At 28.9% G+C, this 72,089-nt stretch overlaps 5 protein-coding genes and 1 pseudogene across 5 annotated transcripts; 1 reads left to right on the top strand and 5 right to left on the bottom strand.

The window, feature by feature from the left end:
- LOC114179442 (receptor-like protein 51 pseudogene) overlaps positions 1-832 on the bottom strand; it is a 1,930-nt pseudogene extending 1,098 nt beyond the window's left edge.
- A 2,796-nt stretch (positions 833-3,628) lies between these two features.
- Positions 3,629-9,511, bottom strand: LOC114178730 (cellulose synthase A catalytic subunit 8 [UDP-forming]-like). Its single transcript, XM_085671458.1, has 13 exons — positions 9,058-9,511; positions 8,506-8,597; positions 8,329-8,380; positions 8,096-8,243; positions 7,416-7,685; positions 6,807-7,152; positions 6,569-6,706; positions 6,241-6,366; positions 5,949-6,161; positions 5,568-5,793; positions 5,288-5,487; positions 4,848-5,201; positions 3,629-4,693 (listed from the first exon to the last, which is right to left on the bottom strand). The coding sequence occupies exons 1-13, from the start codon at positions 9,233-9,235 to the stop codon at positions 4,106-4,108; spliced, it is 2,931 nt and encodes a 976-aa protein (XP_085527584.1). The 5' UTR covers positions 9,236-9,511; the 3' UTR covers positions 3,629-4,105.
- A 1,786-nt stretch (positions 9,512-11,297) lies between these two features.
- Positions 11,298-20,938, bottom strand: LOC146887453 (Transducin/WD40 repeat-like superfamily protein). Its single transcript, XM_085671459.1, has 12 exons — positions 20,826-20,938; positions 20,548-20,709; positions 20,255-20,354; positions 19,769-19,830; positions 19,523-19,582; positions 16,416-16,475; positions 15,092-15,148; positions 14,730-14,772; positions 12,912-12,989; positions 11,930-12,254; positions 11,692-11,848; positions 11,298-11,586 (listed from the first exon to the last, which is right to left on the bottom strand). Exons 2-12 carry the CDS (start codon positions 20,668-20,670, stop codon positions 11,497-11,499), a joined length of 1,155 nt encoding a protein of 384 aa, XP_085527585.1. The 5' UTR covers positions 20,671-20,709; positions 20,826-20,938; the 3' UTR covers positions 11,298-11,496.
- Positions 20,939-21,801: 863 nt separating this feature from the next.
- LOC114177791 (WAT1-related protein At3g30340-like) lies at positions 21,802-23,612 on the bottom strand. The gene is made up of 6 exons (XM_028063324.2): positions 23,403-23,612; positions 23,205-23,267; positions 22,993-23,109; positions 22,448-22,874; positions 22,152-22,303; positions 21,802-22,048 (listed from the first exon to the last, which is right to left on the bottom strand). Exons 1-6 carry the CDS (start codon positions 23,582-23,584, stop codon positions 21,913-21,915), a joined length of 1,077 nt encoding a protein of 358 aa, XP_027919125.2. The 5' UTR covers positions 23,585-23,612; the 3' UTR covers positions 21,802-21,912.
- Positions 23,613-41,935: 18,323 nt separating this feature from the next.
- On the top strand, positions 41,936-45,767 carry LOC114176090 (BTB/POZ domain protein, putative (DUF177)). Its single transcript, XM_028061004.2, has 3 exons — positions 41,936-42,071; positions 42,278-42,851; positions 45,185-45,767. Exons 2-3 carry the CDS (start codon positions 42,307-42,309, stop codon positions 45,582-45,584), a joined length of 945 nt encoding a protein of 314 aa, XP_027916805.1. The 5' UTR covers positions 41,936-42,071; positions 42,278-42,306; the 3' UTR covers positions 45,585-45,767.
- Positions 45,768-49,742: 3,975 nt separating this feature from the next.
- LOC114176754 (uncharacterized) lies at positions 49,743-50,863 on the bottom strand. Its single transcript, XM_028061895.2, has one exon. It carries the CDS (start codon positions 50,676-50,678, stop codon positions 49,932-49,934), a length of 747 nt encoding a protein of 248 aa, XP_027917696.2. The 5' UTR covers positions 50,679-50,863; the 3' UTR covers positions 49,743-49,931.
- Positions 50,864-72,089: the final 21,226 nt, after the last annotated feature.

Genomic DNA, 72,089 nt, shown 5'->3' with positions numbered 1-72,089 from the left:
TGGGAGATGGTGAGGGACTGGAGGTTGGAGATATGGGAGAAGAGAACGTAGGGAGCGGAGGCTTTGATGGTGAGGTTGGAGAGGGTGAGGTGGGTGAGGTTCCGGAGATGTGAGAGGGAGACGGCGGAGATGTTGCGGAGGCTGTTGACGGAGGTGAGAGAGCGGAGAGTGGAGGCGAGTTGGAGAGGGAAGCGCGTGGGGGAGGGGGTGGAGGTGACGGGGCAGTTGAGGAGGAGGAGGGAGTCGAGGGTGGAGAGGGATTTGAGGGCTGCGAAGGAGAGAGAGAGGTGGGGAGAGGTGCAGTTCGAGAGTTGTAGGGTGGTGAGGTGTCGGAAGGGTGTGGAGGTGTCGCAGACTAAGGAGGGTTGGGAGCATGGGTCTTCTGTTGTAGGGATGTTGAGGGATTGAAGGGCCTTCACTTGCTTTGGATCAAGTGGTTCAGAAACTGAGATGGTTATGGTGGGAAGGAGGAAGAGGAGAATGGTGAGGGTTTGTTTCATGGCTCAACGATGAGTAAAAAACACAGACAAGTGAAGGAGAAGATTTCAGAATAGCGCCAAAGTTGACTCAATTTTAAACTTATATACAAAAACACTGCTATGTCATTGCTTTTTTAACTATTAATTTTCTTTCTTACCTGGAAGTGTTATTTTGGGGTCAGAACTTTTCAACTGAATTAGAACAGTGCGAGTGGGATCCAGCTTTTTCTTGGGGGTTCCACATTTAATAACACTTTTATTTCTTTTAGCTGCAGCTTTCATAACTCTCCTTTAATCAATAGTTTTATTGTATTCCGATATGATAACTACTCTTCATTATCATGTCAACAACGATGGTTTTCACTTTTCAGTAAGATAACAGAGAGCAGAACATTGGGGTAAGGAAGCACCATCATTATTATATTTCTTCTTCTTTTTTTTGTCTGTTTCTTTCTTTTTTTCAAGATTATTTTGTCAATTTAGTTTCCTTATTCTTACGTGTCATATTATACTTATGTTCTATATTTCTTCCATCAAAAGAAAAAGTATGGTAATTATTTTAAGATACCCTTTGAAACTACGTCAATACTGTAAGACATCCTTTTATTTGACGTTTTTTTATGCATCTTTTTTGTCTTGGAAAGTCTAACGAGGGCATCACCTATGAGTGGTGAAAAACTTTTGCCATAAATCTTTGGTTTGAGAATCATAGTGCGTTTGGTTATAGGTATTTATTGTTTGAGAGAATGGACGAGAATGGATGAACGTTTACACTTTTTATTTTAAAAAGTATTCATATGAATCTATAATCTATAACAATATATAAAAAAATTCTTTCTTTTGTGTCCAATTTTCAAAATATCAATTTTACTCTTTAAAATTTAATTATTTATTAAATTTTTGAAAATTGACCGTTACTTTTACATGTTATTTATAAAACCGTTTATCTCTACTTTTTCTCTTTTTTTTTTTTTATTTATCAAATATTATTCTCTTATCTTTTATACTATATTTCACTTTATTTTTAATAAATATAATTTTATTTTATATATTAACTTAATAACATTACAATATCATCATCTACTAATATAATATTACACATATTTAAAAAATGCGTACATACATATACTATCGCGCCTGGGTTTATGCTAGTAATATATAAAGGGGATTTCCCTTTTTGTATCCACATTTCAAAATACCAATTTTACCCTTTAAATATAATAATTTATTAAATTTTTAAAAATTAACCGTTACTTTTACAAGCTTTTTATAAAATTAGATGTCTTTGTTTTTTCTCTTCTTCTTTATTTATCAATGATTATTCTTTTGTCTGTTCTTATATATTATATAATTTTAATTTATATATTAACTTAATAACATTACAATATTATTATTTATTAATATAATATCACGCATATTTAAAAAATAGATACAGACGCGATCCGATCGTCGTCTCGCGCCTGTGTTTACACTAGTATGTAACAGTGAGAATATGTTTTCTCGTATATATTATGCTAGCATGTAACAATGAGAATATGTTTTCTCCTATATAATATAAGTACTAAAATTACATGTGGTTCAAACCAAAGAATCAAAACTATAAATAAATAAAAAAAAGCAAAAAAGAAAATTAGCAAGAGAGAATACATATTTTTCAACCAAAATTTATCACGCTGAATTTGAATAAACCATGTTGACAACAAAAAACATCATCTTGGAGTTAGAGACGAAGAGGTGGGAATCGTTTATATTTTATTTATATATTTTAAATTGAAGTTCGTTAGACGTCAAATAGATAAAGCAATAACCATTATATGTTTTATTTAGTGGAAAAAGAAAAGAAAAGAGAGAATTCAGTAGATTTTAAAGGTAGATATTATGAATAATACTTTCGTAATATTGAATGCTCTTAATGAAAGTTTACCCTGGATTTTTAAATAATAGTAATTTAAGAAAAAAAAAAGAAATTGGAGTTGACTACAAGAAATTAAAAATTTAATGACAAGTTTTATTTTGTTATCATTTTTTAGCACACGTGGTATTAATGCAGTAGATTATCATGTTTTTGAACTTTTAATTTCTTTAGTTGTTGAAGACTTTTGTGGATATTTTGATATCTATTAGATCTTTAATGTTGATTGGTTGTTCTCGAGGAGAACTTAATTAGTGGCAGGGTATACTCACTTATTAATGATTTCATATTTTTTATGAGTATTTTTTTGTTCAAATGTCTTAATAAGTATATGAATGAAAAAAAAAAAAGTGAAGCAAGAAAGTTATAGAAGAATTACAAGAAACATGTACTTTCCTTTTGATTGCATTTTATTTTCATTGGTTTAAGACTTAATGTTGGACCTCACTTGTACATATTCAATGAAGGTCCAAACTAGTGACATTCTTTGCCAAAGCAAGCAAGAAGAGAAACAAGGAAAATATTATGAATCTTTGTGAAAGAAAGTAAGGAGACTACACGAGGAAGTGAGCATAGTAAGACCAATTTTTTACTTTTCAATTTTTGTGATAAAATTAGAAAGAGAAACTTGAATTAGTGATGAAATGGAGACATGCCTTTTGATAATGTTTTAAACTCAATAGTGGTGTTTAAAAGCACAAATTTTATAAATGTTTTGACCTTTGGACATGTAAATACACAATTCACTTATGGATATACCATTTTAAGCCTATGAGATTAAAACTACTAAACAAAAAAAAATAATGCTCTCTCAAATATAACACAACTTAAACTCATTGAGTATATTTCACAAAGTGAAAAAATTAAAAAAAAGTTATCATTCACCCACAAAATACACTATATGATCACTATAAGATTGAAAGAATTATGGAAGGTATGTGTTTTTATCTTCTAGTTCGTCTTGAATGTTAATACAGACTTAAAAATTATCATTACAACTTTGATTTGGTTGACTTGATCTTTGCTAGAAAATAAAAATATTAAATATTCAAAATAAATTAAGAATAAAAATATTGAGTTCTCAAACTAAGAAGTAATCATATATTAAAGATATGAAATTTATGTAAGTCGTTTAAGAAGAATGATCACACATTTTTATAAGATTTTACCATTTCTAATTTCTTGGGAATAGAAAATAATTGCAGGAAAAAAATAATATCCAAACAGTGACAAAACCTTCTCACATTAATTGAGAATAAAATTTATTTTTATAATATACGTTTACCATGTGCATAGACATGGGAGTATAATTCATGACCACAGTGTTAAGGGATACCAATCCCTTCTAATCATATACAGTAAACTTTAGGGATTGGGCAAGGTCCTGCCCCAAAAGTTAGGTTCCAACAAGTCCTCATAAACGGTTGCATAGGTTTTGTAGGACCTGAAGGGCTAGGGAGGATGAGTGGTACTATTACAAGAAAGTTTTGAAATGCTAGTGAGTTATAGGCAAAGAAAATAGGTGAAATTGTTACACAGTATATATGCGGAAAAAATGGTAATCTTGTCATGGTGATGGAAACAGTGACTATAAATTGGACAAACAACTTGAATATCAACTTTTCAAGGCACATAGAAAAATCCCTATTTTTCACGTTCATAGATAATATAAAATACTTAGGCCACCCTTGTACATATTTTCAAAACCTCTCGGTTAACAATCTATGGCAACGCAGGTTTCGGAGATGGCTTCACTGTCAACTTTGTTCACAAATGGGTTTACCTTGACCCAAATAAGAGAGAAAACAGAGGCCAACAACACTGACCAGAGAACAACAATGGTTGGCGTGCGGTTTTGGCGACCCATGAGACCTTTGAGGAATGGGTAGAGATGAAAAATGACCCAGAATGCAAAGAACACTTTCCCAAAGAGGGGTCCCCAAGACTCGTACCCCCCATTAAGTGCGTCAGAGAATCCAGCAACAACACCAACCATGTTAACAACGATAAGGGTTGTTGGAGGAATCAAGAGAGTAGTCCACTTCACAAGGTAAAGTTCACCAAACTCGCCGTCTTCTGCAGCCTTAGCAGTGACAGTGAAGTTGGTGTCAACACCAGCCAGCATCTTTAGAAATCCTTGGAACACAGCAAATAGATGCGCTGAAACACCTCCAATCACCCAGAACTGCTCATTACGCCACAAATCTTCAATACTAACACCACTCCACCGCAGCTCAAGCACACTGGTTATTATGATTGAGAGGAAAAGTCCAAGAAAGAGAACACTTGCAACGTTGGAAAGCTGTCACAAAATTGTATACAACAACGTGATGTAAGGCATTGGTGATTAATCAGGAATGAAAACTTTTCTTGGGTTGTGTAATAAATAGTTTATTTTTCATAGGACAATTTACAGATGAACCATGCTAGAACAGAAGTAAAGATGAGGAAATTACCGTTGGTATGATAAATTTTCCTGTGAGGAGACAAATGGCTGGCAAACAGCAATAAGCAATAAGAGGAAGGGATGTAAAAGGGTAAACAATGGTGTTTATATAAGCCATTCTCTGCAGCCATTTGAGACGGCCTCCAGCAAATCCATACCAGAGGGGGCAATGTCTACTTAGGAAAATTTCAACTGATCCAAGTGCCCATCGAAGAACTTGGTGCAATCTATCAGAAAGGTTGATAGGTGCAGACCCTTTGAATGCAGGCCTCAAAGGCATGCAGTAAATTGATTTCCATCCTCGACATTGCATCTTGAACCCCGTTAAGATATCCTCAGTTACTGAACCATAAATCCAACCAATCTGAAAGGACAAGATGTTTTTAATTCATCAATGAAGCAACTACAGGTCAAAAAGTGAAGGTAATGAATCTAATACTTAAGCCAAACCTCTTTTCCCCATTCAGACTTTTCTTCATATCCACAGCTAATTACATGAATGGCCTCCTTGATCAGCATTGACGGATCTGCAGATTCAGGCACTCCTCCATTCTCCATCAGTGTAGATTCAATGAAAACAGTAGACAAGCCAAAAGTTTTTTCAAAGCTCATTTGAGAAATCAGCATTGACCTCTCATTGTCATCATAATCTGCAAGAAGAAAAGAAATTTCACAGAAGATTCTGCTATGTGCTTCTTTAAAACTGATAGAAAAAATTAACTAAGCTTACTGTCAATCTCCTTGAGATTATGAATAGCAGCTTCAAGTTCTTCTCGCTTTGCGTTTCTATAAACGCCATCTGCGGTGGACTTCTTCGAGGGGCAGCAACAGCATGATGATCTTGGTATGCTGGGCATAGAAGGAGGGTTATACCCGTAAAGTGCTTGTCTATTGAAAACACATCCAGTTCCCACATATACTGGTCCTTGAATGCCATCAAGTCCTTTCATGTTAACCTGAAATCAACAATTAAACACCATCAAATGGGGATTAGGGTTGGGAAGTATAGAGTTGTGTTCATGTATTTAAATAATTGTTTGAAGTTTCTGCCACATAAGGAGATACCACTTCTCTATTGACCCTATTAAAATTTTCATCGATATTTACTCACATCAAAGAAAACTGTATTGCGATTGGCATATCGATCACTACGATCAATACCGTCAAATCTTTGGGGGAACTGCACATAGCACACATCTCTACCAACTTCTGGATCCATGAGAAAACACATTGCTTCCCGAACGGCTTTGCTGTTGTTAACATAATGATCACAGTCAAGATTGAGAATGAAGGGAGCATTTGTGAGAACTGCAGACACTCTCACCTGCATAAATACATACAAGCATCTGCATTATAAAATCTTATTAGCCTATAAGAAACATTAACGAATTATCTGCACATACCAGTGCATTTTCTGCACCAGCTTTCTTGTGATGTTGGTAACCTGGTCTTTTCTCTCTGGAAACATAAACCAGCCTGGGAAGTTCCTTTCCTTCTGTGTCACGGGCACCGGTGTGTCCAAGAAAAACCTGAAAATGGTAAACATAAATTTTGCTTAAAGAATTACGTCAATATGTAACCTAACTTGCTAATCTTATGATCATAAAAGTTTTCCGCTATAAAAGAAAAAAAAAAATTCTCGCAGAATGAGTCGGTACTTAAAACAGTGTAATTTTCTTTATGCCTCATTATCAACATTGAGATTTGATTACATAGAAATAATGGATATACCTGAATCATGCCAGGGTGATCACGTGAGTTATTTCCCGGCCAAGGGGTACCATCTTTCATAGTCCATCCTTCTTCTGGTGTTTTCTGAGCCTTAGCTACCAAAGCATTAACTCGTACTTTATACTCTTCATAGTCTCTCTGGCAGAATTGAAAGGTGTTGAATACAAGTAAATCAGATATATCTGACTATCAAAGCTGTTGTTTGGCTGAAATCATAAGTAGGAAGCATTACACATACCTTCATTGCTCTACGCTCCTTCACAAAAGAAGGTTGCACCTTGTCCTTCAGGTAGTCAATCTTCTGAGAGAAGTAAAACTCGGGTGCTCTTGGTTCAATTGAGAACTTCTTGCAAAATGGCACCCACTTCCTTGCAAAGTCAGCAGTCTCCACAAGAGATTCGAATGTGAGCATTGCAGCACCATCATCTGAGACATAACACGATACTTTATCCACTGGATAGTCAACAGCAAGGATAGAGAGCACTGTATTGGCAGTGATCAATGGTGGCTCTTTCAAAGGATCCACTGTACTGACAAAGAAATCAACAGCGGAAAGTTCATTGGTTTCACCCTCTCTTTCAAACCTGGCACAGCATTATAGAAGTTTGCATCAGCAATCTAAAATTACTCAATGATGTGATTGCAAATGATCACATTCATCATATAAAACTTTTTTACATATGGAGTAGCTGATAAATTGGATTATATATTTCATTAGTTGACTTTTGCAATTCCTAGAAGAGAAAGAAACAGAAACAAAAACATTCTCATTCTACAACATGAATTTTAGAGCAACCTTAAAGAACAAGGCATTAGACATCTTAATATGTGTGTTTTGTGCATTTACCTTGCAGATAGATTGTCAATAAAAGTTTGTCTATTGACAGGGCACCATTTAGGGAACTGATCTAGCACCCAGGAAAATGCAAACCAGATCTCACAGATGATAGATGTCAACCACAGAGGAAAAGCACTCTCAACGGGGTTGGTAACTCGATAGTGAAAGAAAAGACCCAATATTATCAATCGCATTATAATCACAGTTCTGTATGGTGCTATTTTGGATTTTGACATTGGAATAATCACTGAAAGTGGAGCAGCAGCAGCTGCATTGGGCCTGCAAAATATATCGCCATGTGAATTATAACGAACTTTATTACAGAAATATTCATATCAAATCAATAGTCTTGCTCTTGCAAGTGCAATCAGATGGCTAATAACAGTTTGGCGAATGATCATCAGCAATTATTATACAGTGGAAAAAAAATGAAATTGTAATTTGATAAAAGAGCTGTTAAATTAATCTTTCAATTTCTCACATGACTTGAAAATTAATCAAATTTTTTTGCCTAATTCCATCTTCAAATTAAACATCTCTAACCATTAGCGTAATGCACAAGGCCTGTATCTATTTTATAGCTTCCCTTTGTTAACCTAATTAAAGTCTGAATTTTTTGTTGACTTTTAAAAACTGCAATATTAAAATTTCCATCTCAAGAAATTTGTGTCATTTCTCATAGAACTCACCGTGCTTCTTCCATCTTCTGCTCAGGTGGAACTGAAGTCTCGTTTTCTACCTTTGGTGCAGCCTTTTTCTTCTTGTTCTTTTTATCCTTTCCCTTCCAGCTTTCAACTCTATTTTTCCAAAATGATTTTCCAGATTCTTCTTTTACTTCTACAAGAAGAACCATATTATGATGATCAATGCTTACCTCTAAAAAATTTGTAAGAAAATATATTCTGAAGTTTCTCTTATATACCACTATCAACCGAGGATACTGAACTGACATGTCTAGCGTGGAGTCCAACATCCTACAAAATAAAATGTGTGACCGTAAGTGGGAAATGCAAACAATTAAAACAATATTCCAAAAGTTGCTGTTTTTCATAAAAGCTAAGGCCTGCAACTAATAATTCCAAGTAAAGTAAAGCATCACCTGAGAGTTACTGATTTCGGAAGCCATCGTGGATTGATTTTCATGAACTTCTATCTCATGGAAATCCTCCTCCTCCTCCTCCTTTGTTCTCTCTATAAAACATACAAAGGGGACAACATAGGATGTTTCAAAATGTAAACCACTCTATGAAATAATTTTACTCAAGTGAGTGAGAAAGAATTCAGAAAACAGAAAATAAAACAGTTCTCCAATAACAGCTTCGTAGATTAATTAAACAACACTAAATACTTTTCTTTGCCTCTTTCTCACACATTAAAACTAATATACTCTATTACTTTAATGAATGATTCTTAAATGTAATATGCCTCCTAAGGTCATCTGTTTCTGATAAAAATGCAAAGTCACTTGACAGAAAGACGATAGAAAGTGAACTTTAAATCTATATCAGTTTCATAAAACTAATTTATTAAATGAGATTTATTCTTATTTATATATTTAAAATTTATCTTATCTCTAATTGACATGAGACTTCTAACTCAGAAACTAACATAATTTTTTTTTACTTGAACTTAGAAATTAGGAAGGGTTTACCTTCATAGGGAGTGCCACACTTCATGCAGACCCTATGGTCTTCATTGAGCTCATGCTCAAAACAATCCTTGCAAATTGGGAAATTGCATTCATGACAAGCCACAAACACCTCCCCATTATCATTTAGTCCCACTTGTTCCCCACAAGTATTGCAGAGGGGAACACCAGACTGCACCATTTTTGGGTTTTGCAATACCTTCTATCCAAGAGCCAAAATGGCAGTATATCTCTCCCTGACCTTTGGCTCTGAATCAGAGCTATGCGTTTTATATGAAACACCATAAACCTTTTGGAAGGGTGGAGAAAGCAACCGTTTAGAAATGCAAAGGATGTGCACGGTGGAGGTGAAGGTGGTGGTGGAGGGTTCCTTTTGTGGGGTTGGAAAGTTGGTGTCATGGTTTAACTGCTACACAACATAACACTGTGTAAGCATGAGAGAAGAGAAGCAACGTCTATTGTTTTGGGTGAAGTGAGCAATGTATCAAATTATTGCAGGAAGTGTAAACGAGGCTTCAGTTCACAGCTGAGTAGGTTACATCAGGTGATGAAATTGAAATGAACAATATGTTAACTTTGGAAGTTCAAGGAATTGCCTTTTCACCATAATTGCTTCTTTTACCTATCATTGTAAAAAGAAACCTTTCAAGATAATGTTATCGAGAGACTTTCACATTGATTATGCACTCGGAAAACATTTTCAAGACATTGATTCTGAAATAGAAATCAAGAATAGTTGTGAAATATATCATCTAAAATTGTAGATTATTCATTCCATCTTTTCATTATAGTTGAGCTCCTTCTAATTCTTGTTACGTGATGAATTTGGTGGTTTGATATTTTCGGAAAATATAATCATAGAACTATGTAGTGCAGACTCTGATTAACTATTTCAGAACAAAGTTTTTAAATTTTATCGTTCCAGAAAATTAAAATAACTTTCTTTCCAAAATAGCATTCCGAATAGACTTTAAATATTCTTCCCAAAACTTTATTCGTAAAGATGAAGTTATTTATATATTACACCTTTCGAAATATATTTTGGAATTCTCATCCTAATTTTTTTTTTTCTAAAATGTCTTGAAAGATATGTAATATAAAACCTTTTTCATACATTCCATATAGTATTTTTGGGAATGTAATGAACATGTCCACGAAACAATGATGGAAATAAAATAAGCCAAGAAATATCTCATGCAACTTTTTTAATATACAGAAAAGGTTATTTTTAGTTGGTTGAAATTTATTAAAACATTAAAAAAACTGTAATTTTTGTAACTTGTTGAATGAAAAATATAATCTAATTTTATGACTTATGATAATAAATTTTAATCATAAAAGTATATTAGAGAATATACAGAAATAATAAACTTCAATTCTTTTATATTTCTCTTTTCTCTCGTTTACTTTCATGCCAAAATAAATTCACTTATTTTATTTTTCTTGGTTGTGCTTCTCCTCTCCCTCCTGTCGCAATGATGTTAATAAAGTTCAATGTTTTCATCTAAGTGTTTTAGATGAAAAATAGGTTTTTTTTATATATAAAATAACCAGCATTATATAATTTTTAATTTATTATTAATTACTTTAAAATTTATTGACATATAAGTTTTAAAGTAGTGTAAAAATCTGAGTTTATACAGGCAATGATTATTTTCATATTAATGGTCAAACATAAATTTTCAAGCAAACATATTATAATTTATTTATAGGTTAATTTATAAGTTTAAATACTATTTTAGTTTATTTATTTAATTTAATTATTTTCTTTATGCATTTAATTTAATCTTTATTTTGCTAAATTATATTCTAGTTTTTTTTTTACACCGTTTAAATTGATAACAAAATACTGTACAATATGATATTATTTTTTATTACATGAGCTCAAACCCTGTAATAAATATAGTCATTGCAATATTTATTGTATTTTGAAATGAAACTGGGAATAGCATGAGAATTAGAGTTTGAAAGATAAACTAGTATGGATTTTGTAATTCCGTGATATGACACTCAAGTTGTTGGCTTCATGGAATAAGTCACTTTAATAAGATTTCACTAACAAAGAGCACTTGAACGCGGTCGACTTAAATGTAATGAGAGAAAAAAGATTGCAGTAAGACCTAGCAAGACTAGCTTCACTTCGGATAGACATTACATATTTACAAATAACAGTTTTGGCACCCGAAATTAGAAGTAAAGAATATATGAAATAGAGGTAGGCAAAATAACAAAGGATGAAAAGGTGCATGTAAACATGGCATGAATCACACCATTCAAATTAATATAAAATCAGGCACCTAGGTTAACAGCTTTCTGCTTTTAGAACGTTTCCTGTAAAAAGCATGATCTTCAGAGTAAGTGCAACATAATAATGAGTCATTTTACGTTTTCATTGCTCTCCAGGAATACACGTTCCAAGAATCAGTGTCATCTAGTTTTAAACTATGCTATGGAGTAGACCTTTACTACTTTAGACGTATCACACACAACAAGGTTGTCTGTATCAGCTGAGGTGGTACACAGCCAATTGACCTGCCAAATAAAGTGTACAAATGAATTCATTATAGACATTTGGCATAAGCAAAGCACGTAACCAACATCGAAAAGTTCCAATGAAATCCCATAACAAAAACTCACTTTTCGAGGTACTTCAATGTTCAAATGTAGGATATCATTGTTGCCATCCTCACTTAATCCAGCATCTAGACAAAGGGACCAATTCCATACCTTCACCAACTTATCATTTCCTCCGGATATCAAGAATTTCCCTCTTTCCCCGAACATTGAAAATGCCCTGTCACCCACGAGTTAGGAGACAAGTCATTCATGAATTTGGCATTACAGATGCTATATTGCAGATAAATAATTGACTTACAGGCTGGAAATAGCCGCAGTGTGACCACCTAAAGAGTAATCCAAATGCAACCTCTTTTTTTCATTTTGATCTGCATCTGTATTGCTAGATGAACTACCATCTTTTGATCTTGAGTGTGATACTTTTCGAGAATTTGAAGAGCTTTTTGATTTTGTAGAAGCCATTTCTGTTTCGACATTAATCACATTAATAGCTCCATCACCCCTAGCAACAGCACATATTTTGTCTAATTTATCAAGCATATCAACTTCTGGAACAGCTATTGCATGAACAAAAGCAGGATTGACACACCGGCCTGCAGCGCTACTACTCACATCAAAAGTAGCTGCAACAGAGAAAGGGCAGGAATAACAAATTAGTTGTTCTATCACTTTTTCATTAAATTATGTTTTCCCCTCATTCCATGTCAATCATTTAATACTCTTATCATTTTTAAGAGCGTGCATTTTTGCAAAAGTAAATAAAAGAAAACGGCTCCATCTCAAATATAGTTCCAAGTTTCAATTCTAAAACTAAAAGGACAAAATAGCAAAAGGATCATTTTGCAGTAAGTGGTAGCCTGTGCAGTTATTATCGAAGCACATACATGCAATATATCCAAAACTTCCAGGCTTTAACGTTTCCTGTTTCTTCAAAAGCCTACTTGCTTGTGACTTGCAGTCACGAGTCACTAAACATCATTTTCATGTTTTATTTCATTTGTAAAATACTTTTAAGTGGCCTAATATTTTTTTATCTGCGGTAGAATCATGGTCAAGGGTGATTATGGTTGCAAAAGCCTTTGAACATAATTAAAAGAATCATTCTCCTAGTAGTTTCCTTTTGCTAAAGATTTTAAAAAGAGTAGAGATAAGAGATGCGAGGACTTACTGACATTGTAAATGTCAAATGAAAAAAAAAAAAAAAAAGACTAAAGACTTTAATTTAGATAATCAAGTCATCTCATGCAAAACTTTGTAAAGATAAAGTAAGATATTTATACCAAAGTCCACTACTTTGTAGGGGCGCCCTTTGGAGAAGTCCCACAACATGAGCATTGAATCAAGACCTCCACTAATGACTGGGAAAAAAAATTAATAAAAATAGAGTCAAGTTTCTATGCATATGGATGCAAATTTCTTAATACTAGCATGAAACTTAAACAAATGGGGCTGTTATTGTAAAACCTTATAGACTTTAACCCCAAGGTTTCCAAAATTTCACCTTAAATACAATCTTGCACTTGTACAAATTCTTTTGATCAATCTTACAAACTCCCAAGTCTTAGGACTCTAAATATTTTTGTTATAACTTTCCTAAATATAATTTTCATACATTCTTCAATCACCAGTAGTTTACATCTATTGAGAAAACATGAGTAATATATCGGTACAATAATTGAGTTCACAAAAGGAGTTGTTAGGGGTGAAACAAGACCACAAAGTTAAACTACTATCAGAAATGAGAAAATTAATACCCTTTCCATCTAAAAAAGACCGAAGTTTAGAATACTTAAAATAAATAAAGAAATATCTGAAGATATTACTTTAGAATATTTTAGAGTACCTTAGACAGCCTCTTACATTTATTTTTCTTTTATATTTTTATTTGTTTCCTAATTAATTAGCATCTTTATAATTATAGAAATATCTTATAAGAATCCAAATTATTAGAATATGATTTATAAACATATTATATCATGTATACATAAATAAAATATCCTATAACTATTTGTATTTATTGAATCAACTTATGTAAAAAGGACTTTGGGGTATAGTCCGTACACAGTTTTTCAGTATATCTTCCAAGCACTTTTCTCTCCTTCAACATAGACTTAAATCCAAATTTACTTGTGTTCTCACTTTTCAATCAAGAAGCATCACATTTTTTTCTATTCCTAATTTGTCTGTTACTTCATTACTCTCTTAGTCTCAATAAAAGTAATGTAATTATTGAGTAGGTTTCTTTTAAGTACAAATGTTTCAAAAAGTGGTATATTTACGTTATTTTTAATCAATAAAATAACTTTGAACTGCAGTCGTTGTAAGACGAAGACGGTAATGTTTACAGAGGAATCCAAATCAAATAAAACTTCATTTCAACATGTAACAGTTTTGTTGAATAAACTGATGTTACAGATCCGTGAAGAAAAATGTCACGCTGTGTCTAAATAGAAACAAGAATCATAGCAGCCTAACTCTAGAATTAGTAGTACTTCACATTCCCTCTTAGAAGGAATGATTATGTTGTTTCCTAGTTGTCTTTGATAAAATGGTAATTTGTTTTAATGATAGGAAGACATGTTTGGTTCGTGTCCAGTGCAATGTGATACACATGCACACAAGCAATGTCACGAGCCATGATTTAGACCCTCCCAACAATTGCATTCTTCGTGGTTAGTTGGATGCAGAATTTGTCACAAACTTCTGCATTCCTTGGTATTCTAACACGACAAAAAGCTACAAGGACAACTCACACATCTATTTTAGACAACCATATCTCATGTCTGTTGAAATAAACTTCTCCAGAACTACTTTTAGAAGAAAAATGAAAAAAACTTCTCCAGAAGCTAGAATTAACCTCTAGCTAAGCTAATTTAGAAGTTCTTCATTAACTTTCTACAAGTTTATTTTCTAACCTAAGCATAAACTAATTTTAACCTTTTTCCACTTTTTTCTTATTTTCTTCTATTATAAATGTTTTTGAATAAGTTTATCTAAGCAAACCCTTATTCTCACTGGAAACCATGAATTATACTGTGAGGGAGAGGGGAGAAAGAGAGATTTATGCATAGAAAATAAGCAAGACTATATCTAAATACCTTCCCAAGATCTCCAAGGAAGGAACTCCACAGTGCTACATATCTAAAACTCAAGGTCAAGGTAAACAACAATATCAAATTACTTACTAATTATTGAAGGAGAGAGAGCATGAGACAAAAAAACTGCATTCTGTTATTAAAGGATAGAGATACAGAGTATATATATACAAGTCTACACTACAGGAAGTTGTATCCAACATTCCCTTAAACAGTATATTCACGTAGTTATAAAACAATAATATGGAAAAATATTGAGTAAGGAAGGGGTCCTGGAGAGATGAGATATTAGTGGGCTGAGATAAAACTCCTGATTTACATCATTAGAAGCCATGTACTGAAGCATAGCTAAAAACCAAGGATACACTTGTATGACCAGCTCGTAGTGTTTTATACAGGCATTGCTGGCGAATGTCAATTATCTGTAAAAGAAAATTTAATTAATAAGAAAGAAAATGAAAATTGATTGATATTAAATGCTAAATTGTATGACTTGGTATGCTTGCCAAGGAGTTAACAAAAATCAGCTAGGAATTTGTGGAGCAATACAAAATCTGTGAAGATTATGCACATGAAGAACATGCTTCATTTGTTGGAGACAAACAAGATAATGATCAAAGATATGGTGGACAACAAAAATTTGGATTGAAAACTATCAAAGATTGTTTAAGCTTTGTTTATCATGTAGATAACCTAGAATCTAACAAGAGAGAATTTTTGTAAAGCTTCCATATATTATTGATATGCTGATCTCAAACAATACAATCAGCTCAAATAGAGCACAGCAGTTCCAAGTGTAACTAACTAATGCTGAGTTGGCAACAACCAATCAGCTTATAAATATAACTATTTCATGTGGCAGAGAGCAAATCAGCTAACATAACAGAGGAGAACTTTAATACCCAGACAAAATCCCGTCAAAGTAAAGATATGGTAAATACATTTTCAGCAAGCACAATACCAAAGACTAATTATCCCCAAGTCTTAAGATATTAGGAGGAGGCCCACAAATGGCTTTATATCAGCAAATGTAGTATTGCCAATATGGATTATAGAAACAGAGAAAAGGAAGGAGACAAATGGGATTAACATCCAATATGAGCAGAGAAAAGAATGTAGCAACCACCTGCACCCATGGCAAAGTAGTTGGAGGAAAGAAATTGAATATGCTTGGGGCAACAAGGATAATATGGCTGAAGGAGGAAAATGCAGGAAGGAAATGATTGAAGGAATCGAAGGGAGAGAAAAGGCAATGACTCTCATATAATAATGCATTACAAGTGGAAAGGTGATAAGAACTGAAATTTACTACTAATATTTGTTGGAAGTCATGGAACTAGCCTTTATTACGGTTCAATTAGCAGGAGAAAGAAGCAAATAGAAACTGCAGAAAAGGAAAATAGTAAGAGAATGATCTCTTCCCAGTAACAACAATCACCCCACACTGGTACCCTTCACTTCCCCTCACCCTTCTCCACCCCCTAATAACAACATCCTGTTCATGATTCCCTAGATCTGCCTCTTCAATTACCTCATGACAGCTTTTCATTCTGTTACCTCCCTCCACTTCTCTAATAGAATTATCCTCCTCAATTGTACTCCTAACCCCTTTCTTCTTTTTCTTCTAACCACTACCACAGGCCGATGGAATGGATATATTCATTAAGAGCTGATAGAAAGAAGGCATACCTTAACCTCACCATTATCATCCGCTGCAGCAAGAAAAGAGGACTTTGAGTTACATACAACCTGCAATACCAGATAGATAATCGTATGATAACAGCATTTTAAGCAAAAGAGCTCGCCTTTAAGCTCAAATATAGTGTTGTAATCTAGTTTAATAATTTCAATATCATGTGTGGGTCAAGAAAGTCATAGAAAACAATTGTTGGAAAGTCACCTTAATTGTTGATACCTTGACCTGCTTCAATGGCAGCTTCCTTGGGCTGCCATAATTGCAGTGTTGAAGGGGTATGTTTAGTACTAAATCGACTATAGACATGGATTAAATAAAGCTTATGAAGTTTGAGCAATCGCTACCATATAAGTAGGTATTATTGGGTTGAGTTAGATCCTAAACTCAAAATTATAACATAGCATTAGCAATTATCATATACCTAGTGTTGGTTCACCTGCATTGGCCATGCTCCAAGAAAGAATTATGGATTCCTAAACTTTGAGAAATAATGTAAAGGGAGGATAGCTATGCTTAACACAACCAGCTCAAAAATGAGCCATTAAAGTATCTGACTGCACATATTAGCCAATGTGTCTGAGCCATCTCCTTTAATTGTATGACACCTTCTAGTTGACCACACTTCCAGAGATTACGGTAAAGTTGGATAGATTGAGTCTTTTAGTACTCTTATTCTTAGGATTAGGACACTCAACAATGATGGCTATTGAAAAATGCCTCCCTACAAAAAGAGAAGAATAAATCAAGAAAATAGGGTAACTCTCAACAGAAAGGTGTTTAGGGTTATCATGATTGTACATAATTTGAATACAATAATAGAGATATGACATGATTTTATTGGAAAATATCTTACCAAATGTTTCTCATTATTAGATGTTAACATTGTTCCCTATTAATGTATCTCTTCTTTGTTATAAATAAAAATACTCATGACGGCTTGAAGCCTAACTCCACAACACCATGGAAGATCAACGCAAGATCGATGTAGTGAACGGTCCTCCGACAAGCAAACTTGGAAGATCGTTTCGATCCGGACAACTTTCGATCCAACTTCCGTGACAGCTCGCTTGGGGTGAAAACTCGCAGGATAGTGCGAGTTTGTGATCTTACTCGCAATTTTGACAACATTGCTTGCAACGAATATTGTTTACCACCGATGCTTTTTAGCAAATGGTGTTTACCACTGTCTTTCCCATGGGTACTATTTACAGACAATGTTTTTCTAGAGAGTAATGTTCACCAACAAAATTTTCCTAGAGTTTCTTTTTTCATCGAGCTTTTTCCAGTCAGCATTATTGTTCACTGCTACTTCATTTTTGCAAGTATTGTTTACCACTAACTTTTTTTGCAAGCATTGTCACCACTAGCATCACCTTGTTGTGAGAGAATCACTTTTGCTTTCTGAAAGTCATCAAGCACTATGACCATTATTTTTGCTTCCCAGCAGCCGCTATGCCCTCTCAGGCTTAGCATTTTTTCTTTTCAGCAATCATCATGTCCTCTAAGCATTTTTTTGCTTTTGACAATGTTGTGCCCTCTAACCATATTTGTTCTATAGCAGCTACTCAGCTCTCCAAGCAGTTTTTCCTCAAAAGGGCCCTTCGCCATTTTTAAGAAGCATAACTCATTATATACATGCTTCTTCTTGACGGGGAAGTATTAAATATATCCTTTTTCACTATTTACTATATTATCTCCAACAACAAACTAGCTGACATGATTGTCTCAAGGAGTCTTATCTTAATGGCATTTGTAACACATTTATCTCATGATACACATATGCTTCAACGTGAGAAGGAATGTTAACAATATGATTTGATTATGTGAGAGACGTAATTTGATTCCCTTAAATAAGGAGATATGATACAATTTGATAGGGATATATCTTACTAAATATTTTTTTAATATTGATTTTGTTCCTTATTATTGTATCTCTTCTTTATTATAAATAACAATACTCATGAGTGTACACACAACATATGGAATTCACTATATTCCTTCTCAGATTCTTTCTTCTCAACATAGTACCAAAGTGGTATTATTCTCCATGACCTATTTTGTCACCATTGCTTTCTACACTGATAGTTAGGTGGTACCATACTCAAGAACTTGTATTACTATTTTCTGAAGGCTAAAAAAATGGAAACCCTTTATTTACTGTCTGTTTTCACTCTGTGGGAAATACCAGTGGCTGTCTTAAATTTCAAGGCATGCATTCTCCTTCCATCTCCACTTCTCCCTAGTTCAGATCTGCCACAGGTTACCTTACCAGGTCATGAGAAATACTCTCCACTTTCTAATTGATATAAGTTTGTTGTGTTTCATCCAATAGTGCTCTTGGACTTTTTTAAAGTCCTTTGTTTATCCTCAATAATTGTGTTTCATAACATCTAAAACTGGAGACTGTTCTGAGAGAGGGTGACCTCAAGTTAGAGCAGAAATATCTGTTTGGCCGACCACCGAGACCCAAACCCATCTGCCTGCCATACAGTACCACATTTGCACGCAGCCACCAGCTTCTGCGAACACCGTCACTCCTACAGCACTACTCTGACCTCATTCATGTCTATTGGGACAAAAACATCAATTAATTTTACCTCCCTTCTCCGGCCAACTCCCATGCCCTCCATCAAGCATGTCTATGTTAGGCCTCTTACTATAAGTAAATATATAAGAGAGACAGGATTTATGCTTTTTAATAGGACTGAATTGTTTTAACCACTCCTAATTATTTCCTTGGTCACTCCATTTATAGATTGTAACCAATTTGTAAATAATAGACCCAGCATGCAGCTGGAACACAATTTCTCTAACCCACTCTCTTGCAACATAATTCACTAATGTCTCTTATCATTTAAATCCATGTGGACAAGAAACTCCCAATTTGCTTGAGCTAATACAGTAGTACAAGTGAAGTGACCATTGGAAAAATTATGAGTAGATAAAAGAAATGAGGAACAAAACAGTAACTTGAGTTATGGTAGCCTTTATTGAAAGTAACTAAACGATAAAAGAAACACCTTCAGTAAATGTAATGAAACTTTGTTTCATATTTATATACCAAAAATCGGTAAGGACATAAGATCCGGTAAGTGCCTACCTTGTTTATCTCCTCTTTGTTGTAATTATAACTCTCTAATGGCTTCCATTGGGCAGCAGCCTTCAGCACACAACAGAACACAGAGGATCAGTATAATTGATAGATAATCAACACACACACATACACACGTGTGTGTGTGTGTGTGTGTGTGTGTATATATCAGTAATAAAGCAAATAAGGGCATACTGTAAAAGGAGATAGAAAGGACAGAAAACTCATACATCTTGGACACCATATAATGCTTACCAATCGCACATCAAAACCTTTGATTTCCTTTCCAGAGGAGGCATAAATCGTATCTTCCATTCCTGATTCAAATGTCAATTGTTTTTTAAGAGATGTAACTAATTAAACTCATATGGTGGATGTATCGATGGCAAATTTTACTGTATTTTAGATGTATTTGATTTCTCCACAAAAGAAAAGGACCGGTGGACGTGCAAAACCCTTGTCCCATGTATGATAGAAAAATGGTTTTAAGACAGCAAATAAAAAAGGATGAAGTACAAGACAAGAATCTGAAATTCTTTTGCTAAATAAACCATGGTACAACCTTCTGTCCGAGCACAATCTCACCAAAATGTCAAACTATCCCACTCTCTTTCTCACTATAAAACCCTCCCTCCCTAAAACTGGTATGCACGAAAAATAGCTCAACTGCATTTTAAAAATAATAACAAGTTGAAAACAAAGATGAAAAAGTAAAATAAAAAACCAATAAGTAAAACAGACCTGACTTGAAACAAATAGACGAAACTGGCTCCACACTAACATCCATAACTAGTTGCGGCACATCAGGGCATCGCAAGTCAAACCAGCAAACACGACCATCCTGTGTTAAAAACATGCACAGAAGTGCTGATTAAAATTAAGAAATAGTAAAATAATAATGATAATGATAAAAGATTAAGGTAAATGATAAAAGATTAAAGTAAAGTAAAAGATTAAGGTAAATGATGAAGCAATAGAAGATTATAAGAGAATAGCACTCGGAAATTTGAGAGAGCGAGAGAGAAGGAGCTGACATCGCCGGAAGTGACTAAGAGATGAGAGCGTTCGCGTGAGGAAATGCAGCAGGTTGTGCTATCGTCGTGGCCTTTGAGTCGCCGAGGCTTCAGCTTGAGCTTCGCCACCGCTTTCTCCGCCATGGATGCCCTTTCTGCTTCTCGAAAGAGTAGACTTTAAACCTAAATTGGGTTTGGGATTATATATAAGATGAAATTAATTTATTGCAGAAGGGGATGGAGCAAAAACAAAAATGTAGTATTTGGATACGGTGAGAGGTTTGAACAGAGTCACCAACTTGCTGCGGTGAAATGAAACCGCGCGAAGCCTCACTTCACTTACAACCGGGTGCCAGAATCATTATTTTTCTCATGCTATTTATATGTTCGTCGATTCTCAATACAATTAAACCGCTCTTGTTGGGACACTTATTTTTCAAGGCATTTCTTCCTGTACTCCCCTTTTTTATTCCTGCACCTCATAAAACCTACAATTCCCAACTTACTCCTTATTAAAAATTTAATAAAAAATCATGCACCTTTTTTTTTAAATTTTGTTCATATTAGATGAACTGAAAAGTATTTCTGAATTCATAAATACTTTCCAAAATATTTAATTTGAAATAGATTTTTAACACATTGCAGAATGTGTATTTCAAAAAATGTTTTCGGATCTAAAATTACTTCCTGCACCTATAGTGCTTTCCTCCATCTTATCAGTGTGTTAAAAGTAAAAAATGTTTATATCATAATATATAAATTTAAGCATACATTTCGTTCTTTTCTTACGTCGCCATATCACAATTTGTAAGGCCACATAGCATTTGTATACAACTGTCGTTGTGTCGTCATCTCTGTAAATAGTCGCTATGCAATTGAAAATCATTTTTTTTATGTCATCACCATCACTTACTCTTTAGAGCGGACTTTTTTTATTATCAATAGTAATTTAACATTTCCTATGAATTATTTTTTTAAATAATCACTCACATTTTAATTGAATGACAATTTTAACCCATAATATTTTACAATATTTTAATTCACATTTTATTTTATCAAATTCTCATTTCAACGTTTTCATTCATTTTTTAACAAATCACTCACATTTTAATTTAAAATATTTTCATCAATTTTTTTTCATTCAAATTAATCTCTCACATTTTATTTTAACTCAATTTCAAACAATTATCTTTTATTTTAAATTAATAAAATACTGATTTTTTCCATCTGTATGAGTGGCAACAATTAGTATCCTAGTCAAAATAAGAAAAGAGATGCAGGACAGAAACATGGTTGAAATTATCCAAAGTGATAAACATAAAGTAGTGCCACTTGATTAATTGCGTGGCACCATACGTGAGAGATTACAGCAACAATATATATACGTTATACTTGTGGTTCTTGTTCCTTGGTTTGCTCAGGTTGTTGGAGGAACTTAGGGTCAGTATTCTGCATCATGTCCTTGCTTTTGCCCCAAAGAAGAATGTACAAGCCGATCATCACCAACACGGAGCCCACCACACTAAAGAAGAAGAAGAAGAAGTGAGATTTAGCTTAAGGATTAAAAAGTGGTTTTTTGTGGAAGAAGATGATGGCGAAGTTATAGAACAGGTGGAAGAATTTACCTTCCAAGATGAAGCTGCTCGTGCAAGTATGGTATATCAATCATGCCCGACATTATCTGTACCAGAGGGCTGAATGCTGCTGTAAAGACTGGACCCCTCTTCTTCACGCACCATGACATCCCCACGTAGCACACACTTGACCCAACTATCCCCTACAAACATTTGAAAATAATATCTTTATAAGTTATGTAATGTCATAAAATGTAAAAAATGTTTAACATGTGGTAGTTTTGGTTTTAAAAGTAAAAGTTCTACCTAATTATGTTTTACGCGTAACTTAAAAGATAGTGGCTTACAGAATAAAGAACAGTGATTATTTGCATCTTATCCTTGAGAATCCAAGAGGACAAGTTGGTGCCAGTGGACAAACCAAGAATAGCTGCTTGCATGGCTCCAAAGAAGGTCATGATGGCTGTGCTAGAGTACTGGCAAGGATACCTCTTCCCTATTTTTGACTGTAGAATAAACCAGAAAGACCAGAACAGGGTTCCCATCATCAAAGCTATTACACCAATGCTCCATTTCTGTGCTGTTCTACCCCTAGAACCACCTTCGTCAACTGCAGATTTCATGGCTACCGGAGGAACTCTTGTTTCATAGTGAGACACATCAAACAAGGGTTTTCCTCTGTAAAGTGTCAACACTAATGCCCCTCCTACACACACAAATGTACCCAGAATCTTCGCTTTCCCACCTCTGCATTTAATGTTCACTGTTTCTAGCCTGTGGTAGAATCAGAAGAGAAGGAAAAAGATGATGCATTTATCCTCCATTTAAAAGATTTAATGAAGATATTTGTCAAAACATGTTCTAAAATAGCTACATATTCATAGTTTCATACCCAAATGGCAATGCCATGATGAAGGTTATCACCGGCACCATATTGACAAAGGCACAGGCAAATGTGGCTGAGGTATATTGGATCCCCAAAAGGAAGAAGTACTGTGTCACGGATGCCCTACAAGAAAGGTTTTTACGTATTTTTTCTCTATCATGTTAACCATAATGCATAAACAACCAGGAATGACAAGGAAGTATTTTCGTGAGACTAACCCAATAATGGCACTGAAGAAAAGGTAGCATAAAATTTGAAATGTGAGCCGTGGTCTTCTATTTCTGCAACAAAATACAGTAATTAAGATCTCTCAAGTTCTCTTCTTGCTTCAATATGGCTCCATATTTGAGCATTAACATTGATGAGATTAGCTTGTTAATGTGGGTTGGGGAATAAAAGGAATTGAGTGTGCCTACCTTTCCTTAAAGTAGCTGATGGGGGCTAAAAATATAGTAGAAACTGAAAGACGATATGTGACAAAAACCAAATGGTTCATTCCCTTTTGAAGGACTTGCTTGAGAAGGATGTTCACCATGGTTAAACAAAAATCAATAGCTATCATTACTAGGAAAGGTTTCCATTCATCGAAATTCTTCATTTCAGCAATGCAGTTTCTGGAGCAGGTCGAGTGGGGCCTCTCCCTTTTGTATATATTTTTCGGAAAATATTGAAATGGTTGCAATGCAATTATGCAACAGAGGGGTACCTGTGGGTTTATATATATATTATTCCAGAACAAGTGGCAAGAGAGCACGATTACTGTTTCAAAATCAGACACTTTATACCTTTGATGGTAGTTTAACGTTTATGTGGAATATGCTCTTTTCACATGTTATCTTTCGACTGATATCTGATCCTGTTATCAGAAGGGAGTCTGAGAATCGTTTAAAAATATTTTAGGTTGGTTCATGAATCATGACCCTGATAGAAAAATTATTGGTTAATTTAGGCCACAGATTTTATGTTTACAATTCATCTAGACCCGGAACAAGTAATGTTCTTCATGTTTTGTTCACTTGAGCTTTTTGTTTTTGTGAGTGACAGGCATCTTTTGGGTGGAACTGCAGCAGAAACATGGCATCTAATACTTCTTTTTTCTCTATCTTCCGTATCAAAAACATTGAAATCTTGAACAAAATGTCACGTCTCAAAGTTATTTAGTCACTTCAAAATCTTGGAGGAAGAAAAGGCACGCAACGATCGATAGATCACAGTGACGCAAACCACGGGAAACTTTAATTTTGTGAGTGTGGTCAGCATATGCACTAGAACTTGGACTTCACACACATTCGGATTCAAAATGTCATGTTTTGTTGTTAATCATGGGTGCTTTCGGTACTTGATTTCAATATGAAAAGCCATTAGATAACCTTAACTCCAATTACAACTTCAAATTCTTTAAATTATTAGGATTCAACTTTGGTACCTTATAAAACTTTTTATTTTACAGTTAACGGGAAAATCAATTTAAATTTCTAATGTTATATTTCAAATTTTGGGAGATGAATCTTTGACCAATTGGAACTCTGCATTCATTTTTAGAAAAGGGAGATAGGGATTTTGAAAAGGTGTTAGAGATGTCTTATATAATTAACTAGCTTGTTTATTGTTTAAAGAATTTTGGCTCCCGCTAATTTTTTTTTTTTCAGATGTCTACCATTATTATTATTCTATCCATTTTAAGAATATAGTGAAAATTAAATTGAGATGAAGACAACTTGTTACATGATTCTAATAATGTCACGTGTCACATAAGAAACATGAAAAGTGGTAAAAATGTTATTTTTTTAAAAAAATAATTAAAAAATTAAAACAATACATATGGATATGTAATACATGTTGTTAGAATTTTTTTAAAAGAATTTGATTGACAAGATTGAAACGTTTTAAAAATAGAAATCAAATTGACACATTATCATTAAAATAAGTATCATCCAACTAATTTAATCTTTTACCAGTATAAATATTTTATATGGAAAACAACGATTACACCATAAGAAAATCATTTTGAAGTGTTTAGTATATGAATGTTATCATTTTGTTTAGAGATTTTCGTAAATATGTTTTATCATTATTTTATATCATAATTTTATTATGATTTAATTAATAATTTGATTTTTAATAAGTTTATAATTTATTTTGGTTTATATGTTTTTTAACTTAATTAAATTTTAATATCTTTTTTTACTCAATTAAATTTTAATATTTTTTAAATATAATTAATTTAGTTTCTTTCCTTAATTAAATTGAAGTTTGGAATATATTACGTATTAAAATCTGAAAGACGTTATATATGGAAAGTGTTACGCGTTAAAATTTGACGTCAAATATTATCACTAATTTAATATAAGAGATAAATTAATATAATTTAAAACAAACTAAGACTCAATCCAATATAAAAAATAGAGAAACCAATATAAATTATATGTCTAAGTGTAAAAACCATATTACTAATTAAAAGCTTTTATCATTATTATTTTTTGATACATAAGCATTATACATCATTTTTTATTCGTCTATTCTTTTTTCCGTCAATAAATATGTTTAAGTAATTTAACTTCTTAAGATATCTCTAATTACAGTAATTCAATTATGCTAATAATTATCCAAAAAAATAGGTTATACAATAAATATGGTTCAATTAAGGCAGTTCCAACACGTTCGTAAGAAGATTAAAAAAATAAATAAAAAGATATAAAAAAAAAAACAAAGCCTAAAATATACTAATCTAAAAAGAATTGAGTCATTGAGTTGAGTCTAACTGAAAATAAAATAATTATAAATGAAAACAACCAAATATTTAGTTCAGTTATTAGATTTATCTTTTTATAGCTCAACATATGATGATTTGATTTTCTTTTTTACTTCTAGATTTGTATATTTTAAATTGATTTAAATATGTTTTTAATTTCTTAAAATTTAGGATAAATGTTTACATCACCAAATTTAAATTAATATTTTTAGTCATTGTCATTTTGAATTGTTTTTAATATCTGTACTCAGATGTATTATATCTAAATATGATCAAAATAAATAAAATAAAAGAAAATAAACATATGGGTAGATGTTTAATGGTAATAAAAAAAACAGGATAAGTTATTAAATCAAAAACTTACAATTATTAGTCAAATAAATAAAATATATAACTGAGTTTGAAAATTGAACTAAAACAAGTTTTTTTCATATTATAGAAAAAAAAGGTCTTTTATAAATTTAAAATACAAAAATAAAAAACAAACATATTGATATTCTGGAAGTAAAAATATATTTATGCTTTTAGTATTTCACTTTTTTTTTCGAGTGTTATCAAGTGTCTTAAAATATATATATATATATATATATATATATATATATATATATATATATGAAAAAAAATATTATATAAAAATAACAATTCATAGTTAATGAACCGAATACGTTTTTACCATAAAATTAACCTCCTTTTGATTAGACTAATTAATTAGATTTTTTCTCAAACTCAAACCACGCCATTCAAGTAAATGTTAATAATTGACATTAATTTAACCCATTATCATCTTGGAGGCAAGTTTAAACAATATAAGAGGAGCCAATGATAGAAAACATCATATTTGTAACCTTATTTTGAAAGTAATGGAACAATATTATATATTATAAAATATATTCACACAAAGTATATACAAGATATTTTAAGACTCACTCCTCCACTCATTGGCGAAAGATATAGATTTATATTTAGTTGTCGTTTTGTACATACAAAATAAGAGACATGAAATATCTTTTTCTAGGTTCAAGATTGCAATTATTATTTCTGATGCTACCAAGGCTTTTTATTGAATTTGTTTTTTCAAGATTTACATAATAACACAACGAGATTGTGTGCTGAAGATCGGAAACCTATTGGAGTTTTCCTAAACACTGAAAATAGAAAAAAAAAATGAAATGAAGATTAGAAACATGATTGTGTGTGCAAAAACTATAAACGATGATTAAATATTTGATAGGAACAAAAAACTGTAGAAGACTATTCGCAGAATAAAAGTCGGAAACAAAATGATGATGATGATTTAAAAGAAAAAAAAGATAGGGGCCTGATAAACATCCCATCAGACCGTGGTCTAAGCATAGCATAGCATGTGCATGCTTTCCTTTGAAGGTAAATGATGGGATGCAGCTTGGATTCTCATCAGAAACACAAATTTAGAATCAAACATGCAAAATCTGTTCTCCATTACCCAGATTTTATATCAACCTTGTCCTACAAAATGCCCATCCTTATCCTATTTCCATTTTCCTACCAGATCTTATCGTATCTCATCAATGCCATGCCACTCAAACAGTTAAACATACATATAACAACGTCTTAAAAATTCAAGTTTGAAAAATTCATTCTTCTAAAGTTTTAGGTCGAGAACGATGTTAATGTTTTATATAATTGATTCATGTTTCATTGATATTGTATCTACGTATCTGTTTAACTTTTTTCATTGATAATTTAGAGATGTAAAATGAACCTGCGACTAACGTTGTCTAAAAAAAACTGAGAGTGAAGCTGCTAGCTTCATGACTTAAATGACTTTAAGAATATTTGTTTGGAGAATTTTGATGATTTACTGTGCAGGAGGGTCTAGTGAGCCAAATGAGTTGACAAAGATGAAGTTTGTGCAAAACTAGGAATTTGAGCTTTGGAATATCTAAAGGTGTGGCAGGGCATCTAGGCATTTCATCACTACAAAAATTCCTTCAGTTTAGATCATATCAACTGCATCACATATCTATCTTACTGTTTCAGAATGTTTGCATTTCACCATTATTTATTCTCCATCCATATTTTTAAAATTAGATCATGATGCTGCTTTTATAACACCCAACAGGAGATCCTTAAAAATCATTCAGTAATTTTAAATAAACTTTAAACATAATAAATAATTTATTCCTCTAATTCCTTCCCGGTATATTCATGAACATAATATATTTATAGCAGATAACACACATATAACATGTATTAAGTTATTTATATAAAAAAATAGGAAAATGATATTTTGACAACTTTTTCTTACAACTTTAAGTGATATCTTCTAAGTAGTTTTTCATTTTTTTCATTTTCTCATTCTCAATATTTAAAAACCATTTAGAAAATGACACATCATGTTGTAAGAAAAAATTGTCAAAATTTAGTAGTCAAAATATCATTGTTAAAAAAGTATTATAATAAAATAACTATATCGATCCTTGGTAAGGTGATTTTTATCGGAGTACAGATGAATGGATCCTATTAATTAAAAAAAACAGAAATAAAAAACAGTAAGAGAAGTTTTAACAATGACAATAACTACTACGTGAATAACTTTATTATTGGGTTAGCAAAAGGGCTTTGTTCACTAATACATTTGTAAAATTGAAAATATGACAAAGAATGAGTTACATGAATCAATGATCTAACTATCTTTAGGCAAAGGGTTAATAGAATTTACCAAAAAACTAAACCATTAAAAAAAAATATTAGTCCCAGAGAGTAGATATAATCATACCATTAGGAGTGTTGATTGTCGCATTTGATTGAAAGAACATGATTTATTTTTGTGTCCTTTACTTTTTTATTGAAAGAACAAGAGTTAGTGTAACATAATTTATTTTTATTCTTATACAAATTTTGTATAAGTTTATGTATAGGTATCTTGTTAATAATATGGATACAGAGATTAAATATCCAATACCGGATAATATGTTTTTCGAATTTTTTTTTATTCCTTTTCATTTTCTCTTTAAATATCTTTTCTTTTCGTGATATCATGAATTTTTCCAAAATCTAATAATGTTTTAGTATCTACAAAGTTTGTCTCTTAAAACTTTTTCATTTTTGATTTTTGACAAATTGATCAAAGATAGGTAAAATCATGAGACCTCACCCAACCTCATAAGGTATTGACATCACTCTCAACCCAAAACTTTAAGACAATGAGTTTATGAATTTTTATTCTTATATAGTGTTCTACTTTCTCATTTTTAGTCAATGTGAGACTTAAACTTATATTTAGATTCCTAACAAAAAAAATCTCTCTTGAATATGAATGATCAAATATGTGAATGATCAAATATGATAGATTCTCAAAACCTATCTTACGAGTCAAAGCAAAACCAGCTAAACAAGTCAAACTTCAATTATAAGAAATATTAAAAAAGGTAATTTATTTCTTAATATCTTCTTCAAAATAATCAATTGATGTAAAAACCTTGCTCCAATAGATTATCCTTTATCTGCTAAGAAACACATCAATATAATTTACAATCATCACTTAATTGATTTTTATTTTTATACAAATTTATGCATAATTTTTTTGATAGCACTCTATATTAAGGGTTAAATATTCAGTAACCAACAAGATAAAACTTGTCAATTTCTCTCTTCTCTTATGTGAACATAGTCTTCCCTTTGTTTACTCTTATAGGCATGTTTAAATAAATCTGATCATGTAGACTCACCCAATTAATCCAATTAATAAGTTAAACTAACTTTAAATATTTAAATTCAAAGTTGATTTTGGCCCGTCCAACTTTGCTTTTAAATTGGACTAACTTGTGATAGATTAAACATAGGTTAATGTATTTATGTCTAATGGGTAAAGTTATGAGCAATAAACTTCATAGTACCCGTTAAGAAGGTAATAATTTATCTAAAATTGAGTTTTTATTCGTACTTGTAGTATCTATAATAATGGTTTATTGTTATAATTGATAGACTTCATTTTATTTCTACCAATATGAATTTTAGTGTTGTTTTATTGTCTAAATGAAATATATTTTTTTATTTTAGTCTTATAATAATTAAGCAGATATGTATTTCAAAATAAATTACTTTATATATTTTTAATTTTTATATTTTTCACTTATGACGGTGAGGAGAGTGGGCTAGTATAGACTTGTAACATGATAAAAAAAATAATTTTGACTTAAAAATTTACTTGTGTATGTGAGTCACTATCGTAATAGATGGACTAGTCCAAATTCACGGATTTTGTACTATTTTTTGTCACATGTTGTTTTATTAATAAGGAGCATTGCTTTATGCAATAAATTAAGATTTACTTTAGATACGAGCTAAAAAAAGAATATTATAGCCACTAGTTGTAGGTATAACTTTTTTCATTAGCAAGTTATTAAACTGTAATCTTAAAAAATATAAAGTTTTCGGTACTGAACATAAATCCTTTGATTTAGAATATGGTTCCTTCATACATCTTACGGATCTAGGAAGAAACATTATATAAATGCTCTTTTGCTCAAAACTATATTAAAATATAACTGTTTTTATAAAAAATACATATTTTCATTAAAAAAAAGTCGATGTTTTACTCAATTTAATAAATGATGAATTTTTAACAAATTTTAAAAAGATATATTTACTTTTTTTTTCTTATTAATTCTTATATATATATATATATATATATATATATATATATATTGTCCTTTATTTTATTTTTCTAAATATACAAATTGTAATATTGTCCTTACCTACAAAACCAAAATACACAAATAGATCATAAAGAGTGGTTTTTAAGCATTTCTAGAATCAAAATCATTATTAACAACATTTACATGGTGATAAAATTTTTAATTTCTTTAAATATTTAAAAGAAAATAGATAACTTTATTTTTTTAATGAAAAAATAGTTTTTATGACTTTCAATGTAAAAAATCAGCTTAATTCCGAAAACAAGTGAAGAATACTTTTTTCGGGAAATATTGAATTTTTCAAGAGATAAATAATCAAAATATATTTTTGCCCATTGAGTTTTTTCATTCTTTTTTGTTGATAGACACTATTAGTTACTTTGTGCAATTGATCAATATAAGGCCATGTCTTTTTATCTGTCTATATAGATGTCTTTGTTAGATTGTGATTATAATAATTATTATTATTAAATTATAAAAGTTTGTGTTTAATGCAGTCAAATTTATTTTCCTCACACTTTTATTAAAATCCTTATTATAAATCAAAGACATAGACTTACTTTCGATATTGTACAGAAAAAAAAATGATTTACTTTAGATTCGATAGACCGAAAAGTATTAGCTATAAGTTATAGCTATCACATTTTTTACATAGAAAAAGCTTATCAGTACTGAAATTCCTTCAATTTAGACCATATTAAATTTCTTTATATATATATATATATATATATATATATATATATATATATATAGAGAGAGAGAGAGAGAGATTACTTATTTTTTCCACCATTATATTATGTTAACAAGTTAGATTTTACCAAATTTTGTTTAATATCTTATTGGTCTGAACCGTATTCGTAGTTTAAAGAATTCACCTCGTAAAAGTTATGAAATCAAATTAAACACAAATATCTTATTATCTAGAACATTATGTAAAGGGGATTTTTTTTTTGTCTATATTTTTTTTTTCAATTTTATTCTTTAATAAACAATTATTTATCAATTTTATTATTATTTTTTCAATTTTAACTGTTTTTTCACTTCATTTTTCTATTTTAGCAAAAAGATAATTGGATGATTAAATTATATATGAATTGAATTACCCTAAATTCGACACTTATTTTTCTTATATAAGGTTGTGTTTATTTGTGAATATTGATTTGAGAAAATGGGAATGATGAATTTGAGTGAATTAGAATGTGAAATTTGTGTTGTCCATTTTCAAATATTTAGAATTGAAAATGAGTGGATTTAGAAGTACAATTTTTGAGTGATTTGATAGTCGTTGAAAATTAAGTTTAATAGAAAAAAAAACAAAATTATTAAATTATTTTTGATTTTAAAAGTAATTTAAAATTATAATTAGATGAGTTAGATTTATTTTAAAAAAATATTAAAATGAATAAATTAAAATAAAATATTTTAATAAAAAATATTTATAAAAAAATTAATAATTAATAATTACATTTTAAACTTTTTTTTACAAAAATTTTAAAATTTTCGATATTAATTATTTTTGTAAACATAATTTTAAAAATCATATTTTTACTTTATTATTATAATTAAACTGAAAAAAAATTAAGAATATAAATGTAATCTACCTTATGTCTCATCAAATTATGATATAGGAGAAAATATGGAAAAATAGAGTAATTTTCCTTTTTTTTTTCCTCTTCCTCTCCTTCAAATATACTTAGTGAACAACTACACCAAGTAAATCCAACGTAAAAGAGAACTAATAAATATTCAAGAGAACTATTATTTGTAAAATAATTTACGTAATAAAGGTTATAGTAAAAAATAGAGACAAAAGAAAATATATATTGTATGAATAATAAAAAAGAGAGTATTTTAATCCAGAAATATAAATGAGAGCAAAGATGAAATCGCTGGTATTAATGTGAAAAATAAAATCCACACCTTACAACACCTCAAGTGAAAGTAACCGAGCAACAAGAGTAATAATAAGAATTCGACTAATAAAGACTTGTTTCACCATTTTCTTCACACCAATCAAATAAACTTGAAAAACGCAGAGGAAAAAGAATCCAAAGACCCAAAAGAACCAAACTCACAAAGCTCGCATTAACTGTTCTTGCTCTATTGTTTCTCTACCAATTAGAGGCAACTGCATAACATTACTTCTGATGCTAATAGTCCATCATCTGAACATATGTCATCAATATCGAACTGAATGACTCCAAAATGTGACCATATATGTAGAATAATTGGCTTCACTTATCACAAAACTTGTCTTATTTGAGTTATTGCACCTTCATGAGCAATGTTTAGAAACTTAAAATTAAATTTGAATCCCTTTTTATCAAACAGTTTACTTTTGGCCTTGAGTGTAATAAGAAGGCCACTGCAACAGGCACCAAAGACAGAGTTAATGTTGTGGCAATTGAAAATTGGGACCATGCAAAGCTTTAGCAGGAGTTGTTGTATCGTGTACAGTGTTCTGAAGAGATTCCTCTGCTGCTTAACACCAATAAACACCCCTGTATGCGGGTGTCATCTTCTGCTGCATCTTTGCCTCATTCAAGTTTCAATCTCCAATGTGCTTCTGCCAAATCTTGAGACCTTCAAGTATGCCATTATATACTTCAAAGCCTGCTATCTGCTTCTCTCTTTAGGCTGACACAAAAGAACATGCCAAAGGTGACATGTTATGTGTATACAAGTCTTGAGCTTTGACAATTTTATGATTTTAATATTTTTTTTAACAAATAGTTAATGTTAATAACTCAAACGTTAAATTATGACATTGATTCCCATTTTAGTAGGAAAATATTGATTTGATCTATTTTTTTATTTATCTCAATTTGATCCATATTTTAGAAAAAATTGATGCAATCAGGTTTTTTCCTTTAATATTGTACTAACAATATTAAAGAAGAGTCACCTGTCCGTTAGTAGCTTTTTTATTTTTTATTTTTGTCAGCTCATGATTTTTTTTTTATTTTCAAAAAAATAAAAATTTGTTACGTGTCAAATTAACGTCGTGTCACATAGCAATGACAGTGTGATGTCACAGTGGCACATGCCATTGTCACGCCAGGTATCATTTCCTCAATTTCAATTTGGTCTCTTTATTTATATTTTATTTCAATTTAATCTCAATTTTTGTAAAAGTTGATTAATTTTGTTTCTCACCAAATTGAAACCAAAGTTAATTTTCATATTAATGGTATACAAATATTTTTATTAAAATTGATATTTTTATTAAAATTGTTATTTTTATTAAATATTTTTAACAATATTAAGTTTATTTAAATTTATATTTTACATTGAACTTTATTTAAAAGTGTTTTAGAGTTGTTAATAAAAAATAATGTTAATTGAAAAAAAAAATTGAATAGTTGTATTGATATTTTATTACATCATACTTTAATATTATTTTTTATTTAAATTTATATTTCAAATAACTGTATATTTTTAAAATATGTAAAATCAATAATTTCTATAAAAATGTTTGAATTGGTTTAAAAATAACAATTATATAAATTCAAATGTAAAATTTTTAAATAATTTTATAACAATTTAAAACAAATAAATTTATAATTTGGAAGCAATATTATATATAATAAAACTATCAATTTGAATAAAAGTATTGAATGTAATAAAAATATTTATATAACATTTATACAAAAATGAATTTTTGTTTCAATCTAGAGAGGGATTAAATTGCAAAATTTAAAAAAAAAATTGAGATCAAATAAAAACACAGGGACTAAACTGGGATGAAGACAATGACACATGACGTAACAGTGACACATGACACTGATTTTGTCACATCACACTATTAGTGTCATGTGACACGATGTAAGCCTGACACGTGGTAAATTTATAATTAAAAAAATATACAAACTGACACGTGATACCTTTTTTAACATTATTAGTTACAATATATCAATGGAAAGAGCATGATTGTATCAATTTTTTCTAAATAGGAATCAAATTGAGACACCTAAAAAAAAACCAAATCAATATTTTCTTACAAAAATAGGGACCTAAGACATAATTTAACCTGACCTGGGTTAGATTATCTTATATTATTTTAGGGTTTGAAGATAGTAATTAGTAATATCTTTTAAACAATTAAAATATCTATAAATGTGTAATCTACTGTTAATTTTTTTATATCTGTTTTTATGATGGTCTAGCACACCTATTTTAAAAATACATATTTTCTACTTTTTTAAGAACAAAATAGTACTTTAAATTGCTTATTTCCTAAACTCTAATTTTTTTTTTATGTTCTTCATTTCAATCTTGTTTCCTTAATTTTATCTTATGACAATTTAGAATATCAATTTTGTTTTCTTAACTACACCAAGTAGAGTATGTGATGGAAGAAAAAAACAAAATTAGAGGATTTTCAAGAAGATTGACCAAATGTTAACAGGTGACGCTTTTAATGGTTTAAGGCCAATTTAAAGAAATGAACCACATTGACTTTATTTAAAAAATATTTAAATTTAATTAAGTAAAAAAAATAATAGAGTCAAGGTGAATTATATGTCTAAATATAAAGACTAAATTATTAGTTAAGCCAATTTTAGCAATTATTAATTATTTCAAAATCATCTCTTCTAAAATTTTTAGAAATAGATTATTGGAAAATTTAAGAACTTTGCTTACATAAATAATCTATCGTTGATTGAAATTGTTGAAGAACATGTATAAATTTGAGATTAAGTCAAATTATATATATTACCTCAATTACTGATAAATTTTGTTAAATTAAATTAGATTTAAATTTTACCATTTTGAAACGAAATTGTTGAAGAACATACATAAATTAGAGATTAAGTCAAATTATATATATTACCTCAATTACAGATAAATTTTGTGAAATTAAATTAGACTTAAATTTCACCATTTTAAAATACTATTAAAGTCATTTAAAGCATATTATAGTCAAATTTGTTAAATCTTGTGTCACCTGGGTTTTCCTAATCTACATTTGAGATGTTCAATAACTAAGAAAATTGTTATTTTGCTAACGAAATTAGTGAAAGAAAATATTTATCACTAATTTGTAAAAAAATAAAAAAGGAATAAATTCATATGTTGTTCGTAGCAAAATATCTACATATTTATCAGACATACATTTGTAACTAATCATTCTTAATTAAAATATGCTAAATAAAATTATTTTTAATTTAAATATTTAAAAATTTTGTTTATTTAAACTCAACAATTTAGTATAATTTTAATATTAAATTTAGTGTTTTTGAATAATATTCAAATTTGAAGTTATAAAAAAAGTAACACATTATGTAAATACAAGAAAACTCTTAAGTCCAATGAGAGATCTTTACCAATAATTTTGAGAAAGCAAAATAATACACTCAATTTATATATTCAATCATTGTTATTAATAGAAAAAAAAAATTGAATCATTAACATCATAGGTGAAGAAATTGAATTTGTGTTGTTTTCATCTTCATATCTAATTTCTTTTTTATTATTTTTAAAAAATGAATTTATACTTTTATATTTCATAAGTATACCTATTTCAAACTAAAAATTAAACTACATAAATCTAATTAAATATTGAGGGACATAATTATTAAAAGAAAAACATATAATAATAAATTCACAATTAAAATTAGGTTATGAAAAATCTAACATATAGAAATTGACTTTTTCTTTTATTATGTTTATGAAAATTCACTCTTCAAAATATTCATGAGCTAAAAAAATATGAAATATTATTTAGTATGAAATGAGACAAAATAAAGTTGTATTACATTTATCTTTTCTTTCTTCCGTATGGAACAAAACAAAATAATAATCGAGAATAAAAGTAATAAATTGTATTTTCTATCTTTATTAAGGAACAAAATAAATAATCATCGAGAATAAAAATAATGAATTTATATTTTTTTTCTAAAAAAATCACGTAAAAATGTGAAAAATAAACATAAAAAACCAATAAATAAAACAAAAAATAAAAGATATTTTAATAAATTTTTATTTATTTATTATATTTAATTTTATGTTTTACGTTCGCTAACCTATAATAACGAGAGAAGAAATAAACAAAAATTAAATAATTTTTTTCTTAATTAAAGATAAATTGAAAAATGTATTTAAAAATGATACAAATATACCTAAATAATAAATGAGATGTTATAGTTAATATTTCTATAAAAATAATATAATTTTAGAAATGAATAAAATTTATTATTAGGCTTGAAACTTGAAATTACTCACAATAATAATAATAATAATAAAAATAATAATAATAATATTATTAATAATAATAGCTTACATTTTACAAGATATTATAATTAAAAACTTAATACTAATTAAAATATTTATTTTTTAAAATAAATGTTTTAATTTGTTTTGGATTTTTATGTAATTTTTTTATATGATAGTGTTATTTAATTACGGTTATACTAGTAGAAAATCAAGTTGTTAAGAAAAAACAAAAGATCAATAAAAAAATCCAGATAAATTTTACAATATTAATAAAATATTTTTTTTAGTTTTGTATATGAAATAAAAAAATTTATAAACTAATAATTCTATATTTATGATTTTAATCACGAAAAAAAAACATATATGTCTATTTGTTTCAATTTAGTATCCATATATGTTTATTTGTTTCAATTTAGTACTCAATTTATTTGTTTCAATTTTATTCAAATATTTTTTTTAAATGGAGAAATATTGTATCTCTTTTAAGACAAAATTTATTATTTATATAAATGTTATATTGATATTTGTTACTATAAATGAGTTATAAAATTAAGTATTGAAATTTATATTAAAGTTAATGGTAAAAGTCATGAATAACATATTTGTAAGTCATTTTTAATAACAAATATAAATATAACATTTATATAAATAATAAATTTGGTCTTAAGGGAGACACAATATTTCTCTATTTTATAAAAAAATATTCAGACAAAATTGAAATAAATAAATTGGGTACTAAATTGAAACCAATAAACATATATGGGTACTAAATTGAAACAAATAGACACATGTGGAGACTAAGTTGAAATGACGACAATGACACTTGCCAGGTACCTTGCCACGTGTCACATCAAGGATTTGACACGTGTCAAAAAAAATTCAAAAATAAATTAAAAAATTAAAAAAAATTCAAAAATCCAGAGACTGACACGTGGTAAGGTAGTTAACGTCGTTTGTGAAGATTCAATGGAGGGTACTACATTGATGCAATAATCAAAATTGGGTACTAAATTGAGACAAAGTTCAAAGTGAGTACCATTTTGAAATTTTCGAACCAAAATGGATACGATCCGAATAATTAACCCCATTTTTTATATGCGTGATAAATAATTTTGGTGTAAAGTCTAAATACCTTTTACTTTATTACTTCTTTTTTTATTTACGAAAAGTTGGAGAAATTTTGTAATGAGTGTCTTGTTCATATTCCTCGCAATCATAAAGTTGATTAAAGTAATTCATCTATTTTTATTTTGTTAAATTTTTAAAATAATATTTTCAAGTTATTGTTAATAATTTTGAAATTCTTTATATATAGTTTATTGACTAAAACATATATATATATATATATATATATATATATATATATATATATATATATATATATATATATATATATTGATAATATTTAACAAGGTTAAATAAGGGGAAACAATTAACGTCTATAAACTATAAAATGTTTTATAAAAATGATTATCAATTTCCTCTCCATTATTCCCTCCATTCCTTTTGATACACTTTCTAATATTATTTTACAGAAACAACACATATAACAAGATTTCTTGATTCTAATAAAATAGTTGAATAATTTTCTATTTTTCCCATTTTTTTTCCATTTAAAACCATACGTACGTGAGTAAATTATTTAAAAAATTTATTATACGACCCAAAAGTGTTATAGGAAAAAAAATGTCACTGAAATACCTAAAGAGATAAATGAAAAGAAGCATATTTTTTTCCTTCAAAATTAGTGCTGATAAAAAAAATGGAGGGAGTGACATTTAGTAAATAATTTCAAAAGTTAACATAATATATAAAAATGTAACTCTAATAGTTTTTAAACAATTAAAGAGAACTAGTGCAATGAAAGAAAATTAACTTTCAATATAACGTACTTCAACAAAAAATTAAAAAAAAAAAGTGCAATGAAGCATTAATTAATTCGAGTGAGTGGGGGAGGAACACAAGAACATAATTATCAGAGACAGCTGAAATTCATGCATGTCTTTAAGAAAGACATTACATGGAGATACTGAACATAAAGAAGGGTGAGAGAGGGAGCATACATTGATTATTTAACAGTTATCCCTCACTCTCATATTCATACTCAAACCAGTGAAGTGAGGAATTTCACAGTGCAAGAAAATGATGATCCAACACATACATAGTATTAGTGAGTTTGTTTTCACCTTACAAAGTGATTTCATCAGACAGTGCACTCACAGCAACTGCATAGGCCCATGACTTGAGATGTTTTTTCATGGCCACAGCATCATCAAGCGGAGGCATCTTAGTTTGGTGCTGAATATGAAGCATCTCATGATGTTTCAACGACTCCTCTTCAAGCTTATCAAACCACAAATCAACCCTTTCATCAACCACATTGTTTCCCAACTTCCTTCTTTTTCTCCTCTCTCTTTTGTTTCTTTCCCTACCAGTTTCTGACGAAATAATCCCTCCAAACTCGTCACACTCAGGGGTCAAAGTCTCCACCTTTCGATGCTGGTCTTGCTGATTCACAAGGAATGAGGTAAAGGGTTTCTGGAAATCTCTGTGGGGGGATTCTTGGGCATTGATTGAAGGTGAAAATTGATGAGTGAAAGGGGTGAGAGGGTGATGATGAGTGGAGGCAAAGATGTTAGTGTAGAACCAGAGAGAGTCAAGAGTTTGTGCAACCCGTGAACCATCCATGGCTACTGTATGAGCAGAAATGTGAACAGGGCCAAGACCATGCAACATGTGAACTAGTTTATACAGTAAACGAGGAAGCTTGTTGAATAATAAATGCGGGGGTTTTATATTCTTTTGCAGAGTTCAAATGTGGAAGTGCACTATTTCAGAATGCCAAAAGAATCAGAGTGCAACATTGTCGTTGCGTGTTTTTCAAGAGGACCATAATGCCCTTCGCTCTCAGCTGTGTTTCGGAACAATTCATGGCAAAACAGATCATGGTCGAAAATAACTTTGGTTTCTGTATTGTTTTCAATAATATGATAACACAAGTTTACCGTTATGTGATGACAAAAAAGTATATATGCAGTGTCAAAATTCTTCAATATACGTCTCATCCTGTAAAAAAACCAACATTATTTTATTAGATTTTCATTAAAACTACTTCAAATTCCTATATACCATAATTTGTGATTAATTAATAGTAAAATAATGTTTATATATATCGTTTATATGTATATGTATAAGAAAAATGATTTTCTCATTACTAAATTTTGAAAATTTTATCTTTTTCAATCAACTCGTTTTCTTTGTCCATGAATAACTCTTTATGTTATATAAATTTAATAACTACATTCACAGTATAAGATAGTTTAATTGTAAATCGATATTAATGTGACTTGTCCGGAAGCCTCTACAGTAAAAAGAAAAGGGAAAAAAACAGTTGAGAAGCTACAAGATATTATTATTCAGTGATTATTACTTCACGAAGTTTAATGCACCAACACGTGGTTCTATCACAACCAGTCTTTTATGTAATATTCCTTATGTTTACAAATGGTGGTTTAAAAAAAATGTTAAGATTTTAATGTTTAGAAGTAAAAGTAGATACTATAATTATCATTACCAGTGAAGATTGCATGTGTGTTATTTTTATAATTTTAAAAATAGATATAAATAATTTTTGAAGTTTTGTTAAAAATATTTATTTATTTATTTTGTAAATACTTTTTTTACTTTAAAAATAATTAATTTAAAAAATTGAATAAATTAAATAATTAAATCTAACATAGCGGTTGCTTATGATAAATCAATTATTTTAATCTGAAAAAATGACTATTTATTAAAAGACAAAAGTGGAAATAAAATGTGAAATGAGGCATCTTTCATATATAAAAGTATAGATAGTTATTTAATTTTCTAAATGATAGTTTCTTTTAACTCTTTTTCTTTATATATATTTTTTTATGTTTTTGAAACTGAATTTAGTTTGCGGGTAAGTTTTTTGTTTAGTTTTTTTTTTCATTTTTTCTTTCTAGTTATATATATATATATATATATATATATATATATATTTATTGCAACTATAAAGTATATCATTTAAGTATTTATTTTGTTGCTCAAGTATTGAATGTTTTTTACTCAAGTTATGACCTGTAGAGGTTGAGTAACAACCATATTACATTAGTTCTATCTTAAAAATTCTCATCCCTTAAGTGACAGGTAAATGATGATGAAATGAGGTAGTGGATTATTAAAGTTAATAATTTTATGCACAAAGTGATGTTGCATGAGTGATAATATAATACTTTAACTATTAAAAGTGAGTTTGATTTTTTCTTCATCAAAAGTTAAGATGCTCAAAAGAAAAAAAAGTTATATCAATTCTATTGCTTGTATTGAAATGATGTTTAAATAACATATCGAATTGCAAGTGAGTATGTATCATGTAGTTATTGATACGAAATGTATATTGAAAATAATCACTATAGTGACATCTAATGCATAAATGTATTATGTAAGTAAACTTTAGAGATATTACCTAACAATTATGATGTATGATATTCCTATTAAACTAGGAGTTTCATTAGATGTCTTTTTTAATTTTTGTACATTAAGTTAAATACATAAAGTTATTAGGTGATGAAAGTTAATAGAGATTTTTTACATTAAGTCAAGAATGAAAAGTCATTATATTTGAAATTGATATTGATAAATTTAGGCCGTGAGAAATAAAATAAAACTTAATATATTTAATTATAAATTTAAAAAAAATAAATAAAAGGAAACTACACCAGCCTTCATTTACTCGTAGATATGCTACTTCTAGTTGTAAAAAAGACCCCAACAATTATATCCAAACGACTAACAAAAAATAGATTGAAATGTAAAACAAGACTTAACATTGTACGAAAAACGCTTATAACAACAATAATCCTATTTTTCTGTAAGATTACACCATCAAAATCTTGAATTGAGTTTCGAACAACACATAAAGTGGGTTTAGAAAAACAATTTTTTTTAAAAAGATTACTTCGATCAACAAACATAATCAAAATATAGTTAAATTCAAATTGATATCACTTTGATTTAATTATTATTAAGATTAGAAGCATATATCCACTATTGGTATTTTTTAACCAAGAAACTTGGGTACAACATGGTTTTCATGTAAAAAGTTTTGATAACTTTTGTTTGTATTTCAATAACAAAAAATTAATCCATCTTTAGACAACCAATTAAAATAATTAAATATTATGAAACACCGTATTTTTTTCATACTTTACTTCGATGAAAAACATTATTTTCATTTGTTTTTTTTAATTAATCTAGTTCTGTTCCCTTATGTTTTTAATTTTTTTTTCTTCCTCCCTCTTCTTCTCTGTCAATAAGAGACCACAAGAAAACGCATTTTATCTTTTTCTTTCCTTCGCACTCTCACCACTGAGACCATACTTCCCTCTATCCTTCTTACATCTTCTCAACCCTCTGTAAGTTCTCTCTCTCACTCTTTCACTTCTTATATTATATTTCATGTAGGATTCATGATTCATCTTTATTTTATTTTCATCTATCTCTCTCTAATGGTAGTTGTTTATTTAATTAAATGTTGGGTTGCACCGGGAAAATGTGGTTATCTTTACCCTGTTACACATTTCCTATGTTTACAATTCCTAATCAAAATTTGATGATTTAGGTCTACCCATCATCACTGAAACCTGAAAAATGTCTCTTGTAATCCCCTCATCCTCTGCAGTCCCTTTGCATTTTTCTAAATTGGAGATTAACAGTTTGAGTTCCCACCAAAAATTTGCCTCTAATTTCTTCATCCCTTTTCATCATGAAGTGGGCTTCTGTTGCAAACCAAGGCATATCGGGGTCCACGTGAGAAATGAACCGAATGTTCTTCATAAGTATACAGTTAGGTCTAAGGGGTTTGATTTTGAGTCGATTGACAATGAGACCTTGAGTTTTGATGACGATGATGTTGAAGATATGGGGTCGCCTTGGGAAGGTGCTGTTGTGTACAAGAGAAATGCCTCAATTTTACATTTGGAATACTGCACTACCTTGGAGAGATTAGGTCTAGCAAAGCTTTCAACCGATCTCTCAAAAACTAGAGCTGCTGCTATGGGATTGCGTGTTACCAAAGCTGTGAGAGACTTTCCAAATGGTACTCCTGTTCAGATATCTGTAGATGTGACCAGGAAGAAGAAAAAATTGAGGCTTGATGGGATCATAAAAACTGTCATCACTCTTCTTTGCAATAGGTACTCCCTTTAATTCATGAATTGGCATTGCCTACTTTCAAGTGCTTTTGCAAATATTTTTTTTATCATGTCTTAGTTTAGCATTTTCCCTGATTTTACTCTGCTTCATCTTTATTTTGACAATGATAATTAGTTCAGTTTCTCATAAGTTAAACAGTAAAACTATTATGATGGAGTATATTTTTGCATTACAGTAATGATTGTCTAGATGCTCATTTATGCATTATTATCAATTTGTTTTGCATATCAATCCATCTAATATACCGTAAAAATGATAATAAGGCAGGAATAGATCATCCCTTGACACCTGATACCAGTCTTAGGTTTAGATATTGACTTACTCTCCTCTCTCTTCCCTTTCTTTAGATTAGTTAAACCCAAAACCATATAGGATTTTTTCTTAACAGGAATAGTTAAGTTGCCTTTTATCTCAAGATTAGGAGTCACAACCTTTTTAATGATGAAAAAATAATCATTCATCAATTATTGCCGGGAGATCCTCCTTAGTTATAAAGGCCATTCAGAATTGCCGTGCAGTTCCAACATTCTATTGGGAACTGGATAAGAAATGGAAGGAAGGCAAAATTCCTTTGTTGATTGAGTGTATCTCTAAAGAATCTTGATATTTAAGAGACAGGCCTCTTCCTAGTCTCAATTGTATTTCATCAAGTGACAACTCTGCTTGTCAACTTCATTTCCTATTTATGGAGGAAGCTACTATAAACCTACCCTCGATAAGCCTATTCAGTTGAGAGGCCCATTCCCCTTCTTTCTTGAATAACCCCTTCGTATTTCTTTGACTAACTAGCTCTTCTAAATAATTACTAACATACCTAACTGGCTGACCTATTGATACTTCGCCCCTGAACATTCACGTTGTCTTCAAGGTTAACAATATATTGTTGCAGATAATAAAATTCTATTAACTAGGGTCTCACAACATAAAACATGATACGATTTGCAGTTCATCAAATTACTGAAATTTCTCTTAATACCTCTCCATTCCTCTGAATTACTTTGATCTCTCTTGGTCTATTGTAACTACATAAGAAATTAAGGAAGCCAAGTATGTTGTTGTTTTAATCGGAAGGACATATTGTGTTGTTGTATAAGTTAAGGGAGGTTTGTAGAGGGTAAAAGAAGGGACATGTAACAATTGAAATTAATTTAAAGATTAGGGAGTGTGAGTGTAATTCGCCCCATTTTTATTGTGGTCCGTGGTGGAGTGAAGTGCAGAGGTCTTACTGAGGAAAATCCAGAAGTTTCAATTAGCTAATGGGTTTAAATTACTTTGGTATAAAATTTGATGTTACAGACTTTGCTGACATGGATATTAGTTATCAACTTCCTCTTCACACCGTTCAATATTGGTCATGCTCATTTGTGCATCATTTAAATTGGATGGTCATAAACATCCTCTTCAAACTTTTTAGATATAACATTGGAAGCTTTAAATCCTGAAATTGATTACTTTCTAACTTCCATACCACTCTGTCCTTCACTGAATCAAACCAGATGCTTTCACTGAAATATAACTGCATTCAACTTGAATTTGAACTTGACTTAGAACTTTTTGTTCTACCTTCTATTCTCTTCATTGAACTGTACTATTATCTAGAATGAACTACTAGCACATCTGCTTCCAAGATGTAGAGTAACTAACTATATTTATATGCTTATCCCAAAACCTTCTGAATTTCCAGTTCGATACAAATGCTTTATTTCCAATATTATCACCCCCTCCTTGCATGCCAGAAGTGGTAAATGTGTAATTGTTGTTGATATTCCTTCGACAATAGGTTGACCTCTGTCACCTAATTTTGAAGTGATATGCTATGACTGGCTTGTTTTTTGAAGAATAATTGCTTGTTACGTAGTTGTTTTGCATTATTCGTCTCCATTGATTAAATCTCACACCAATGCTCCATTAGGTGTAACATGGAAGATTCTTGGGTAGCTGAAGTAACATGATATGTCATAAGTTTACAGTAGCTGCTAACAGGTTAATTCCTTTAGCTGTCTGGATGCCGTTCATCGCAAGTACCATTTTATATTGCGTTCACCTGACTTAGTTATCGAGTATCTTTCTGGATAATTATTTTAGTGTTTCATCAATATATGAGGTATCAAATAGTGTAAATATAATACTTTCATTCAATGACTTGTTGAAGAAACCAAAATGTAGGCCAGAAAAAAAAAATATTTGTCATGTCCATGTGAAAGTAAAAAAGAAAAAGGAAAAAAGGTCATACCGAGTATGCCCCTGTCATGTTCAACAATGCATTACTTCCGCAACATAGAATTTCTTATTTCCATGTGATTTTCTATTGAAGGTGTTGCATGCCATCTGCTGAGAGCATATTCTCTGAGTTCTCACTTTTACTCACTGACGAACCCATTGAAGAACCAGAGACTATTGATATGGGCATTATTTTTGGGGAAGAAAAACTTACAAACGGTGGTAAGGATGACGATGATGACGATGCACTTATTGATTTGGAGGACCAATTATATTTTCCTTCACAAGAGAATCAAATTGACATTTCAAAGAACATAAGGGACAGGGTGCATCTTGAGATTACCATGAATTCAGTATGTGATCCTGGGTGCAAAGGCATGTGCTTGAAATGTGGCCAAAACTTCAACACTGGCAACTGCTCTTGTAGCAAGGAGGAAGTAAAAGAAAAAAGCTATGGCCCGCTTGGAGATTTAAAAGAGAAGATGCAGTTGTAGCATTTATGAAGTTCATGCAGTATTTGCTCAAAAATTCTGTATCATTATGTGTAGAAGTTCTGATCTTGATGGATTTTTTATGTTCTGACATTCTCAAGAGCCTAGCAAGGGCTCTTGAATCCATGGTCATTCATGGCATGGATGATAGATGTTATAGATATATGCATGGTTCATTTTCTAGTAGCAGCTACGCCTCAAAGCCTGTCTCTGGTATTAGCATTATCTAAATCTCCTCTTACTTGGATTTTACTAAGATAGTTCGATTTAAAAGATTAGAAGATGGTTGCAGTGATTTGCGTATTAATTGTCATCTTTTTCTGATGTCAATTCTTGTATACTTTTAATTTTAAAACATATTTAAAAGAGTTTGATATTCTTTTTGGATTTTTTAATATGAAAAACGTTTTTAATACACTTCTTTACAGGCTGTCATGGAAATCTTACGGGAATTAAACTGTACACACGTTTTTAACAAGAAAAAGTCAAATTATGGTGTTATGCCCCATGTATGAGGAGAGATTTATCTGCAGCTCTCCTATTTAGATGCGTGCATAAATTCTGCAGACACAAGACTCACATGAAAATAAGAATGTGCAAAATGAAGGGAGTCAAGTAAAGTAATCTTATTAAAATGATATATTTTATTTATTAAACCAATGACATAATATCAACAGAATTAAAATAGGCATATGTATGACAGAATGATTACTATAGAACATAAGCGACTCTTTTGTTTCTATTTGCACATAAAAGGAAAAATGTTTGAGTTTACAGGGGACAAATGCATTTTTTTTAAACTAATTTCCATTGATTTTATCAGATTCAGATAAATCAACACTAAATGCTTTATTCTTTTATAATTTTAATTTACTTACATATTTGAAAATGTTGGTTTGATGCTCAATTTAGATTTCATATTTTGTTCTCTAAAATAAAATGTTCTGTTGCTAACCTTATTAGTTATCGGTTAATATTATTTCACTTTGCAACTTGCACAATTTTTATATTTTTATGAATATGTGCTTTTAATTTTATTTCTTTTATATTTAAGTTTTTATTTATGTTTCTTATCTCTTGGAAGTAAACACTTAAATCTATTAACTTACGTGTGTGTGTATGTTAATATGTTAATAAATTAAAAACTCATTCAATGCTCATATGTAAAAAACCAATGAAAAATACTTTTCAATATAATAATACTTTTCAATTATATATCACATTTTATTCGAAAAATAAACAAAATAAAAAAATAATTATAAATTATTTGTAAACAAATGATATAATAATATAAAAAATTAAATTTCATGTGAAATTGGTTTTCATTATCCAGTAAAACACATGCAAAGAAACGCATGTGTATAGAAATGTTGTGTATAGAATATGGGTTCACTAATTTTATTCATATTATACTCTATCATACTTATATTATAAAAAGATGACTTAATTATAGTTTGGATACTATAAGTTTGGGAACTTTCGGTGGAGTTCGTATTCATTTTTTGTGGTACACTGAGTCTTTAAAATTTCAAAACTTTTCAATTGAGTCTTTGTCAACCATATATTTTTTTGTTACTTATATGATGTGATAGTCATCTTGTATGATTATTCCGCTTAAATCTCATCACATAATACATTATTTGCAAACTACCATAATGATCTCTCTAAAGGATTTGCTACTACATTAACCTAGAATTATCCTTAAAACTAATAAATATTATAATTTTATGAAATACAAAATTAAAAAATTGAAAAATATATAATATTACAACAGGAAACACACAAGAAAAATCATTTAGCAAGATATAACTCCTTTTTTTATACAAGATAAAAGTCATAAGTAAAATCACCTTACTGCATCAAAGTTATTCAAGGAAACAAACCAAAAGGAACCACTTAATCATACAATTTATAGAAATCATACTCATTTCCCAAAATTTCTATATAACAACTTTTCCAACATCTATTCCTACAAATTTCATAACCCCGATAGTAGCAACCACAAATCAATTTATGTCATCTAGCAATTTCATCCACATTTAATAATCACAAAGCACAAATCAAATTCTCTTTCTCTCACAACAGTTTTAACTTCCTCTACGCAAAAGAAAATCATCATTGTAGACATCATTCATTATAGTTTTGTTTCTCTTGGAAAATTTCTTAAGCTTTAACAACATTTACACACAAAAATCAAATCGCTACTTTATACTTCAACAATAAAACACTAAATTTACAAAGAAAAATAGTTTCTCTTACCTTATAGTCTTAAGCTAACACTGTTATCCATAAATAGTTCCACATGTTAAAACACTCTATCTACACAACAAAAGACTCAAATGTTTATCAAAACACAACATTAGGGTCTTAACCAAAGGAAATCTTATTAAGGACGAATGGAAGCAACATGTAAAGAGAAAAGGAGCTTGCATGTAGGAGAAAACAAATTTTTGTATATAGAGAATGAGCAAAATTTCAAACTCACCGTTAAGAGATATTGAATGAGAGTTTTGGTAGGACTCTTCGTGTAGATTATTTTAGTAGTAGTGAATCTTCAAATGAATTATAATTGAATCAGAAATTTATGGTAGAAAAAACGAATTTTGGAGAGAAATAGGACTAGAGAGGAAAATGGACTTTCTAAGAGAGAAAGAGATATGATTTCGGGTTCTCACAACATTCTTAGTAAACATTTGAGCTGAAAAAAATGTTAAATGGTTAAACAGTTTAAACCATCAATCTAACATATAATTTGGCACGTAAACGTGTAGTTGGGTTAATTAGAAAACTATATCTGTTTACTTTTCAAGTTTGATAATCAAATTATATCAAAGTTTGGAAATTTTTTTTTTTAATATTGTGTGTAAGTTAAAAGATAAAAAATATATTTAATGATCTTTAACATGTTTCACAATTTCAAAAAAAAAATTATATCTATTTTGACGTCCAAAATAATTTCCTAATTGACCCGCCACTAGTTAAAAGGAGTAGGAAGCATTACGCTATTTATAAGAGAATCATTACCCGCAAAGAACATAACACCTATGAAGGAACATGCAAACCAACAACAGATATGGAGAAGAACATATCAAAGCATAAATCTAAAAAAAAACATAATTCTAGAATTTTAGTTTACTGTTTTCAAATATTGTATTTATTTGGTAAAAAAACAAACATAAAAAGACAATGTTCACGTGTTAGACCGTTAGATACATGTCATTCTTCTCTATGATTAAAGATGAAAATAACAGAAAATAAGCAAATAAACCTGACATGCCACACTATCATAATAAGGCGAAAAAAAAATGTCACCTAAAGCATACGAAATTTTCTAAATTTTGCATTCTTCATCCATCAATTGCACTTTCCACGTGCATATCTCCTTAGGCTCGTAGCTCCACAAAATATGTATGTCAAGCCAATGGTCACGAGACAAAATTCAAATTACACATGCAGATATTAATTTCTTCCACTTTTTTATTATTAAATAACTTTTTACTAGACAGTTTATTTCAACTAAATATTTCTTATTCTAAAAATTTGTATCACATATAATATTTATTAAATTTAATATTAGTGAAAAATTATTTAATATGTTATTAATGTATGCTAAATTTAAGATACAGTATTATTTAAGTCTCAATTTGTTTTTATCTATATGAACATATTTTAAAAATAATGTTTTAGTCTTCGTATCGTTTTTCATGATGAATGTTTTTTTCTTCTTTATAGAACTTGTTTAGCTGGGTAAGAGATGAAGTTTCTCAACTATCAGTTTTAAAGTATAAATTAATTTTAACTGAAAAATTAAAGTAACTAAGTCACATTTTATTCTTAAAATTAATGTAATATATATTTGTAAAGTTTGTAAGAATCATCAGTGCAGTGCATAGGCTGCACTAAAGCTGTGATATTGAGATAGGAAAGTGTTTCTGATATTTAAAGTGCTGCATTATGAACCCAATTCATGATTCAGTTATGTAAAACTCTATTTTTTAAGTTTGGTACCTACCAATTGCATTGTCAATTCCTTACCCAAACAAGCAAGACAAAAACAAAGTTCACAACTAATCTAACTCGCAAAAAGAACAAATATTCAGACCTGCCATGAGTACCACAGCAAAATTTATGAAGGACCTACATTAGTTCGGACTGTGCCAATAAATTGAAATGCTGCATAAAATTTCTCTCTTTTCGTATAAATTTACAGGTATCCATAAATCTATGGAATGCCAAATTCCAGAAAATAAAAATAAAAAGTGAATAATACTTACAAAAATGGACAAAAGAATAAGAACATTGAATAGAAAGATGTGAACAATAAAACTTGGATTATGAACAGCAGCATCATCATCTGACAGTGGAAGCAACTGTGTGTGCCCACCATCGGAGACTATCTTTCATGTCAGTTTCGTTGTTCAAAGCAGGTATTTTCCAATTCACCAAGGGGTTCTCTTTTTTTCTCCTACCATATTCCTGAACCTCCCATGCTTCAGAAAGGTAAGGCCTTGGGACATTTAACTCATCACAATCTTCTTCTTCTTCCTTCTTCCCTAGCCTTTGCAGCCCAGGAATAATTGAAGCCAAGCTTGTGTTTTTATCCTCCTCTAAGAAAACAAAACCCAGATCCATGAACCCTTTTAGCTCCTCAAATTCAAGGTCTGACAAACTCTTGCTCTCCCTCCTCTTCCTAGTTCCATTGCCTGAAATTTTGCAACTTTTTCTGTTCTCAGGACACAACACCTCACGGGGCCTAACCTGTGTTGGACTCTCACGTTCTGAGTCAGTGACTTCTTTTCCTGAGAGAATGGTTTGGAGCTTTGGCGGGGGAAGAAGTACAGAGTCTGGAGAAAGAGAATCATGGTTGAATCTTGTGCTTGTCATGGATTGGTCAATCATGGATCTGGTGTGGCTGGTTCGGATCAAGGGAAGCTTTGGTTCTAATTCTTCTTCTTCTTCTTCTTTTTCTTCTTTTTTCTCATATTCTAGATTTTCTTTACCACTTGTAATTGATGTGTCAGGGTTGGAATTTTCCTTCAAAATGTTAACCTGAAACCAGCAAGAATCAAAGAGGTCTAGAACAGCCTTGGTTTCCATGGCGGCTGTGGAGGAAAACCAGAAGGGAAAAAACCTCTGTAAATTGCGTGGTAGAGGGAGTGATTTTACACAGGCCAGGTGGCTATCTACAATATATATACACCATAATTCATGACCGTATTGCCCTTCATGTTACCCTCTAATTACAATAATTAATACCAATTGTTTGCACGTTTTGAATTAAGTTGGTTGGGGATTTCTTTTTCATTGCATGTGTGATATATAATATTATTTTTTATTTTGGCGAGTGAAAAGTAGTATTCCGTGGAAAGGAAAATGGTGTTCGGAATTAGGTGGTTCTATGAAGAAGTAAAAGGAAGAGATGATTGAGGTGGAACAGTGAATTATGGATGCTACTAGATAAAGCTAGATACAAGGTTGTGGGATTGTTTACAATGCGACAACATGTTACTTATCAACTAATAATGTTTATCCTGTTATCTCTAGATTCTGACATTTTACTGGTTTTCTTCTATTGTTGTTTGAACATTGCAAGTAAAATTAGTGGCTCTAACTGCGCCAATTATTGGTAGTTGCTTCAAAATTACACAAACTTTAATTGTCTATGTCAATGGTCAGGATTTTCTTCTATTTGCATGTTTTTCTCCTTTTTTTTTTTTTTTTACAGTTTTTACCGTTGTATGATTAGTAGGTTTAGAAGGAGCAAGGAATTTAACTTCCGCGTTGTAAATGATTTGTGATAAGTTAAGCCACACGCGGTTTTTTCTTTTGTATACATAACATACACGAGACCAATATTAAAAGCTTTAACATTATGAGAAACAAAAAACGTCAACTGATAGTGTGAGTTTTACTCGGATCACGTGTGAACAACAATAGCACCCTTAATTTTGTGTTTCCAAATAAATTTAAAGAACGCTGTTGACCGTTAGTAAAACAGATGTCATAAGGGAGTGTACTAAAAAAACATCGATATACGGTTGCATCGTTTTTAACGATAATAATTCAAACGTTGTATAGTGTAGGAATACTGATGTCGTGTAAAGTACCTAATTGTATAAGATACCGTTTTATGTACTATACCTCTCTCTTGTTAACACTAACTACGTGTGATTCTGAAAATGAATAAAATAATTATTTGGTGGTGTTGACCATTAGTTGCCTTCTCACGTGTTTATCTATGTGAATAAAATATTCTTTCGGACACGTATTGATAGTCAAATTCAAAATATTTTTTATATTCCAAAACTAAGTTCGCAAGGTTCCTTTGGTATAAATTAGGCAGCAGAATTTCTTTTAAAAAGTTTAGACAATATGAAAACGAATACACTTCACGACAATGTCATACTCATTCTAATAATTCATCTCTATTACTTTAGAGAGGAAAAAGTCACAAAAATGACCACGTTTAACAGCGATTAGTCCTTCATCATAATATAATAAAAAAATGAATTTTAGATCAACTTAAACCAAAACAAAACATAGATCGAATCAACTAATCATCGCTTATAATACCTGTATTCTAAAATGGAAAATTCAATACTCAACCAAAAGTACGCTATTGAACGAGTCTCAAAACCAAGAGAAAGAAAAGAAAAGAAAAACAGGGGTATCAATTTAGTATTTTCACCAAAGATTCTTATTAAATCCGTTCCTTAAAGTTTTAACTTTTTTTTTTTTTTAAAGTCGTTAGAACTTTCAACGTGACAGCATTTAGTTTAGAAGTGTTTTTTACAAGAACTTAGGACGGAAATTTCTTAAAAGAATAATCATTTTTAACCCATAATCACTATATATAATCAAACGCTAATAATTTGTAGATAATATGATATTATTAATGAATTACTTATGAAAAAATTTTGTAAATAAATTATCGATAAATAATTTTATCTACAAAAAATATTTCGTAGATAATTAATTGAAAATTTTATCTACAAAATTTTAATGTTAAAAATTATCTACAAAAATAATTTGTGAGAAAAATATTTGAATTATCTAAGAAAAATTTCGTAAATAACGTAAGTAGATAATATATTTATGAAATTCTTTATAGATAATTACATACGAAAATCTTTAATTACGAAATTTTTTTAGATAACTTAAATATGAAAAAAATAATAATAAACATATTCTAGAATCCCTACCATCATATATATATATATATATATATATATATATATTAATTTTATAAATACATTAACAAAATTAGTCTACTTACTTTCAACACTAAAAAAAAAAAGTCATGTAATCTATATTGACCATTTTTAGAATTCATACAAATAACAAATAGCCCTTATCATTTTATACATTTTTTCAACAACAAAAGCACTTTAATTCTCTTCACATCTAAAGAGGTTCATACCACAAGAAGCATTTAAAGAAGCTAAATGAAAAAGGAAAAAAACCACTTTATTCCATTGAATGTGTGCTTCGTAGGTGTGTGCCAATGACATTGAATCAACTTGCAGTAAGTTCCACTTATGTTAAGTTGTCCTGCATTTCCTTTCCAATGCACCTACCAAATCATTAAGCACAAATATCAAGTTCAATATGCATATAATGATGTACTTAGGTAACATCTAAGTTATGTATCAAAAGACATTATAAATTACTCCTCTCATCTTATGGAAAGACATTATGAACAAGTATTTCCAAGAGAACTTTTCAATTTCCTTTACAACAATTTTCAAAAGGAAGAAAAAGATAATATTAAAATATAAGAAATAAGTATAAGTTAATTTATTTCTCAAGCTCAAGCTGAACAAGCATAACACTATTGATTAAAGACTCTAGTCAAAATGAAATATTTAATTTCCAATCATAATCCTAATTTAGAAGCAAGCCAGCACATTACGTAAAATAAGGCACACCCGGAATACTAATGAATTACATCAAATAAGTACATTTCCCCGTTGTATAAAATATATTTCAAAATATATTATTTGTTAAGTAGGAAAAAAAAAACTTAAAAGGAAAACACAATCAATACGAATGATTTAAGCATGAGTTTTATTCAATGTGCTGTAAGCTGAGAATGTTAACAACCTCAAATTTAGTATTCAATAGTTAAGAACAAATATGCATAGAGAATAGTTATTTACATCTTAAATAATAAGTTCTATACCTAAAATAACATTTTAATTCTTTAAATTTAGCATACAGAAACTAAACTTGGATTTCTTTTAACTTTGAATGACTTAAGAAAAGATTTTTCAAACTTAGTGGACTAGAAGCAATATTATTCTAATATTAGCATAGACACATGTTTTAGGCCCATTTACTTATAATTTCAAAGACTAGTTTTGTGTGTATATATTATACTTTTTGTAACATTTCATACACATTCAATAATACACAATTCTTTTTCATATATGTTTTTATTTTCTATGTAAAATGATATTATATTAGTAGATGATGATACTGTAATGTTACTAAGTTAATATACAAAAGAAATTTGTATTTATTAAGAGTAAAGTGAAATGAATGAAAAAAAAATGCTGATGAATGGAGGAAAAAAGAAGAAAAAATAACTCTTAAGACATTTCTATAAAAAACATATAAAAATAATTGTTATTTTAAGAAAATAATAAATAATTTCTTGTAAAGTGTAAAATAAAAATAATAATTATTTACCGAATTTTCACACTCATAAATTTATTATGTAACATAATTCTAATTTGTTACATTAAATAACCCAATTTAATTGATTAAATTGAATCGTTCGGAATTTGTTAATTTACACCCTACTCTTTGGTAGGAATTTGAGAGGGGATTTCTAACTTTTTTTACTTTGATGTTAGAACCTAATTTCTAACATGAGTGATAGATGAACTCAAGTGATTACTTTTTTCTATCCTTATAAATAAATATGTAAGTCTCAATTCTCTCATTCTTTATAAGTTTTGGCTCTCTCTTATTTCTTCTTGGTTAGATCATTTCAGAGGTCTTCATTTTTGTAGCAAAATCTCAAGTGGTCCCTCCATTTTCATTTGACTCAATTGAGTCCCTAATTTTGAAAATTCGTTGCAATCAGTTTCTTTCCGTTAGTTGTACAGTAACGATGTTAATTATGTGCCACGTGTCAATGGTTTTTTTTATTTTTTTTATAATTAAAAAAAAATTGCCACGTGGCAGAGACAATGTGATGTGGCAGTGGTAGTGCCACGTGTCACTGTTGGATGTGAAAAGTCTCAATGTAGTCCTATATTTGTTATTTTGTCTCAATTTGGTCCCAAATTTTTTAAAATTGAATCAATTTCATCCCTATATCAAATTTAATTTTTATATAAATTTTACAATGCTATTTTTATTATAGTTGATATTTTTAACAAAATTGAGTTTATTTAAATGTATATTTTGCATTGATATTTATTTAATTTTTTTTAAATATTTATATATCTATAATTTATAGATAAATGTTAGAATTTATATTTAAAATTTTATATTTGAATTTATAAAGTTTTTATTTTTAAATCAACTCTAACATTTGTCTATAAATTATTGATATATAAATATTTGAAACAATATTTAAATAAAGTTCAATGCAAAATATACATTTAAATAAACTAAATTTTGTTAAAAATATCAACTATAATAAAAATATTATTGTAAAATTTATATAAAAATTAAATTTGATATAGGGATGAAATTGATTCAATTTTAAAAAATTTGGGACCAAATTAAGACAAAATAACAAATAGAGTGACTACAATGAGAATTTTCACATCCAACAGTGACACATGGCACTGCCACTGCCAATCACATTGTCTCTACCACGTGGCACAATGTCAGATTGACATGTGGCAATTTTAATTTAAAAATAAAAATAAAAATAAAAATAAATAAAAATAAATAAAAAAAATCACGTGATGACAAGTGACACATAATTAACACCGTTACTGTACAACTAAGGGAAAGTAATTGATTGCAACGAATTTTCAAAAATAAAGACTCAATTGAGTCAAATGAAAATAGAAGACCTACTTAAAATTTCGCTACAAAAATAGAGATATCTGAAATGATGTAACCTTTCTTCTTTTGTCCATTCAAATATCGTTAATTTCAGAATTCAACGACACTAAAAAAATTTCGTACCAAGACGTCAAGTATTTTTATAGAAAATATTGTGACTAAAATAAAAATAAATAAGAAAAAAAACTATTAATATATATATATATATATATTAAAAAATATTATTTAAACGAACCTTATAAGAGATAAAAAAGGAAAAAAAAATTTAAAAGATAAGATAAGATTAACATAAACATTATATTCAATGACTAACAAATCATAACTTAAAAAAATTAAAATAAAAGAAAATTTTTACTTATAAATAGATGGAATGAAAAAGAAAATATAAAAAACACGAATGAGAGATAAAATACAAGATAAAGAAAAAGAGAGACAAAAATAGATATGATTTAAGAAATTTTCATCATGTGTTTTAAGAAATTTAAGATATCACCAAAACATGTGTTTTATTAATGCTTTATTTATTTAAAACTAAATATTCTTTTCCTTTTTTATATATATTTTCATCATTTTATATTCTGCTATATACTTATCCATTTAATTTATTTCATGTGTTTTATTAATGCCTTATTTATTTAAAACTAAATATTCTTTTCCTTTTTTTATAAATATTTTCATCATTTTATATTCTGCTATATACTTATCCATTTAATTTATTTCATTTAGTTTATTTCTAATCATACACTGGTTTCCTTTATTTATATAATTATCTATAGTTACGTTCAGATTTTATTAATTTTAATTTATTTTTAACCACAAACTATTCCATTTTACTTATTTAATTTAGTATCTTGATCACTTAGGTACACTTTCTATTTATTTATTTATGTTATTCAATATTCAATTATGTTTATTAATTTATAGTTATGTTGTTTAATTATTTTCACGCATTGATCATCTTCATTAAATTTTTAATTATATTATTTAATTTATCTTTTGGTTTTTTTATATTGGAGAAGGTTATCTTGCTCCGACATCTTCTTTCTTTATATGCATGTATTAAGAAATGTATAGAAATAATTTATTTTCAAAATTTTAAATTTTTTTTTACTTTAAAATATTTTACATATCATTTTTATTTTTTTCCTTTTTCATAATTATTAAATCAATATTATTGTGAAATATTTTAGTCCATCACAAAACTAGATAATTATTACATTCTTTTCAGATTTCAATTGTAAATATGTTTTAATTATCTTTTAAAATAATTATTGCATTATGCGTATTTTAATGTAATATTTATGATAACAAATATATTTTAATAATTTTTAAATCATTATTACATTTATTCATATTTTAATTCTAATATTTATCATATTATATTTGAAGAAATATATTTCAATTATTTCTAAATTAATTATTTTTTATATTAGTAAATAATTATTATATTTATTTATTTTTAATTGTAATATTTTATATCAAAAAAATATATTTCAATTTTAAAATAATTATTATATTATATTAATAATTTAAAGAAATAAAAATCTAATTCAGAATTCTGTAACTGAATCTTGACTGATTTTGTAATAAAAAAAAGAAAGAAAAAAATAAAAAGCAAAATCACAGTCAAACTTCAGTTGCTGACTAACCACCTAGTTACAAGGGTTCTCAGTAGAACGTGCTGCTACATTGATTCATACTGTGCATGTTAGGTGCCTCATTAATTGCGCGATAGCTGCTCCAAGATTCAACATTTCTTCATATTTTGCTCTATTCACACAAAGACCTCCCGAATATAGCACTCAGAATAACTCACAGTCATTTAATTTTTAATGAACATGTCTACACCAAGAGAACAAGTAATGAAATGGTAGTCTATGACAAAGAAAATGCCATCCATATCAAAGGCATAATTCTTCTTGATTCCTTTTCTAGTGTCTTCTATTTAGTTAAGAATATGCTGGTAGTGAATACCTATTCCAGAACTACTTCCATTTTTTCACAATGCAACCTGCACCACCCCTTCTTTTTTCACAAGTCTAACTTTGCCTTCAAAAATCATCAGCTTCAAGTAGCAATCAATTCTTGAATTCTCCATAAGGACACCTTTTGTATTTAATTTAATCGAAATAATAATAGTAATCTAATTGCCTTTATAATTTTAAACTTACTGAATCACTTTCTAAATTCTATTTTATACTTCAATATCAAGATGTACATATTCAAACAGTTTATTGATTCTTTATCCTTATATAAATACATCATTTAATAACTCTGATTTATCAGTTATGGACTTATAATAATCCAAATGAAAAGGGTTCTACTTCTGCATGCATATTTTAAATCTCAAATAAATGAAGCTTCTGATTTATGGTTTGGGTGGGTGGTGGGTTTAGGGTTTAGGCTGAAATGAAAGTTGGTTTCATGTATATCACAGAAAGTGTTGAAGACCAATTCGTACGTAGACAAAGCATCTGATTGATTAGTAAATCATGGTATACACAAATCCTTGTTTTTGAAAGGGATTGATGTTGAAAGAGTTGGAGCAGTAAATAACAAGAACCTTGCAATGGAATTGTGCTGGCATATGCTGCCTGCTCCTAATTCTTTACCTGTGGCATATCCAAGTTAGGTGCTCATAGCTACCTATAAATAGCCTTCCATTTTATGATGATGCATCACACACAAATTTGGTGCTGTTGAGGAATGAGAGGGCGAAACTCCTTTTTGGCAAGAGAAGCAGAGGACTTCAAAATGCATGCTTCTAGTTTGCCAAAGGAGATTTGCCCTGCCATTTTTTCACAGTTTCTCACTCACCTCACGCATTCTATTTTACCTATTTTCTCTCTTCTGCGTTACTTTCTTGTAGTAGTAGTAGTTGTTACAGTATGATATGACTGTGTTTAATTCATTCCCTTCTTGTTTACTAAATCAGTTTAATTAATTTCTTGTTACTAAGTGTTTTCTTTTCAATATGTGACAGATTTTCAATTTTAAGTCACATGAAATGAGAGAAAGATGGCAAAAATCAGAGATTAGATACTTATGCAGTATACTGAGATGAAGGTTGCAAAGAAGCTTCCTTTTTCTGCACTACTAATGTACCTTCTGTTAGAGCGCATTACTTTTCTACTTTTTCTAGTCACAGTACTCTAGAAATCTTCAAATGTCAAAATCTCAACGCCATTATTCCAGTTTAAATAAATTTGACGCGTTATTTCACATTCAAATGTTTTGAATTCACACTGCATCATAAAAGCTAGCGTTTAATTCATTATGGTAACAAGACCTAAAAGGTTCATACACTAAAATTCAAGTGCATCTTTGAAGAATAAACCCCATTAATGTGGAATATATATATAGCTTCATGAGAGATTATTATATCTAAAGGTATCACTGTGATACAAATTGTTAATAATGCAGAAAATCCAGCAGCATCTAATAAGACCCTATATATTTGTTGAATGTTTTCGGTAGAATTGATTTTACACTGTGTAAAGTGAATGAATGAGTGCCTAAATTAAACATTATGTGCCCCGGTTTGTAAAATTCATTTTGCTTGTAAACCAAACAAGCACTTTTCAAGCATTGATTGGATTTATCTGGTGTTGATCCATGTCAGCTCGTTTTAGTTCCAGTAAATTACATTGACATATTTACATCCTCTGTTTTTTAATGATTATTTTATTATTATTGTTACTTCTTTTAAAAAATATATGTATAATATAAAAATCGAGAACAATTCAATGTTTTTAAAATAAAAGAAAAATTTGTGCAAAAGTTTCAAAAAAACTATAGTATTAGCTTATTTCAAGAAAACCGCAAAAGTGTTGTTGTGATTTAGTGTTTTTTAGTTTCTTCTACTATGTTCTTCCCTCATTTCTTCTCTGATCATTACCTTTGGAACTTGTAACTAGGCTCTAGTTGTGCATTTATTTTACATTTGTTTCTGCTCAATTATGAGTTAATGATAGAGAAAAGGTCTAGAATAAAAGGCTTGCCAGTGAACATCTTCACATGAAAATCTTAAAAGAGAAGCATCACTAAATCTAGAAAAACATGCCAGAAATTCAAGAAGTGGTTGCATTGGTTAAAAGATCATGGTTTATCATACACACGAACGTGTATTTAATATACAATCTAAACAGTTAGTTTTCCGATCAATGGCTAGACCTTTATTCTTTAACCTAAAAACTTAGTCCTGAGAAATTTTATGATACACAAACAAGCATGTAGGTATGATACTATTTAAGGTTGCCCTTCCATTATGCAACCCCTCACACTTTAAAAGGTCACTCACTACTTGCAGAATAAAACTTTAAGAACTAGACAAGAGCGGAAAGGGTGGTATCATATATATAATATAGGTATTTAACTTTTGAGAACTTTATAATTGAAAGGTGAAAGAAAAAAGAGAATAAGCTTGTTGAGAAGGAACATCCAGAGGTATGTGCTTTCCCTTACTTTTCTCTACGCTGTGTTCGTTTGTTGACAATTCCTTCTCTTATCAATAAAAGAATGCCAAATTAGCTTGATTTCCATGAAATCATTATCCAAAACTTTTGGTTGTGATATATCGTTCACTATGTGCTGTTCCCATTTCATTTTCTAAGAAGTGACTTTAAGATTGATTCAATTATATAAAACCAATGATTTATAAGTCTAAGATTTTGTATTCATTTATTATGTTGTAAATTTATTTTATTTCTAATTGATATATAAATTTTTTAATACACCAGATAGATATAGTTTGAACGTCAACTAAACATTAATAAGTAAATTAAGAGGATAATGAGATAAACTTAACAAATAATAAATATCTTTATAGATTTCACATGATATTATCTTAAAAAGTTAAATTTTATATTTAACTAAATCTTATTAAATTAATTTGTATATAAATAAGAGATATTTATACTTATTTATATACTATAAATTTGTTAGTAAAAAACAAATCTACAAAATATTATAACCCAAAAGAATAATATATTTTTATCTTCGAAAATTTACGATATTAGGGTTTAATGTAATGCGGTCGAGTGGATGGCATTTTCTATTATCACTAGAGAATCCCAGGTGATGTGATTCATAGGTGAATAATGTGCACTGTTTAAGGTAAAATGGAGTAGAGAGAAAAAAATGTTAATGAAGCAGACCTTTAAAAACAATGGATTTGAGAAAGAGGAATCTAAAAGCATCAATTCATTAGTTTGATTGTTCAACTTGTGACTTTCGAAGGACATGAAATAATGAAACTGACCAAGAGTCAATTTTTTGGCACATATGATTCATCAGATGCTTCCAACTGTAGTGAGCTTTTGGTAAGGTTTGTTGAATGATGAACTTTATGACAGTCGCGCAGACAACAAAGAAATTCTCCTAGGATAATCCCTAGCATATACCAGTACAAGAAAAAATGATTAAAATAAAAGGTAATAATAAACTTCAAACGAACAATTTAAATTAATAAACTTCTCTAAAAATGGTTAAAATAATAATCCTAGGATGAATAATTAATATATATATATATATATATATATATATATATATATATATATTCCCCTTTTTCTAAATTTGATTTTACAAAAATAAAGGTAACCAAGAGTAGAAGAAGATTAGTTTAATAAGAGCTTTTTTCTTCTTCTAAAAGTACGAGATCATTTCTATTATTTTGCATGCATGGAGTTAAACTTGTATATACACATTCTAATAGAAAAGGATAAATATATTTTAAAGCTCAACTGATACCTAGCAAGAGAAGCTAATTAGATTTATAATTCCAAATTTATATGAGTTGCAAAATGAGGTTGAGTAACTTTGAATAAATCGATATATGATATTATTTCGTTTTCTTTTTGTTCGTTATGCATGGGTTTGTTTAGGAAAGACATGAAAAAATTCGTTCCTTTATGTTAGGTATCCATGAAAACATATTCATAGTTCTTTTCTTTTATATCGTGAATATTTGTATATATTTTTCTAAAATAATTAAATAAAATTGTTCAAAAATAAATATTTAAAATATAAATTTAGGATTTTTTTAAAAAATATAATTCATATCAAATTATTCAATAAAATATTATAAATAAACTTGATTTTCCTAAAAAAAATTCAAATAAATTGTATCAACATATAAATTTTAAAAAATTAATCTTTGGACCCAAGTGACCTACCGGACCATGTTTAGTGGAATTCAATAATAATAAATTACTAATCAATTTGTCTAATAAACTATTAAAGCGTTGAAGCTTGTCGACAAGAAAAAAAATGTAATTAAAAGAATATATATATATATATATATATATATATATATATATATATATATATATATCCATCCGATATTGATAAAAGAATTTGACGACTAAAATAATATAATGAAATTAAACATAATTTTAATAGTTATTATCTATGTAAAATTACTAAAATTCATCCTAAATAGTATGAGAGTTTTTTTCTTTTTCTATTCACATTCTTTCCTTAGGTGTGAACAAATATATAGAACAAAGTTAACTTTTTTTTAATCATCAAGTACATTGATTCTGATTTTGCTTTTATAAAAACAAAAAACAAAAACTATGGCGATAGAGTAGAATAGTCAAATGATACTTTTTTACGACTATGGGTTAGGAGTATTTTTTTTTTTAATGTTTGAGATTTCAAACATCAATTAGGAAGTCCTTGAAAGTTGAACTTACTTGTTTGATAAATTTATTTTATGTTTCATTGAATGTCAAAATTAATGTCTAAGACTATCATTGCATTGCATTCAAAACAACATAATATATATTATTCAACTACGATCATTGAATGCTTTTCTGTTGAATGATATTATTCGACTAAACTTAAGTTGAAAAAAAGTTAAGTTCAACCAAACTTAACTTTATTAACTAAAATCCAAACAATATATATATATATATATATATATATATATATATATTTTGTATGTGTGTGACATTTGAAAATTGTAAGAAGGAAAAAATATTGGAAGAAGGTAAAAAAAAATGAAACATAAAGATGCATGATGCATAAATTAAGTGTGTAATTTTAGACAATGTTAAAGTAAATATCGGAAGAGAATTGCTGGGCAAATCTCCTTTGGCAGATAGCTGAGTGTGTGTGGTGATACCTGCCAAAGAGAACTTGCCCTGTAATCCATCACCAACAACAAAAGCTACTACACATTACACATAGAGCATGGGTGGTGATGGCAAAATTATTTATGCCTTCCTAGAATGGGTATATCCTATGGAACAATGCCATTCATACGCTTTTATTCCTTTCTCTTCCAACCATCCCTTTTCCGAAACTCATTTTACTCAACATAATAATTTCAACTATCTTTACTATCTACCAATATAAAACACTAAATTTCAACATTATGTTAAAGGATACTCATGGTTCCACTTTTAATATAGGAACTCCTTTATATTTTTTGATAAATCATTTATGCCCTTTATAATAAATGAGATCTTATATTTAAATTAAATTCTTATTAATTCAAAATATCGCATGGATTAAAATTTAAATAAAATATTATGAAAATTAAAATTTGAAGTTTTACAATATAAAAATTAAATTTTTGTTAGAGAATGGTTTAATTATTATACCCTAAACTTATCGTACAAATTATGTAATGCGAATATCCGTTTTAAAATTATATTACGATATATTCTATCACTATTACGAAAATGATATTTAACATAGTTTATTTATTAATATTTACATCAATTATGTCTGATATAAATGTCATTTCATTAATGTGTAATAATTTCTTTAATAGTTTTTATATCGTTTTTTTAAATCTTTAATTCTTAAACTTATATATAATCGAAACATATTATAATTATTATGATTAAAACTGATATAATATGTATTTTAGTAATTAATTTCGAATTATACTGTCGTGATACATTATAAAAAAACGATCTTTTTGAACGTTGTCATATTAAGACGATCACAATATAATTTTTTGTAGTGTGGATTCTATTGTACTATAACCTATACAAAATAATGAAATGATGACAAAATATAAAACATGGAAATTTGATTAATTCCATAAAAAAAAAAAAAAATCTTCAAATGACAATGTATGAGGAAAATAGTCTCATATTAGATAAAATCAACTTTGGTGTTTAATTTTCTTCTTCTTCTTATTATTATTATTATTAAATATGAGTATAATGTTTTCTTAGTAAACAGCACACCAAAATCGCTTTTCTTTCTATTATTTTGGTATGTGAGAGAAAAACTAAAAAGAAAACATTCATGTTCTCTTTGTAATTGTTTTTTTCTATTTAAAAAAATATTATTTTTCCCTAAAATAAGAGAGAGAAATATTATAATTTTTTTAATAAAATTACATTATTATTTACTATTATTATTTTTTTGTTCTTTTCATATTTTATTTTAATTGTAAATTCTTAGGGTTACTGGTGCCATTTGCTCAGAAATATATGCCTCTCCTAGATCCGAAGGTATATCCTCTTCTTTGAATGTTAGTTAACACATGCTTGTTGGAGAATATATATTTTCTTAAATTATTAACAACTTTTATTTAATTTTTACATAAAATATGAATTATTATCTTAAAATAAATTTAACCTACCATTTAAAAACAATAAGCTATGTTAATTGGAGTAACGCAATTGTAACATTAACCTCATTTTTGCTCTCAGCAGAACCTAATAAAATCAGAAAGGATCGAAGTCCAATGGCGACCTTTCTCTTTCCTTTGACTGAACAGACTCAAGTGTATTTTTTGGAGCGTTTTGAAAGTTATTCCCAAACATGCAAAATACAACTAAATTTGTGTAAAGTTTTACACACGGAAGCCTTTTCTTGTCTAAAAATATTCGGTGGTTTGGAACCACACTGAACACTAATATATTCTTCTGAATGAGTTAAACATCATGAATATTTCTGAATATCTCATGTATTATGAACTAATTTCCAAAGAAGCAATAATATCAGGAAATTGCTGAGAATCATTGAAGAAAATGCGAATGTATGAAAAGCATTTATCATGACATGTCTAGTAATGCATGCAATCGAATTTCTTTCTACTGCCATTAATGTTTTTTACAACTGGTAACAAAAGAATCAGCATATCCTATCGAACAATGCCTTCATTATATTCTTCTCCTTGCCATTTCCTTTTTGCTCAACCTTTCTTACTTCATTTTCTTTTTTCTTTTTACTCTTAATTACCATAATTGATCTGAATTCCCAAGTTTAATTATCAATTCAAAGTCTTTTTATCAGACAGGAAAAATCATTATGTTAATTAGAAGAAAAACATATAATGTTTCTCTTAGTGTTGTTATTCTTAGTTCAGTGTGATTTTTGTTAGAATCCTTTAGTTGTGAATGTATTTCTCTTTCTTCATTGTGTATATATTCCTCCTTTCAACGTAATAATGGACGCAGCAGTCTCTATTGATCCTTTTTCTTGTTTTCCCAAATGCTATTTTTTGATATAAAAGCTCTTCTTTTTTAAGAGTTCAATCTAAAGAGCTTTGTTGTGTTTCTTTTCAATCATGCCTCATATATAATATAAAATGTTAAGTTTAATCAGAGAATAGAATTAGCCATATATATAATAACGTTAAATTTTTTTTTTTACATAAGTGATTATTCTCATAACACAATACTGTTTTAAAAAGATTATATATATATATATATATATATATATATATATATATATATATATTACTTCTGAAATTAGTTTTAATGTTGACAATTAAATTTTATAATATATAATAAAAGTATGAAAGCTTCTAAATTATACTTGTAATTTGTACAAACTTTTAAGCCTTACATTGTTTTTCCTCGTAAAATATATATCTTTACCTACTATTTATTTATTTTTTATTAAAAAATATTAGTTATTGCATTTTGTTAGCAGAGGTTAATCCACAAATTATTTATTTTTCATTAAAGATTTTTTGTAATTCCAGGTCACATATATATAATATGTTATATTTCTTCCTTCAAATGTTAATACAATACAAAAAAAAAATATAAATAGTGACCAATTTTAGTAAGCAATAATTATCAGTAATTATAATAATCAATTTACAAAATTAAAAGTTATTGACTACAAAAATAGTTATTTTATGAATAAAAAATTATAATTAATCATTAAAGTGGTCTTTAAAATTAGTTATCTTGGTTTTATCTACAAAAGAAAATTGGTCACTAAAAATTAACAACCTAGATTTTGGATACCAAGATGAATTAGTTTCTAAATTAATTATCAATTATAATTTTTATTTATTATAATGATTATTTTAATAGCCAATAATTTTTAATTTTATAAATTAGTATCTAAATTGATCACTACAGTAACTAGTTATTTTTTGTTTCTAAGATTGGTATATAATTGAAAATTTTCTTGTAGTAGTGATAACATTATTGTTAATGGAAAAAGACTTAAGATGATGCATTTAAGGCAATATGTTAATTTCATTATAGTATTTGTATATTTGTTGATATTTTATATATTATTTATAATAAATTTATTGTCCACATATGTATTTTAAATGTATACCTTTTCATTAAAATTGGTTTAAAATTAAAATAGCTACATTTGAATTGCACAAAAAGGAAAAGTGATAACCCAAAGTTCTTAAAAAAATTCTAAAACAAAGCTTTGAGAAGAAGAAAACACACACAATTCTACAAGAAATATTAAAAAAACCAGGTTGGAGGGTTTACAAGAAAATGCTGTAATTTGACAACCTTACTAAAGATAAAATATAACATAAACGAGATATGATCCATCCATACATAAAAAATTAACAGTACTTTTAATTTAAGATTTTAAAATAATAGATTTATAAATTATATGTTGTTCAACTTTTTTTATTTTACAATGAGACTTATATTCATATTTGCATTCCCAACAATAAAAAATTAAATTTAGCTAAATATAATAAAAGTATTTTTCAAATCGTATTCTTTTTCTGAGTATACTTGAAACATTATCATTCAGCAGAAATAGGTAATGTAAGTTAACAAAAAATTAAGTGAAAAATGCAAAGAGAAAATGATCCTAAGAGAAGAACAAAGGATATTATATAGTAGCATGCAGAAGAATCACTGGGCAAATCTTCTTTGGCAGGTTGCACACTATGCATATATATGTCTAAGATAGTATTGGAAACTGCCAAAGGAGAAGTTACCCTGCAATGCATCTGCAACTGGGAAGGTATACGACTGAATGGCTATTGGAAATGTTATTTATGGCTTCATAGACTCAGCATATCCCTTCGAATTATACCTCATTTTCTACTGCCTCTCACCTTTCCTATGCCTTTGTCTAATCCTTTCTCAACAGAATCTTTTTAAAGTGAAAAATCAAAGTAAGTTTAAAGGTGAAACCTTTCTTTCAGTATTATAGTTTCCTCAAAATTAATTATTTTTATTTCAAATTGGTAAATGTATAATTATAATTATTATTCTTTTTGAAAAAAAAAAATCTTGACTTTATAAAAAACTGTTTGAAAAACCATATATTTTTCTTTCCTGTCATGTGACCAAAATTCAACACATTACATATTTCGTTATTTATATTTCAATTGTCATATTGCTAAATTTAAATTTATTTTGCTTTGAAAAAGTGTCCGCAGCATGTGAAATTTGGTTCTTCATTTGCTTATAAAAGCTACTAAATAAGATCGACTTCATTGGTATTTTAATCCCTAATTCAATGAGATTCTGTAATTTTTTTCTTTTCAATTCGTTCTCGTGAATTTTTTTTTTTATAATTATTGATGAAATTTTATCGACAAAAATAAATTTGTGGATAAAGTTAAATTTATCAACAAATTTTAGAATTTAAGTTATTGATGGATATTTTCATTTATAATTAACTTATCGGTAAAACATGTTGATATGAGTTGACTCATCATAGATTGAGTTAAAAGAGAGTCAATTCAAACTTACTCATTTTTTGTGTACCAAAAATTTGATAACCCAACTCGATCTACTACAAGTTGGTGAGTTAAGGGTTAACTCACTTATAAATATTCTATTTTTGTAATTTATTTATTTATTTATTACAAAACAATGTATGTAGATTGAATTGATTTATTTTTAATAATAGTTGAATCCCAGGGTTCATCAAATTCTTCAAATATTATTATAAATATAATAGTTAAAATATCAACACACATAACTTGATAAACAAATAAATTAAATATCAAAACTATTCAAACATTATTAAATAACATTATAGTATTTAAAATGATCAAATTGTGAATCTATATAATTATAAGTAATAAATAATTACACTAAAAAACTTATAAAAAATGTAAAAAAAAATTAATAAAATGTTGTTGTTGGTAGGATACGGGTCAACCCACATTCAACTTGATTCGAACTCATTTAACCCATGGTGTAAGTGAGTTGGGTTCAGTTTAACCCATATTTTAAAAAAACTCATTTTGTCATTTCTACTTGTCGATATGATTCATTAGTAAATTAGAATTTGTATTATCGATGGGTATTTTTGTCAATAATATATTCGATAACCAATTCTGTTGATAAATTTCAATAATATGCAATTCCTTTTACCAATAGATTCTTTCGTTGATAAATCTATTGATAAAATAACCAACAAATTTCTCGCCAATTCTGATGAGATTTTTTTATATATTAAGGTGGGAACAAGACAATAACCTTTTATGAAAGCATGGAGGCATGGGTGAAGTTGGGGTCTAAAGGGATTCTGAGGGCGTGGATGGGGTGGTTATAGGTTGAAGGGGGCAAGAAAAGGTGAGGGTGAAGGTGGTGGATGTCGATGTGGCGGTGGTGTTGTTTAGGTGGGTGGTGGTTTGTATTATGGGAGAAGAGGTAGAGGGAGAATAGAGTTTGGATTGACATGTGGTCACCTTAAGTGTTAATACCAATTTAATAGAATGGATCACATTAAGTCATATGTTAAATAAAATACATATTGTGTTATATAAGGTCAAGATGATCTTGGCTTGTACTAGGGTGAGATAATCTTAGTTGGTACCACAACGACATACCTAGCTTAGCTTGGACAGGAACATAGCGGTCATGGGTGAGTGATGTTCACGTTAGCCTAAACACGGTAATAACACATATGTTTGTCGACAAGACATTCATTAGCATTTATTAGCAGATCTAAACTTTCCTAAAATAAGCCAATGTGATTTATTTTCAGCTAAAATTGATATCTTGAAATTTTTTCTTACTTAATTGAACCACCTATGTCATATAAACTTACTTGAACATTGGAATATTGTTTACATGTATCCAACCAGGGGCGGATCATTCATAGTGCAGGGAGGGGCCATGGCCCCCCCAATATTTTTGAATTTTTTTTAAAATTATATGTATGTTTTTGAAATTTTTTTAAATTATATTTATATTTTTGAAATTATTTTAAATTCTATATATCTTTTAAATTTTTAAATTTTTTTAAAATTATATGTAGTATATTTTAAAAATTAATGGAAATTAAATTGTGTGACTTTTTATTTTTTTTATAAAACACAACCTTTAATCTTAACAAAGTTGGTCATCTAGCTTTTTTTAGTCTTAATTTAGTTCCGATTTTTGAAAAAGTTGATGCAATTTGGTTATTTTCATTAAATTTTTGAAGCGAATCAAAAGATTTTTCATACACTTGGATCATATTAATTGCACCAACAAAACAAAACATCTTTATTAATCGTTTCTATTTTCAACAAATTAAGACTAAAAAAACATTAGACAACAAACTAGACATTTCTGGACAAATAAAGAAACAAAAAAAAATCATTAAACCAAATATTTATTAAGATATTTTTTATTTCTTTCTCATTGTCTTTCTAAGTTTTCACAAATTGTATTTATCTCTTATTCTCATATGTTTTCTTTTTTGTTTTTGAAGAAAAAAAAAATTAGACACACTCATTTTTTTTTTCTGATTTCTCATTTGTTTTTTGTTTCTTGAAAAAAAAAAAGGTAATTCTCTATCGTCTTACCTGATAATAAAATATTAGTTTAAGAGTTATTAACATGATTTTTTTATCTTACAAGCCTTTTGCAAATTCATTTTTTATGAATATATAAGATAAAATTTGTATTCTAATATTATTTTGAAAAAAAAATTATATAGATGGAAAATAAAATAATAGATTTATTTATTTTTAAATGATTAAAGGGAAGCTATTTGTGAGGATAAAAACAGATACATTCCACTTCTTCATATATTAAAATATTATACTAATAATCTAATCTAATGATCCAATTGTTTAGTTTAAAGAATTATTTTTTGAAACATTACACTAATAATCTAATTTAATAATAAAAAAATTATATTATTTAGGTCCCTCCAAAATTTTTGGTCAATATCCGCCACTGTATCCAACCTTCCTACTCATTTCAGAGACGGCGTAAAAACATCTCAAACAAAAAAGTGAAAACATATCAAAATCTTGTAACTTATCTTGATACCATACAAAAACGACTAAATTGAAGAAAAAAATTAAAAAATCGTATAGAATAAATCTCTAAATATTAAAACTAAAATAATAAATAAACCGATAAAATTAATAACACATATGATCTATATTATACATTTTAGTTCACTATAATTATAAAGAATTAATATTTGTCAGTTTGTCGATAGAAAAATCAAATACATGTCGATTAATTATTATATTAATATGTAAATAAACAGATTACAAACGACCAAATTATTTGCTTGTAATAGGTTACTATAGTGAGAAAAAATGAAGTATTTTTTTTTTCAAGATGAAACCAAATTATGTAGATGTTTTAAACAGCCATGTACGTTTCAATTACTCTTGATTAAGTAACAAAGCAAAATTTTCCTTTTAGTGAAACGAATCTAATGGCCGTAAGTAGTAGAATTTAAAACCAAAAAATGGAACAACTAATTTAAGTAAGTGTGAAAGGAATAATTAAGTGGTGTTGTGAAAGACGTTATGTGATGTATCATGCTTGCTTGCTTAGATCATGATGTGATAGCTTGAGTAAGAAACCTTCAAAGTGATCATGGATTCAGTAATTATTATAATTCATTTTTAGATGGCAAGATAATGCTTTAAAGATACCAATAATTAAGAAGTATTAGTGCATTCTATCAATAAAAATATTTAATTGTGTTTATATATACCAAATGTATTACAACAGCAATTTTTTCAAGAAATACTCTGACATTAATTTTTATTCCGTTTCTTTCTACAGTGTTTGTTTTTCATGCAAACGTTGCCTGAAATGTCTTTTAAATACCAATAAACAATATTATTGTTCAAGTACCACATTATTTTGTTGTCTGTAGTTAAATTCTAATTAATAACTAGCGTAATTATTTTCCTGTCCAATATCTTGTGAAGAACATTTGGAAATATATAAGAAGAAAAAGTAAAATAAAAAATACAATGAAAAATCATATTTAAAAACCGATGTTCAAAGTAGATGAATGTGTATTATTTGCTTTTTATCCAAAGTAAAAATTTGATAATTGATTCCACCAATTTATACTGCATTTTGAAATATAAGAAAATGGTATAAATAAATTTTGGATTACTTAGAAACAAAATATAGTGAAAATAAATATAAATGCTATAAAAATATTAAATTTTTAAGCAAGTACATAAAAATAGTAAATACAATAAACATTTCCTTCTTGTGGAAATTTAATTAGGGGAAATATTTTTATACACGAGACAAAAACAATTTTTTTTTCTTGAAATAAATAATACAAATTTTACATTTTCATCTTATATTTTTCCTTTTTCATTTCCTTTTTTTAGTTTCACCAGAACAAACTTAGCGTCAAAGAAAAACCTTAGACAGCGTGGAAGAATTTTTAATAGACCCTACAAATAAAATTATGCCCACTACTTTAACTACACAGTGAAACATATTAAGTAACCATATGTGGCGAACATCACATAAAAATAGAATAGAATCACCAAATAAAGAACCAACAAAGTATCAGAAGGAAAATAATTATGTTTACATATGTGAACATGTTAGGTCAGAATTAAAGTACCTTTCAACGGAGAGTGATCAATAAGAATATATGTTTTCAGATTTTGTGTTTACGCATTCATAGGGAATCTGATTTTAATTTGTTGGGAAGAAAAAAGAAATGGGACCAATATGAAGAAAGAAGATTCTGCAGCACATTCTCTTTGGCTTCTACAAGCACAGAGAGATTTGTTACTGGTGACTACCAAACACTATTATTAATTATGACCACCAAAAAGTTGTTTATGTTGAAACTAGAAGCAGCGTAAAGAGAGATACTTTAATCAATTAAGATTATTATTATTATCCATCAAAACTTTGTGCTCACAAAGTACTTGAAGCACTTTAAGCCCTGTCTGGTTTAAGAAACTAACTGTGAATAATGTCTTATAACAAAATATTGATTTGACTCACCTAAATTTTACATCTTAATTGCACACAAACATGAATTAATCTTCCAATTGCA

The sequence above is a fragment of the Vigna unguiculata genome, chromosome 3, assembly GCF_037176805.1.
Source record: "Vigna unguiculata cultivar grain cowpea cultivar isolate G323 ecotype 2 chromosome 3, ASM3717680v1, whole genome shotgun sequence".
Lineage (NCBI taxonomy): Eukaryota > Viridiplantae > Streptophyta > Magnoliopsida > Fabales > Fabaceae > Vigna > Vigna unguiculata.
The sequence above is the reverse complement of the archived record's forward strand: the minus strand, read 5'-3'. Positions and strand labels throughout refer to the sequence as shown.

Coding starts and splice junctions, on each gene's coding strand:
- LOC114178730 (XM_085671458.1), bottom strand. CDS start 9,235: ATGGTGCAGTCTGGTGTTCCCCTCTGCAATACTTGTGGGGAACAAGTG. Junction 8,598..9,057: donor GTGTGGCACTCCCTATGAAG/GTAAACCCTTCC, acceptor TATGTTTTATAG/AGAGAACAAAGGAGGAGGAG. Junction 8,381..8,505: donor CCGAAATCAGTAACTCTCAG/GTGATGCTTTAC, acceptor TTTATTTTGTAG/GATGTTGGACTCCACGCTAG.
- LOC146887453 (XM_085671459.1), bottom strand. CDS start 20,670: ATGGCGGAGAAAGCGGTGGCGAAGCTCAAGCTGAAGCCTCGGCGACTC. Junction 19,831..20,254: donor GTCTATTTGTTTCAAGTCAG/GTCTGTTTTACT, acceptor CATTTGAATCAG/GAATGGAAGATACGATTTAT. Junction 19,583..19,768: donor AAGGTTTTGATGTGCGATTG/GTAAGCATTATA, acceptor TGTGTGCTGAAG/GCTGCTGCCCAATGGAAGCC.
- LOC114177791 (XM_028063324.2), bottom strand. CDS start 23,584: ATGAAGAATTTCGATGAATGGAAACCTTTCCTAGTAATGATAGCTATT. Junction 23,110..23,204: donor TTCTTCAGTGCCATTATTGG/GTTAGTCTCACG, acceptor CCTTTCTTGTAG/GGCATCCGTGACACAGTACT. Junction 22,049..22,151: donor GAGCAGCTTCATCTTGGAAG/GTAAATTCTTCC, acceptor CTTCTTCTTTAG/TGTGGTGGGCTCCGTGTTGG.
- LOC114176090 (XM_028061004.2), top strand. CDS start 42,307: ATGTCTCTTGTAATCCCCTCATCCTCTGCAGTCCCTTTGCATTTTTCT. Junction 42,852..45,184: donor ATCACTCTTCTTTGCAATAG/GTACTCCCTTTA, acceptor TTTCTATTGAAG/GTGTTGCATGCCATCTGCTG.
- LOC114176754 (XM_028061895.2), bottom strand. CDS start 50,678: ATGGAAACCAAGGCTGTTCTAGACCTCTTTGATTCTTGCTGGTTTCAG.